Raw genomic sequence first — 72,089 nt, 5'->3', positions numbered from 1 at the left:
TCTCCATATGTGATGAGTTAGAAGGATTACAGGACTGGGTTAGAGGTATGAGGTAGAAACACAAGACAAGGCAGCATACAGATGTAGGATCTTAATTTGAGCCAGTTTGCTGCAACAGGAAATGTGAATTATTATGTGGATTATAATTCATGGACATTTTTATAGGGGTTGATACATTTTTTGTAAGGGAAAAATCAAGTCTGACATTTCAAATTCAAAACTTTCAGAAGACATATTAAACTTCAAATACACTATACGTTGAAATTTCCTGCAACAGGGTGATCAAATTAATATCCCACATCTGTATGACTAAGGCAGTCTAAATGAGAAGCACACATGAATAAAGATACTCCGTATGGCTCTATAAAGTCCTACAGACCATCAGGCCCACAGCCACTGCTCTGGCATTGATCTGTTACCATGGCACTCACACAAAATGAAAAGCCTCAACTATTCAACATTCTGACAACCCATCGACCAATAGCGGAGAGTTTTATTGACGCACTCTGTGGTGTGTTTTATAACTGTGTCCCAATACAGTAACGCCCTCTCTCTCCCTTTTTGTTTCTCACATCTGGTGAATATGTCACAGTTTAAAACAAGGTGCCAAACCTATAACATTTTCTTGACATGCTTGGCAATCATGAGGCTTAGCGCTGTCAATGTATTCATCCACAACCGATACACCATGCCAAGGCGAGAGACAGGCTGTTGGAAGGATTTACGATGCTAGGCCGATGCTGACAAGCTGCAGAGCAGATCCTACTCTCTAGCTGACCCTTTTATGTCCCTGGTGATCAGCTTTGTGCTGTCAGCTGGACCCAGCCAGAGAAAGAGGGAGAGAGGGACTGCAGAGTATCATTGTCAATTCAGATGTAATCAGGAAGAGGCGGGGCTTTGAGTTTAGGGCTCAGTGTTTTTTTTTTTATCACACTCTGTTCTTCAATTCAATCATGCTCCAACAAATGAACACACACACACAGACACTTGCACGCACGCACACACACACACACACACACACATGTAAGCACGCACACACGCACACACACACACATGTAAGCACGCACACACGCACACACACATGTAAGCATGCACACACACAGACACTTGCACGCACGCACACACACACACACACATGTAAGCACGCACACACACACACACACGTAAGCACGCACACACACACATGTAAGCATGTACACACACACACGTAAGCACACACACACACGTAAGCACGCACACACACACACACACACACACACACACACACACACACACACACACACACACACACGTAAGCACGCACACACACACACATGTAAGCACACACGCACGCACACACAGGTAAACAAAGACAAATGAAAGCTTCTTTCATGGAAAGATGTAAAACACGGGACACAGCAGATTTGAAAACAAGACAAGCCCTTGGAAAAAGCAAGAGACTATATTCTAAGACAAAATATCTCCACACAATGCACTTTTTCATGAGGGTCCCTCGTCCTTCTCTGGGTGGTGTTGTTGTGTCAGAGAACACGCAGGCACTAACCTGTAGAGCTTCTGGAACTCTCCATCTCACTCTCAAATATGACACAAAAACAAAGTCAACCAGGTCAATTAGACTACACATACGATAGACTAAAATGGTACCAGATACTTAACACAAAACATGTCTCATAATGACACTGTCTCTCTGTACAAAGTGACATTAGACTGATTTCAGGACTGTTTTTTTTACATTTCTCTCAGTATCCTCTCACATAGTAGTTTCACTGGCCTGGGAAAACACCAAAACGGAGGATGCAGTTGATGATACAGTTGATAAATGCCTGCTTTCTTTGCAGAAATCTCAGGGCTGGAGAGAGCGCTGTTAGATCCAGACTGAGATAGTGTGTTTTTCCTCTGACTCTGCAAGCCTCAGTTAGCAGAAGGGCATGAGACAAATACAGGAGAGATAGATATAAGAGACCAAGTGAGATAGGACAATGACACAGCAGTTTTCAGCAGGGACATTGAGTTCACACCATCATGCTCATCATGCTCATCATGCTCATCATGCTCAGCTGTTGTCTTACGACACACGTATCATTATGTTCACATCACTTTAGGTCATTCATGAGACTTTACCAAACATGGTACCATGACCCATATTACAGGACGTCACCGAGCAGTGTCGTCATTTACAGCAGAGAAACGTCTAGAAGACTGTTCCCTGGCCACAGATTCATCTTCGACTTAGTCCCGGACTAAAAAGCTATTTCAATGGAGATTATCAACTGAGCATGCCTTTTAGTCTGGGATTGGGCTTAATCTGTGTTCCAGAAAGCAGCCCTCAGAGTTACTGCAGGAATAAGGAGTTGACGTTGAAAGAATAATCATAGACCCCTGTAGATAACATACGGTCAGGCATGAGATACAGCCTTCTACATACCGTAGGTGGGACAGGTGTCAGAGAATAATCATAGACTCCTGTAGATAACATACGGTCAGGCATGAGATACAGCCTTCTACATACCGTAGGTGGGACAGGTGTCAGAGAATAATCATAGACCCCTGTAGATAACATACGGTCAGGCATGAGATACAGCCTTCTACATACCGTAGGTGGGACAGGTGTTAGAGAATAATCATAGACTCCTGTAGATAACACACGGTCAGGCATGAGATACAGCCTTCTACATACCGTAGGTGGGACAGGTGTCAGAGAATAATCATAGACTCCTGTAGATAACATACGGTCAGGCATGAGATACAGCCTTCTACATACCGTAGGTGGGACAGGTGTCAGAGAATAATCATAGACCCCTGTAGATAACATACGGTCAGGCATGAGATACAGCCTTCTACATACCGTAGGTGGGACAGGTGTCAGAGAATAATCATAGACCCCTGTAGATAACACACGGTCAGGCATGAGATACAGCCTTCTACATACCGGGTGGGACAGGTGTCAGAGAATAATCATAGACCCCTGTAGATAACACACGGTCAGGCATGAGATACAGCCTTCTACATACCGTAGGTGGGACAGGTGTCAGAGAATAATCATAGACCCCTGTAGATAACATACGGTCAGGCATGAGATACAGCCTTCTACATACCGTAGGTGGGACAGGTGTCAGAGAATAATCATAGACCCCTGTAGATAACACACGGTCAGGCATGAGATACAGCCTTCTACATACCGTAGGTGGGGCAGGAGTCAGAGAATAATCATAGACCCCTGTAGATAACACACGGTCAGGCATGAGATACAGCCTTCTACATACCGTAGGTGGGACAGGTGTCAGAGAATAATCATAGACCCCTGTAGATAACACACGGTCAGGCATGAGATACAGCCTTCTACATACCGTAGGTGGGACAGGTGTTAGAGAATAATCATAGACCCCTGTAGATAACACACGGTCAGGCATGAGATACAGCCTTCTACATACCGTAGGTGGGACAGGTGTCAGAGAATAATCATAGACCCCTGTAGATAACACACGGTCAGGCATGAGATACAGCCTTCTACATACCGTAGGTGGGACAGGTGTCAGAGAATAATCATAGACCCCTGTAGATAACATACGGTCAGGCATGAGATACAGCCTTCTACATACCGTAGGTGGGACAGGTGTCAGAGAATAATCATAGACCCCTGTAGATAACACACGGTCAGGCATGAGATACAGCCTTCTACATACCGTAGGTAGGACAGGTGTCAGAGAATAATCATAGACCCCTGTAGATAACACACGGTCAGGCATGAGATACAGCCTTCTACATACCGTAGGTGGGACAGGTGTCAGAGAATAATCATAGACCCCTGTAGATAACATACGGTCAGGCATGAGATACAGCCTTCTACATACCGTAGGTGGGACAGGTGTCAGAGAATAATCATAGACCCCTGTAGATAACACACGGTCAGGCATGAGATACAGCCTTCTACATACCGAAGGTGGGACAGGTGTCAGAGAATAATCATAGTGGAGAGGGTAGTAAGTTTTAAGTTCCTCGGCATACACATCACAGACAAACTGAATTGGTCCACTCACACAGACAGCATCGTGAAGAAGGCGCAGTAGCGCCTCTTCAACCTCAGGAGGCTGAAGACATTCGGCTTGTCACCAAAATCACTCACAAACTTCTACAGATGCACAATCGAGAGCATCCTGGCGGGCTGTATCACCGCCTGGTACGGCAACTGCTCCGCCCACAACCGTAAGGCTCTCCAGAGGGTAGTGAGGTCTGCACAACACATCACCGGGGGCAAACTACCTGCCCTCCAGCACACCTACACCACCCGATGTTACAGGAAGGCCATAAAGATCATCAAGGACAACACCCACCCGAGCCACTGCCTGTTCACCCCGCTATCATCCAGAAGGCAAGGTCAGTACAGGTGCATCAAAGCTGGGACCGAGAGACTGAAAAACAGCTTCTATCTCAAGGCCATCAGACTGTTAAACAGCAACCACTAACATTGAGTGGCTGCTGCCAACACACTGACTCAACTCCAGCCACTTTAATAATGGGAATTGATGAGAAATGATTTAAAATATATCACTAACCACTTTAAACAATGCTACCTAATATAATGTTTACATACCCTACATTATTCATCTCATATGTATACGTATATACTGTACTCTATATCATCTACTGCATCCTTATGTAATACATGTATCACTAGCCACTTTAACTATGCCACTTTGTTTACATACTCATCTCATATGTATATACTGTACTCAATACCATCTACTGTATCTTGCCTATGCTGCTCTGCACCATCACTCATTCATATATTTATGTACATATTCTTTATCCCCTTACACTGTGTATAAGAAATTAGTTTTGGAATTGTTAGTTAGATAACTTGTTGGTTATTACTGCATTGTCGGAACTAGAAGCACAAGCATTTCGCTACACTCGCATTAACATCTGCTAACCATGTGTATGTGACAAATAAAAATTGATTTGATTTGACTCCTGTAGATAACACACGGTCAGGCATGAGATACAGCCTTCTACATACCTTAGGTGGGACAGGTGTCAGAGAATAATCATAGACCCCTGTAGATAACATACGGTCAGGCATGAGATACAGCCTTCTACATACCGTAGGTGGGACAGGTGTCAGAGAATAATCATAGACCCCTGTAGATAACATACGGTCAGGCATGAGATACAGCCTTCTACATACCGTAGGTGGGACAGGTGTCAGAGAATAATCATAGACCCCTGTAGATAACACACGGTCAGGCATGAGATACAGCCTTCTACATACCGTAGGTGGGACAGGTGTCAGAGAATAATCATAGTGGAGAGGGTAGTAAGTTTTAAGTTCCTCGGCATACACATCACAGACAAACTGAATTGGTCCACTCACACAGACAGCATCGTGAAGAAGGCGCAGCAGCGCCTCTTCAACCTCAGGAGGCTGAAGAAATTCGGCTTGTCACCAAAAGCACTCACAAACCTCTACAGATGCACAATCGAGAGCATCCTGGCGGGCTGTATCACCGCCTGGTACGGCAACTGCTCCGCCCACAACCGTAAGGCTCTCCAGAGGGTAGTGAGGTCTGCACAACGCATCACCGGGGGCAAACTACCTGCCCTCCAGGACACCTACACCACCCGATGTTACAGGAAGGCCATAAAGATCATCAAGGACAACACCCACCCGAGCCACTGCCTGTTCACCCCGCTATCATCCAGAAGGCGAGGTCAGTACAGGTTCATCAAAGCTGGGACCGAGAGACTGAAAAACAGCTTCTATCTCAAGGCCATCAGACTGTTAAACAGCCATCACTAACATTGAGTGGCTGCTGCCAACACACTGACTCAACTCCAGCCACTTTAATAATGTGAATTGATGAGAAATGATGTAAAATATATCACTAGCCACTTTAAACAATGCTACCTAATATAATGTTTACATACCCTACATTATTCATCTCATATGTATACGTATATACTGTACTCTATATCATCTACTGCATCCTTATGTAATACATGTATCACTAGCCACTTTAACTATGCCACTTTGTTTACATACTCATATCATATGTATATACTGTACTCAATACCATCTACTGTATCTTGCCTATGCTGCTCTGCACCATCACTCATTCATATCTTTATGTACATATTCTTTATCCCCTTACACTGTGTATAAGAAATTAGTTTTGGAATTGTTAGTTAGATTACTTGTTGGTTATTACTGCATTGTCAGAACTAGAAGCACAAGCATTTCGCTACACTCGCATTAACATCTGCTAACCATGTGTATGTGACAAATAAAATTTGATTTGATTTGACTCCTGTAGATAACACACGGTCAGGCATGAGATACAGCCTTCTACATACCGTAGGTGGGACAGGTGTCAGAGAATAATCATAGTGGAGAGGGTAGTAAGTTTTTAAGTTCCTCGGCATACACATCACAGACAAACTGAATTGGTCCACTCACACAGACAGCATCGTGAAGAAGGCGCAGCAGCGCCTCTTCAACCTCAGGAGGCTGAAGAAATTCGGCTTGTCACCAAAAGCACTCACAAACTTCTACAGATGCACAATCGAGAGCATCCTGGCGGGCTGTATCACCGCCTGGTACGGCAACTGCTCCGCCCACAACCGTAAGGCTCTCCAGAGGGTAGTGAGGTCTGCACAACGCATCACCGGGGGCAAACTACCTGCCCTCCAGGACACCTACACCACCCGATGTTACAGGAAGGCCATAAAGATCATCAAGGACAACACCCACCCGAGCCACTGCCTGTTCACCCCGCTATCATCCAGAAGGCGAGGTCAGTACAGGTGCATCAAAGCTGGGACCGAGAGACTGAAAAACAGCTTCTATCTCAAGGCCATCAGACTGTTAAACAGCAACCACTAACATTGAGTGGCTGCTGCCAACACACTGACTCAACTCCAGCCACTTTAATAATGGGAATTGATGAGAAATGATGTAAAATATATCACTAGCCACTTTAAACAATGCTACCTAATATAATGTTTACATACCCTACATTATTCATCTCATATGTATACGTATATACTGTACTCTATATCATCTACTGCATCCTTATGTAATACATGTATCACTAGCCACTTTAACTATGCCACTTTGTTTACATACTCATCTCATATGTATATACTGTACTCAATACCATCTACTGTATCTTGCCTATGCTGCTCTGCACCATCACTCATTCATATCTTTATGTACATATTCTTTATCCCCTTACACTGTGTATAAGAAATTAGTTTTGGAATTGTTAGTTAGATTACTTGTTGGTTATTACTGCATTGTCGGAACTAGAAGCACAAGCATTTCACTACACTCGCATTAACATCTGCTAACCATACCATGTGTATGTGACAAATAAAATTTGATGGTATGGTCCTTCACTAGTCTCTCAAAGCACTTCATGACGACGGAAGTGAGTGCTACGGGGCGGTAGTCGTTTAGCTCAGTTACCTTAGCTTTTTTGGGAACAGGAACAATGGTGGGAACAGGAACAATGGTGGGAACAGCATGTGGGAACAGCAGACTGGTATAGGGATTGATTGAATATGCCCGTAAACACACCAGCCAGCTGGTCTGCGCATGCCCTGCGGGCGCGGCTGGGGATGCCGTCTGGGCCTGCAGCCTTGCGAGGGTTAACACGTTTAAATATTTTACTCACCTCGGCTGCAGTGAAGGAGAGACCGCATGTTTCCGTTGCAGGCCGTGTCAGTGGCACTGTGTTGTCCTCAAAGCGGGCAAAGAAGTTATTTAGTCTGCCTGGGAGCAAGACATCCTGGTCCGTGACTGAGCTGGGTTTCTTCTTATAGTCCGTGATTGACTGTAGACCCTGCCACATACCTCTTGTGTCTGAGCTGTTGAATTGAGATTCTACTTTGTCTCTATACTGACGCTTAGCTTGTTTGATAGCCTTACGGAGGGAATAGCTGCACTGTTAGTATTCGGTCATATTACCAGTCACCTTGCCCTGATTAAAAGCAGTGGTTCGCGCTTTCAGTTTCACACGAATGCTGCCATCAATCCACGGTTTCTGGTTAGGGAATGTTTTAATCGTTGCTATGGGAATGACATCTTCAACGCACGTTCTAATGAACTCGCACACCGAATCAGCGTATTCGTCAATGTTGTTGCCTGACGCAATACGAAACATGTCCCAGTCCACGTGATGGAAGCAGTCTTGGAGTGTGGAATCAGCTTGGTCGGACCAGCATTGGACAGACCTCAGCGTGGGAGCTTCTTGTTTCAGTTTCTGTCTGTAGGCAGGGATCAGCAAAATGGAGTCGTGGTCAGCTTTTCCGAAAGGGGGGCGGGGCAGGGCCTTATATGCGTCGCGGAAGTTAGAATAACAGTGATCCAAGGTTTTGCCAGCCCTGGTGGCGCAATCGATATGCTGATACATTTTAGGGAGTCTTGTTTTCAGATTAGCCTTGTTAAAATCTCCAGCTACAATGAATGCAGCCTCAGGATGTATGAATTCCAGTTTGCAAAGAGTCAAATAAAGTTCGTTCAGAGCCATCGATGTGTCTGCTTGGGGGGGAATATATACGGCTGTGATTATAATCGAAGAGAATTCTCTTGGTAGATAATGCGGTCTACATTTGATTGTGAGGAATTCTAAATCAGGTGAACAGAAAGATTTGAGTTCCTGTATGTTTCTGTGATCACACCACGTCTCGTTAGCCATAAGGCATACGCCCCCGCCCCTCTTTTTACCAGAAAGGTGTTTGTTTCTGTCGGCGCGATGCGTGGAGAAACCCGCTGGCTGCACCGCCACCGAGAGCGTCTCTCCAGTGAGCCATGTTTCCGTGAAGCAAAGAACATTACAGTCTCTGATGTCCCTCTGGAATGCTACCCTTGCTCGGATTTCATCAACCTTGTTGTCAAGAGACTGGACATTGGCGAGAAGAATGCTAGGAAGTGGGGCACGATGTGCCCGTCTACGTAGTCTGACCAGAAGACCGCCTCGTTTCCCTCGTTTACGAAGTCGTTTTTTTGGGTCGCCGGCTGGGATCCATTCCGTTGTCCTGGTTGAAAGGCAGAACACAGGATCCGCTTCGCGAAAGTCATATTCTTGGTCATACTGATGGTGAGTTGACGCGGATCTTATATTACGTAGTTCTTCTCGACTGTATATAATGAAACCTAAGATGACCTGGGGTACCAATGTAAGAAATAACACGTAAAAAAAAAAAACTGCATAGTTTCCTAGTTTCCTAGCAACGCGAAGCGAGGCGGCCATCTCTGTCGGCGCTGGACCTCATCCCCATATTGTTATTTTTCTTTCACTTTTGCACTCCAGTATCTCTACTTGCATCATCATCATCTGCACATCTATCACTCCAGTGTTAATGCTCAATTGTAATTATTTCGCCACTATGGCCTATTTATTGCCTTACCTCCCTAATATTACCACATTTGCACACATTGAATATAGTTTTTTTTTTAAATGAAGGGCTTGACATTAATTCATGTTTTCTTTACTTGGTCTGTAACACCATGGGCCAAATAAGTGACTGTAAATTGCATTGTATTGTGTTGTATAATGCAAGAAACCACTTAAAAAATAAAAGTAGCTATTATTACCATACAGAGAATTAGAACTACCCCTCTCTCTATTGGCTTATTTGCATATTCAAGCCTGTCTCCAAATACAACACCGCCCCTTTAATTATGACATTAGCTTTTTACCTGACTGACTTTTTAAAGATATCTTAAAATGTAGCCTACACGTTTGTGACCTATACTTATCTATAACTGAGCAAATAACTTGCAAAGAATATCAACAAATGTGCACACACGCGGCTCTGAGATCTGATCTGAAAATCGCATTCACTCACGGGTGATTGAAAGGCCGCTTGAGGGCTACCAGCACCAATAGAATTATACTTCGTTGCGCTCTGGCTTTGCCTACAACAAAAGTACAGACTAAATCGGGCAAAGTTAGCGTTGTCTGGTTTTGTTGCATTGAAAATGGGCTGATATAATGTTGAATCGATCACAGAAAAAAAACGTTGAGTCTCTATAGTGCGAACTAATGGGTCGAACTCAGTGGAGTTCAATATCTTGCGTCTCTGCGCTGCAGTTCTGGAGGAGGTACGCGGCCGCGCACAGCTTTGAGGGAACATTTAGGGTGAGTTCACACAGCACATACGACACAGCACATCTCAATAGCAATAGGAACGAGAGATGGGTTGTTATATGCCTTTCACACACACTGGTGAACAGATGCTGCTATAGCATCGATATGAATATTTAAAACAGTCACCTCAAATACTCTCTAATAGATCTGTATTGTAGATTATATTACCGAAACCGGCTTGGGGATACTCCTGTTAAAGGGGATGCTCCTGTTAAAGGAATATTCAGAAAGAAAACACTTTACTTGAATTTGTGTAGGCCTCGAAGGTAGGCCTAACTATTTTTCAAACGGTGTGGTAGGCTAATAACTGGAGTTGATTAATACATGATACTACATATTTCAGACATATGCCGCCAACATAAAGCTTCAACTAAAATGCTAGAACATTTCAACGTATAAAAGATGACACTAGATGGGTGGAGTGTTTGTATCCTCCTATCGTTACATTAACCTAGACCTTTCTAACCTTATGATCCGCTCTGCAGCCTCACCTATTTCAATAAATCAAGCAGAAATGTCCTATGTTGCAAAGTGAACACCAATCTGTTGCGAATTCTGGAAACAAGCTAGAAGGCAGTAGGCTATACATATCAGACGCAGTTAATCTTCTAACGTCTCTCTCCCACCCAATATTCTCCCCATCACGTCACCGCTCTGGAAGGCGAACGCACACCGCACACACACTTTATTTCGTTCATTCACTCACCGCGTTTGACAATCGTGCTTCTATGCCACGACGACACATCAACGACGACACTGATATAGGACAGAGAAGTGACTCCGGCTTTTTAAGCGCGAGTCCTCCCGTAGCTACCCGTATCAGATCACATCACTCTCTGGTCTCCTCCTGTGCTGGTACCTAAAGCTAATCTCTCTGCGCCACTGCCTCCCAAGCGCCCAGGACCCAATCAGAGCGCTGGATGCAGGACGCTGTGTGCGCAGAGCTGTTCGGAAGAGACGCAGAGCCAGAGCACCATCATAAATCTGCTATTTTGGTTTTTATAGTGTTATTCAACTGATGTAATGAAACACTGACAATTGATCAACTCTTTTGCATAGAGTAACATTTTGGCATCCATGTAAAAAGGGATTGAAGAAGTGATTTGTGCATCATTTCAACCAGAGCCTCAAGAGTGAACAGATTCCAATCAGACTTTCAGAATCCGGCATAAAAAGCTACAGGACCTTCAACTGTTGCAGTGCCACAGGCGATTGTCTAACTAGACACAGATGACAGTAATGTCCAATAGACCTGCAGCACCTTTTCCCTTGGTGCAATGACAAAGATAATGTCAATTAATAGTTTACCACACAATGTACAATTTCACAAATACTTCAATACATTTGTTAATATCAGTGACACAGGCCCAGTGGTAGAAAACAGCTTTATTTTGTTATTGGTGTTAAGACACCTTGTGCGTTCCACAACGGTAGTGCTTCTAATGCATAGAAAATATACATGACCTACATTATCCACCACTACCAAAAAGTGACTTCTGTTCCCCCATCCTTCAGCCTCACTGGATACCATGGGTAGACAAGAACAGTTTACACATGCAAAGACACAACTGAAATAGCAAACTCATGAAGTTAGGATGAATAGTCACATAAAGGGTCAAGTAAATACAAAGGATCCTATACTGACAATGACTTAGTAAGGCACACATTTTATCACAATACCATCTTTATACCCATAGGGCAGCTTGTTGTACAAAAACTGAACAAGATTGTGCCACGAGAACATTTTGTAGGAACAATACTGAAGTTATTAGTCGCGCTCCAGATCTTTTGTAGAATTTCAGCCAGTAGTTTTTAAAGTAGCGCTCACAGGCCAAAATGGGTCCCTGAAAATTGTGTAATGTCATCCATATGATGTCGTCCTGCAAACATTTTTTCTTCAATTCGTACAATATGATACAAATGTTTAAGTGCTTAAGATCCCAGACTGCGTCTAAGTAGGCTAACAGGTAAAGCCATACAACACCTTTGACATGCGATACACCTGAAAGGTAGGCATCTCCCGTACTTATACACATTCCTCAACAAATTGACCTGTGGTCAAATACACACATATATACACATCTAGATACAAGTGCTGAGAGGGACATTAAATACTGGGTTGTGTCAGTAAGGTTAAACATCTGACCATGATATCCCTCTTCAACCTTATGGTATAGATTACCAACTGAACGACAGAGGACCAATGTGGTTGAGTATGGTGCTTACAACGCAAGGATAGTGGGTTCGATTCCCAGGACCACCTGTATGTAAAATGTTTGCACATATGACTAAGTGGCTTTGGATAGAGATGTCTGCTGAAAGGCATATATTCTATTATTCATGATTGTGGTGCCAACTATCCCGCTCCTATAGTCCACCTCACGGCGTTCCCCTCAGAGCTGGGGGTGAGAGGGCGGAGGGAGGACAGGATGGGTGGGGGGCCCATACTCCCTGTGCTCCAGGAGTGGGGGAGGGTGGGGTGACTGGAGGGAGGGACAGGGGAGGTGAGGGTGGAGAGAGTTCCACGCGGTTCCACACGGTCAGCAATGGAGAAACATGGGGAAGAACGGATAGGGCGCAGGACGGCATCTTGGAGGGAGAGAGAAGAAGATGGTTATAATATAGGACTAAGGCCATTTCTGTATTTAATTCAGATGTGTAAATAACATGAACCAGTGCAAATAGGCTTAAGAATAGATCTGAATTGTGCGCGTGTCTTGGACTGTGTCCTTACCCTCCAGTCCAAAGGGCGGCGCCAGTAAGGTCTTGGCCTGGCTGTTTCCTGCCTGGGCTGCCCTCTGATAGAAACCAACTGCTGTTCTGAAGCACTGGGACACCCCGAACCCACTCTCATAACACTGACCCAGGAACAGCAGGGCATCTCTGTCCTACACAGACAGAGAAACACACATCATCACATCACACTGAACTGAGACCAGGTTATGATTGAGACCGTGGGCTATAATTAGTTGTGTAGTTTAAGTGCAGTGGAAGAAACTCACTCCGCTCTCTGCTGCCATCTTCAGGTAGTGCACTGACTTAAGGCCGTCTCTGACTGGCTCCTGCGAGAACAGAGACCCCAGGTACACTTGAGCCTGAGAGAGAGAGAGAGGAATGGAAGAAAGTTCAAAGAAAAAGACTGTTAGAAAAATACCAATGTTCTTTTTTAGGCAACGTCTCAAACTCACTACACATACAACACACTCCCTCACTCACCTCTCTCAGCCCAGCTGAGGCAGCCTGTTGCAGAAGGCTGATGGCTGTATCCAGGTCCTGTTGTGTGCTCTGCTGCCCTCTGCTGTTCAGGAGGAGTTTGGCACAGCGGTACTGAGCCTGACTGTGACCCCCTGTCGCTGCCTGGCTGTAGAAATCAAGAGCCTGTACAGGGAACATGAAGAGGGGAGTCACAAAACAGGAATTGTGTAATTGATTGTGTGAGTTTCACTGTGTGTGTGTGTGCGCGCGCTTGGATGTGCACGTGACAGTGTGTCCGTGTGAGTTTGACTGCATGTGAGATTGAGTGCGTGTTTCTTACCTTCTCCTTGTCTTTGCATACACCCCTGCCTTTCTCGTAACAGACTCCAGTGTTGAACTGGGCCTTGCTGTAACCCTGTCTTGCAGAGGCCAGGAAACAGGAAAAGGCTGCCTCATAGTCCGCAGTCTGAGCACTCTTCAGACCGATGATGTTGAGGACGACAGGAACACTGGAGTCGGCCACCTGTTGGAGGTTTTGGGTCGCCCCCGCCAGGGCGTCCTGAGGAACACAGAGGGCAAAGGTCAGGGTCAAAGGTCATCAACAGGAGACCGGCAGCTTCACCATCAGAGGAATGAATCAGCCTAAAAACTCACCTGGCCATTCTGCTGCCCAGGCTGTTCCCCGTCTCTGGTTCTGTGGTCGTCTTCAGGCTGGGAGGACTCTGAAAAGGATGACTCCTCTGTAACATGGAAAGATACAAAAATAATCATCCCCTCTGCAGCGGCAGCTATTCATACCGCGCCCACCCTCGCTGGCTTTCTGTCCGACTTTCACCTGCTACCGCAAGAACTGGTCCCGAACCTAACCGCAGTACCGCAATGTTACTTTAGAAGTATGTGATGCAACTCGCTTGCCAGCCGTGGTCCCAGCAATTTCGCTGCCTATAGGCAATATGAAATGCGCAAAAATAACCTAATAGGTTAAATGAGCAGATTCTCGTGTGGCCCATTATTAGGCTATCAGGCAATATGCCAGACGTATTTTGAAGAGAGCAGAGTTGCAGAGACAGCTTTGAGCTATGCGTTATAGCCTACCTTTTAGAGGAGTGGGACGATTTTCAGACAGACAAATATGGGTGATCAAAATGCATTTCTAGGCAATGCAGTAAACTACAGCCTAATCATATTTAAGAAGTTAATTTCCTCTGAAAGATAGCTGCTCTCTACATAGAATATAGCCTACTAGTTTAAGTGAGACCACATGAGCACCTGATCTCAGCTACAGCTAATGAACTTGAAGCAGCCTGAATGATGAGGGGACACTTGAGCTACCTTTTGCATATAAGATATAACCAACCTTTCAGGAGGGGAACGATTTGGAGGCGACGACAAACAGCTAATTAATATTTATTGATAAGGGAAACAGGTGCAACTCTCCCCATGGTATGCACGTGTAGCACATTTTCCGGTTCAACGATGATCACGTCTCGATTGCACCTCCCCTCACGATGGTTGAGCGCCCTCCACAATATTTATTTATTTCCAGACCCTGTCGTGAACTATAGCCTAATCATATTGAAGTTTGTCCTTTGAAAGATGAGCGCCACATGATTCTCTGCCCATATATAGGCAGCCTACTCTGTCATTGACGCCACATACTATAGGCACTCGTGACCTGGCGCGCCCAGCTACTGAACTTGAAGCAGCGAATACTTAGTATGAATAATGTGACACGGGTGCTTGTAATATTATAGGCAGGCTAACACATACAGAGCAAAAACATGACCGTTTCCAAATTATCTGCGGGACTCCAAATATAAATTCATCCCAAAGTTGTCTGTCTGATCGCCCCTGCATGCAGCATGAGAAATGCAGACCGCGCCGCAATGATCTCTGCCGGGACCCACAGGTCCCATGGTCATTCCATGGGAATGCAGCCCTCTACTATGTTGCTTTATCATGTAGTCTGGTAGGCATGGATTTGTGAAAAGCATGATGTAAGATGAGATGAATATTGTTACCCTGACCAAACACTTAACATGTAAAGGTAGAATGTGAGACTGACCCGTTCCAGAGGAGTCATGACTCAGAGTTGCCCTCTTGTGGTCAGAGAGGTGACTGTCAGCAGTCAGATGGTCTTCATAAAACTGGTCAGGGCTGCTGTAGCTGCTCCTGGGACTGCTGTGCTCCTGGCTCTGGGGCTGGCTCGGGACCTGCTGGCCCGGGACCTGCTGGCTCTGTCTCTGGGGCAGACAGTGCACACTCCTCCCTCTGGGCAGCACGTCACGGCGAGATACTGGACAAACACAGTGGGAAGGAGATCAGACTCATTCTGCATTCATGTACTACCAGAAAGCTTTGAAATTGAGCAGAGAAATGAGCTTCAGAGTTCCCTCGTCTGAATGTCACGGCTCAATATCCTTTACAGGATGAATTGCTTGGGATTATATTGTGTGTGGCGGGACTCACGTCGCTCCAGTAGGACGCGGTAGCCACACTTCTGCAGGGTTCCCTGGATGGCCAGGCATCCTGTGTTGGGGTTCTGGTTGGGGTCACTCCCAGAGAACTGAGAGTGGATCCTCCTACAGATCTGCATCAACAGCACCGCAGCTGCCCCCTTAACAGAGAGATCACAGGTCATTGTTTTTCCCCCTAGTGTGCCATGTGCTTTATATTTGCATCTTAATGCATGAAAAGTAGCCAATACCCAGCCAACTGCATCCAAGGCAGTGTAGCGGGGGAGCCCAGCGTAGCAGAACTGAGAGGTCCTCTTCCTCCTCTTGTCTCCATCGTCCCCTTTCTGAGAGCTAAGAGAGAAACAATGTGATATGAATAAGTTGTATATAAACTTGATTGATTTGACTTATTAGGATCCCCATTAGCGACAGCTTGTCATACCGGGGTCGGACAAAACGGAAAAAAATACATTACAGACAAGACTTCACAATTGACATACATTTTAAAACATGAATATGTAGTGTGTGTGTGCGCATCTATTAGTTACATGTCAGATTCCTCATCCCCTAGTTACTCTGCTGTATTAAACCATCACGGAAGGCGCCTCAATTAAGGGTGGTAATCTCCGTTTCCCCTACAGCACACCAGGAAGTAGAATCAGATTTTAAAACACACAAAAAAAAAAACACCTTATGGAACAGCAGGGACTGTGAAGTAACACAAATATATGTACAGACACGTGCATACACACACATGATAACATACACACACATGATAACATACACACACGTACACATGGATTTGGTGTTGTAGATATGTGGTAGTGGAGTAGGGGCCTGAGGGCACTCAGTGTGTTGTGAAATCGGTTATGAATGTATTGTAATGTTTTAAATTGTATAACTGCCTTAATTTGGCTGGACCCCAGGAAGAGTAGCTGCTGATTTGGCAGGAACTAATGGGGATCCATAATAAATACAAATCTATGCACAGTGGAAACAGGCCAGGGCCACAGGATGATACAACCAGCTGCAAGGCTGGCAGAGGGCCGCAGAGCGCGTCACAGGAGGGGGGACACTATGGAGGTGTGAAGGGAAGGAGATTATTATTTTTTTCCCACCTTTATTTAACCAGGTAGGCCAGTTGAGAACAAGTTCTCATTTACAACTGCGACCTCGCCAAGATAAAGCAAAGCAGTGCGACAAACAACAGAGTTTCACATGGGATAAACAAACGTACAGTCAATAACACAACAGAAAAATCTATACACAGTTTGTGCAAATGTAGTAACTTTCGGGAGGCAATAAATAGGCCATAGTGGCGAAATAATTACAATTTAGCATTAACACTGGAGTGATAGATGTGCAAGTAGAGATACTGGGGTGCAAAAGAGCATAAAAATAACAATATGGGGAACAGGTAGTTGGGTGGGCTATTTACAGATGGGCTGTGTACGGGTGCAGTGATTGGTAAGATGCTCTGATAGCTGATGCTTAAAGTTAGTGACAAAACAGATGGCACTGTGATAGCCTCCAACACTCTACTCAGCAAATTAAACGTAGTCTGTCTTGTAAATGACATCACTGAAGTCAAGGATCAGCAGGATAGTCAGTTTTACAAGGGTATGTTTAGCAGCATAAGTGAAGAAGGCTTTGATGCGAAACCGGAAGCCGATTCTAGACTTAATTTTGGATTGGAGAATTAATGTGAGTCTGGAAGGAGAGTTTACAGTCTAACCAGACACCTAGGTATTTGTAGCTGTCCACATATTCTAAGTCAGAAATGTCCAGAATAGTAGTCGGGTGGGTGGGTGTGGGCAGCGATCGGTTGAAGAGCGTACATTTAGTTTTACTAGCATTTAAGAGCAGTTGGAATCCACGGAATGTGTGTTGTATGGCACTGAAGCTCATATGGAGGTTTGTTAACACAGTGTCCAAAGGGCCAGAAGTATACAGAATGGTGTCGTCTGCGTAGAGGTGGATCACCAGCAAGAGCGACATGATTGATATATACAAAGAAAAGAGTCGGCCCGAGAATTGAACCCTGTGGCACCCCCATAGAGACTGCCAGAGGTCCGGACAACAGGCCCTCCGATTTGACACGCCAAACTATCTGAGAAGTAATTGGTGAACCAGGCGAGTCAGTCATTTGAGAAACCAAGGCTGTTGTGTCTGCCGATAAGAATGCGTTGATTGACAGAGTCGAAAGCCTTGACCAGGTCAATGAAGATGGCAGAACAGTAGTCTTTTATCGATGGCAGTTATGATAGTGTTTAGGACCTTGAGCGTGGCTGAGGTGCATCCATGACCAGCTCGGAAACCAGATTGCATAGCGGAGAAGATACGGTGGGATTCGATGTTTGTTAACTTGGCTTTCGAAGACTTTAGAAAGAAAGGGCAGGATAAATATAGGTCTGTAACACTTTGGGTCTAGAGTGTCTCACCCTTTGAAGAGGGGTGGATCTCAGACGATACGAAAGAGGTTGAACAGGCTAGTAATAGGAGTTGCAACAATTGCGGCAGATCATTTCAGAAAGAAGGTCCAGATTGTCTAGCCCAGCTGATTTGTAGAGGTCCATATTTTGCATGTCTTTCAGAACATCAGCTATCTGGATTTGGGTGAAGGATAAGCAAGGGGGCTTGGGCAAGTTGCTGAGGAGGGTGCAGAGCTGTTTGCTGGGGTAGGGGGTAGCCAGGTGGAAAGCATAGCCAGCCGTAGAAAATTGCTTCTTGAAATTCTCGATTATCGTAGATTTATCGGTGGTGACAGTGTTTCCGAACCTCAGTGCAGTGGACAGCTGGGAGGAGGTGCTCTTATTCTCTATGGACTTTACAGTGTCCCAAAACTTTTAGGAATTTGTGCTACAGGATGAAAATTTGTGTTTGAAAAAGCTAGCCTTTTAGTTTTCCTAACTGACTGTGTATATTGGTTCCTAACTTCCCTGAAAAGTTGCTTATCGTGGGGGCTATTCGATGCTAATGCAGTACGCCACAGGATGTTTTTGTGCTGGTCAAGGGCAGTCAAGTCTGGAGTGAACCAAGGGCTTTATCTGTTCTTAGTGTTCTTCTTGATTGGGGCACGCTTATTTATGATGGTGAGGAAAGCACTTTTAAAGAATAACCAGGCATCGGGAGGGGGTCAATATCCTTCCAGGATACCCAGGCCAGGTCGATTAGAAAGGCCTGCACGCCTGAAGTGTTTTAGGGAGCGCTTGACAGTGATGAGTGCCGGTCGTTTGACCGCGGACCCATTACGGACACAGGCAATGATCGCTGAGATCCTGGTTGAAGACAACAGAGGTGTATTTAGAGGGCAGGTTGGTCAGGATGATATCTATGAGGGTGCCCGTGTTTACGGATTTAGGGTTGTACCTGGTAGGTTCCTTGATCATTTATGTGAGATTGGGGGCATATAGTGGCATCTAGTTTAGATTGTAGGATGGCCGGGGTGTTAAGCATATCCCAGTTTAGGTCACCTAACAGTACAAACTCTGAAGATAGAAGGGGGGCAATCAATTCACATATGGGTCCAGGGCACAGCTGGAGGCTGAAGGGGGTCTATAACAAGCGGCAACAGTGAGAGACTTATTTCTGGAAAGGTGGCTTTTTAAAAGTAGAAGCTCGAACTGTTTGGGCGCAGACCTGGATAGCATGACATAACTCTGCAGACTAACTCCGCCCCCTTTCACAGTTCAATCTTGGTGGAAAATGTTGTAGCTGGGGATGGAAATTTCAGGATTTTTGGTGGCCTTCCTAAGCCAGGATTCAGACACGGCTAGGACATCAGTGTTGGTGGAGTGTGCTAAAGCATGGAATAAAACAAAATTTAGGGAGGAGGCTTCTGACGGTTACAGAAGTCAACAAATGCTAGCGCCTGGGGAATAGGTGTGGTACTGGGGTCTACAGGGCCTGGGTTAACCTCTACATCACCAGAGGAAGAGTAGGATAAGGGTACGGCTAAAGGCTATAAGAACTGGTTGTCTAGTGCGTTGGGAACAGAGAATAAAAGGAGTCAATTTCTGGCCGTGGTAGAATAGATTCAGGGCATAATGTACAGATAAGGGTATGGTAGGATGTGAGTACAGTGGAGGTAAACCTAGGCATTGAGTGACGATGAGAGAGGATCTATCTCTGGAGGCACCAGTTAAGCCAGGTGAGGTCTCCGCATGTGTGGGACAAAATAGCTATCTAAGGCAAGGTGATCGGGACTGAGGGCTCTACAGTGAAGTAAAACCATAAGAACTAGCCGAGACAGCAGTAGACAAGGCATATTGACAGAGAGGAATAAAGCAGTCACAGGTGTTGATCGGGAGAGCTAAGACAACAATGGGTAAATGGCGATGAATGGGCAGAGCAGGTCAGTTAGGTACAAACAGGACCTGAGGTCAAGGCTGGGGCCGACAGATAAAAAAAAAATGAGGTACCGTGTTATTGAAACAGTCCAGGGGGCATCAGCTGTGTAGCCGAGTGATCATAGGGTCCAATGAGCAATAGGTGAGTCAGGGAGCCATTTGGTACTCACTACTACGCTAGGCAAGTGGGAGACACGGCGTTCAGAAAGCTAGTGGGATGGGGCTAGCAGATGGTTCTTTGGCAACATCGTAACGGAATAGCCTGTTGAGAACACATCGGGCGATTACGTCGGCAGACCAGTCATGATGGATCGGCGGGGCTCCGTGTCGACAATAAAGGGTCCAGGCCAATTGGCAAAAGAGGTAATGTAGCCTTAGAATTAGCTGGTATATGGGCCTAGCTCGAGGCTAGCTCATAGCTAACTGGTGCCTGCTTCGGGACAGAGGCGTTAGCTAAACTGAGCCACTCATTTGCAACTAGCTAGCTGCGATGATCTGGTGTAATGATCCAGGGTGGCAGGAATCCGGTGATGTGGTAGAGAGAAGCAGTCAGATATGCTCTGGGTTGATATCGCTCTGTGCAAACTGGCTAGTATTGTCCGAGCTAAGGCTGGCTGGTGTCCGAGCTAAATGTGAAGACCGCTAGCAGTGGCTAACAAAGACTAGTAGTTAGCTATCTCCTGATGGAGGTTCTAGTTATAAGGAATACAAAAAATGAATGAAGGGATGAGGTACCTGCTGTTGGGAGAGTGACAGCCGGTGGAGAGCAGGGTGGAGGTGTTGATGACCTCATCTTCCACGTGGTGATTCGGAGACAGGCGCAGGGGGGCTGTGCCATGGCACCGGCTCAAAACTGGTGGCAGAGGGGTAAGAGATGGGTTTGTGATTGTGTATAGAAGAAGTTGACTTCATTCAGCAAAGCAGCCAGGTATAGCCTGGAAGATACTGGGCAATTCCACAGTGACAGAATATTGCTGAGACTCAGATTTTTCACTTTAAAATGTCAAACAAAAACCAATGATTGCAAAGTTAAAACAACCGATAACTCGTAACAAGGACTATGTTTAACAAAATTTCCACTGAAAATTGTACTAAAACACATTTACTTGAAGACTGCAGATGCAAAAGTTTTGCAATCACTGGTTTTTGTTTGGCATACATTTCAAAGTGAACAATCTGAGTCTCAGTGTGAACAGTCTCAGCATCATTCTGTTACCATGCAATTCCCCAATTGCTAATACTGTCTACATTTCTGCACGTTACAAACACAGAGAACAAGCATTGTCCTTTATATGTGATATGCATTATAATAAAAGGAGCTCGAAGTACTTGTTTAGTTTGTGCAAATCAGGTATTTCTCGTCATAATGCTGTTCAAATAAACCACAGTAACATAAGGAGGTGTCACCAAACAGGTTATAGCAGTGGGTAGCTAGTTAGCCAATGTTTTTTTTTAGCTAGTCAATGTTATGCAGACACCTCGAATTGTCTGAAAACAAAACAGACTTGATCACAGTTGACAGGGTGGAGGCTGTGGCTAATCAAAACACCCATAAAAACAAACTATAGCTATGTGGAACAGAAACTAGTGTGGCCTAGTTAAGGCATAAACTGTGAATGACCTGCCCCCGTTGTAAAACACTCTAGAACATGAGAGAACTTGCTGTCAATCCCGTCAATGATTCTAGCTGGTGGGCATAATAGTAGTCTTGACAAAATAAAATATTAACGAGCTGGACAGTTGCAAATCTAACACATTATTATGACACTTTTATAGACCCATTTAGCAAGCTTCGACGTGAGTGCATAAACAAGGTTAGCTAGCTAATGTTAGTACTGAACAGAACATTGTCAATTATATTTCGCTCACCTCTTCCAACAAACCCTTGTACTCTCCACATGTTTCGTTGTCCTGAAGCTAATTTCAAGATTAATATTTCTACATATTTGTCCTAAATTTGTGTATTTAAAAATTCACTGCGGGAGTATTCTCGCCCCATAAGCACAGGACGAGTATAGTAGCAGTCTCGATACAAAAATAAAGCATGGAACAGTCACGAGTTATTTTGGAAGAAGGCAAGCCCCGGCAAGGAACGTCACCAGGAAATACCACAACGTGACGTGTTGCGGGAAGGTAGACTTTTGAACGTGTGTATATCCACCAGTCCTTGTGAAATGTGATATTGTACCCCCTAGCCCAAATGTCAGTTGTATATTCTTTATATATAACCGTGTTCCCCATGTACTTTTTGTATTGATTTGATGTTAATAAAACATAAATACATCAAAAAGTGTTGGGGGAAGGTCCTTTGCGGCTTCACATTGCCGTCGACCGAGTTCTTCTTCGATAAGGTTTAACCGCGGTTGGTATCCAATTTTTTTTTTTTGCATTACTGCCACCTACTAGACTGGAGTATAACTCCCTTTGCATAAAAATACAACATAATAATACCCTACCATCTTAACACTACACCCCCATAACAAAAATAACACCATACTCCACTATTTAAATCGGTTTAGTCCTACTTCAGGCCAGCAGCCTGAAAGGATGTGACACCACCACTTATCACACCCTCTAACTCTTCTGACGTCAGGTCTCGCACACCCAAATACCTCTCTGCAGCTGCCACCACAACCTCAATTTATGACGACTTACGTTCCATCCCTGCAGTACAGTCGAAAAGCCAATGCTATGAATGATAAAAATCAAATCTTACTGAAACATACAATTCCTGTAAAAAAGTTTGGACACACCTACTTATTCAAAGGTTTTTTAGTATTTTCTACATTGTAGAATAATAGAGAAGACATTACAACTATGAAATAACACATTAAATCATGTAGTAATCAAAAAGTGTTAAACAAATATATAATCAATTTATTTTATTTTTGAGATTCTTTGAAGTAGCCACCCTTTCCCTTGATGACAGCTTTGCACACTTGACATTCTCTCAACCAGATTCATGAGGTAGTCACCTGTAATGCATTTCAATTAACAGGTGTGCCTTGTTAAAAGTTAATTGGTGGAATTTCTTATCCTTCTTAATGCATTTGAGCCAATCAGTTGTGTTGTGACAAGGTAGGGGTGGTATACAGAAGACAGCCCTATTTGGTAAAAGACCATGTTCATATTATGGCAAGAATAGTATAAATAAGCAAGAGAAACGACAGTCCATCATTACTTTAAGACATGAAGGTCAGTCAATGCAGAACATTTCAAGAACTTTGAACGTTTCTTCGAGTGCAGTCGCAAAAACCATCAAGCTCTATGATGAAACTGGCTCTCACGAGAATCGTCACAGGAAAGGAAGACCCAGAGTTACCTCTGCTGCAGACGATAAGTTCATTAGAGTTACCAGCCTCAGAAATTGCAGCCCAAATAAATGCTTCACAGAGTTCAAATAACAGACACATCTCAACATCTACTGTACAGTGGAGACTGCTTGAATCAGGCCTTCGTAGTTGAATTGCTGCAAAGAAACCACTACTAAAGGACACCAATAAGAAGAAGAGACCAAGAAACACGAGAAATGGACATTAGACCAGTGGAAATCTGTCCTTTGGTCTGATGTGTCCAAATTTATTTTTGGTTCCAACCGCCGTGTCTTTGTGAGACGCAGAGTAGGTGAACGGATGATCTCCGCATGTGTGGTTTCCACAGTGAAGAATGGAGGATGAGGTATGATGGTGTGTGGGTGCTTTGTTGTTGACACTGTCTTTGATTTATTTTGAATTCAAGGCACAATTAACCAGCATGGCTGCCACAGTATTCTACAGTGATGTGCCATCCCATCTTGTTTGCGCTTAGTGGGACTATCATTTTGTTTTCAACAGGACAATGACCCAACACACATCCAGGCAGTGTAAGGGCTATTTGACCAAGAAGGAGATTGATGGAGTGCTGCATCAGATGACCTGGCCTCCACAATCACCCGACCTCAACCCAATTGAGATGATTTGGGATGAGTTTAGACCGTAGAGTGAAGGAAAAGCAGCCAACAAGTGCTCAGCATATGTGGGAACTCTTTGAAGACTGTTAGAAAAGCATTCCAGGTGAAGCTGGTTGAGAGAATGCTAAGAGTGTGCAAATGTTGGCTACTTTGGAGAATCTAAAATATATTTTGATTTGTTTAACACTTTTGGTTTCTACTTCATTCCATATGTGTTATTTCATAGTTTGTCTTCACTATTATTCTACAATGTAGACAATTGTAGAAATAAGGAAAAACCCTTGAATGAGTGTGTGTCTGGTACTGTATATTGTTGTTGGTTTATCCCTCTGTACTGGTACAGATCTACTACTCACACCACTCCTCTCGGGATCTCTCCCCTTTGACACATCTTCCTCTACTTTCTTCACTGCCTCAGCATATGACAACTTCTACACTACTCTAACCCTGAAAACCTCAACCTGCTTCTCACACTGGACATGTCTGATCCCCAGCCCCATGGGCCCCACTACAATTACAGTTTATATATATATATATTTTTAACAATCGCTAGGACCCATTTCTCAATAATTAGGTCACTTTTCAAAACTCTTCACACAGTTCTCCTAACTAACTTTCAGCATGGCACAGCAGTTCATTTCACGTTCAAAATGCCCTAAAACTACCAAAACACACCATTCATGTCTCAAATCAACCCGTTCTTCCATAACACTAGCAAAGGTTGTCACCCAACAAGCACACGTTGTCACTCATAAAACAATGACCTAAACAACACTAACAGGTAGCATTACACAATGTTTTTCTTTACAAAACAAGAATGACACCTCTCTACTGTTTAGAATTCACTGCAGTATATGTTACAGGAATGTATCAGACATGATGCAATATGCTTCAATATGTTTTATGTCATTGAGTGATTCCAAAATACAATAATATGTATATACACCATCTACAGATACAGTAGCAATACTAGTCAACCCTGTCTTATGCATTTGGCCACAGGTTCTCATCCACGTCACATCTTATGTCATCTTGGGCAATACACCTAGGAAAGAATCTTCTGCAGATATGTCCAGGCATCCAGCATTCATTACGTCCAGGAGGGACCTTTGATCATGTGGATGGTGGTCATAAACCTTCCACCTCCATGAGGAAAATAATTCCTCTATGGTGTTGAGGAATGGAGAGTCAGGTGGGAGGAGAAGTGACACCATCCTGGGATGGGCTGCAACCACTCTGTGACTGCACGGGAGTGGTGAAATGCCACATTGTCCCATACAACTACAAACGTTGGCTGATTCTGCAACCCCGTCCTCACCTGGCACAACCGTTTCATAGAGTTCACCCAGGAATGAAATGAGACGCTCGGTGTTGCACGGCCCAATTAGCGGTTTGTATAACAGCAATGATGAATATGTGTGGTATTTGCCTGGCTTCAATCTCCACAACTCTCTAAAATAAATCCACAAGGCAACATAAAAGTTAGGCTATTATGGTGGTTTACATTATACCTAAAACATGCCATGGTGTGCCTCTGCCCTGTTTGGTTATGTTCATAACCAGTTCTGTATTTTATAGTCATCTTACCTGGACTTAATGGTTTCTGAGTTGCTTGACTTGTTCAGAGTCCCTCTCAAAGGGGACAGTGTACAACTGCTTCATCCTGACTTGATGTTGTTTCAGGACTCTAGAAATATTTGTTATGCTTACATTGTCTGCCAACACTGTCCTGAATCTCTGTGAGGTTTATGCCATTGTTTCTGAAGACCATATCAACGATTGCCGTTTCCTGCACAGCAGTGAAAATCCTACCTCTCCCACCTGTGGAAGGTAACCGTTGGGTCCTAAGCAGAAATACAAAAATAATTACACACAAGTGGGTTTGGAGGCTTTGCTCAATTTACTTCTGTAATGTGTAGTTCAGTCAGATGCCCTTGCAGAATGCACATCTTACCTGTTGTTTTGCCAGAAATGTCTCAGAATAGATGCCACTGTTGAGCGTTGCAGATTTGGCTGCACTCTCAGACCAGCCTCTCTCATTGATAGACCATGATTTATTACATGATCAATTATAGTGGCCCTAATCTCATCTGAAGACTAGAGCTCTTGATCCTCCTCTCAGTTTTCTCCCACCACGCATACGTACTCCTCTCCCTCTCCCAACCCCTCTTCTTCCTCTGTCAGTCACTTCTCTATCTCTGTCTGGGTCCATGTTTACATTACAGTACAGCATTATTCCTAAGATGTCCCCTTTTGAATAGATGGTAATGTAATTGAAAGACTAACACCTGTGTAGGTGTTCAGCTACAACGGGAATCAGCTGTGGTTGGTCTAATTGTTTTGATAGTATTTCATTTTCTAGATTTCCATACGGTATTACTGTAGAAATGTAGCAAATTTTTGTCTTATTCAATTTTGTGTTATTTTAGGTTTTGAACTTACTTTTAACAGTTTTGAAAAGAGTATGTAAACGTGCAAATTGGCCTGTAGGTACATAGAGTTTTGGTGGTGGTTGTGTCTGAGTGAGAAAATTAAAAGATGTAGTCATTGAATGCATTTTGTTCCAAAGCAATGAACAATGATCCCTAGGTTAGCTCACATAGACTGCTGTTATGCTCACTGTGTGAAGAGTTTTGAAAAAGTGACCTAAGTATTGAGAAATGGGTCCTACCGATTGTTAAAAAAAACTGTAACATATACCACTACTTTCCCCAATGCTACACATTACTTTGTCTCATGCTCTTCCACACACTTCTCACACCTAGGAACCTCCCTCCTACACACTGCTGCCACATGTCCATAAGCTTGACACCTGTAGCAACGTATTGTATTCGGCACAAAAGTTTGTACATGACAACTTATATATCGTAACATCAAGACTCAACATCAACATTCAAAAGAACAGACAACGAGTCTTCTGTTTCACCACTCATGTTACCCTGTCTGAATGGCACCAAACGATCACAAACACTAGGAATCTTCCCCTTCAGTTGGTCAGCTTTCACATTTACCTTTACCCCAGTAATCACTCATTTCAATGGTGACCTTTTCTTGAGAGCAAAACAGTTCACATCTCATGTCCTTATTTGTTTATTGCAAAGCGCCTGCTCCCTCTGACCAGCAGAAACTCAAACAATTATCTCAGGACCCTTTCTGGTTACCCTCGCAGATTCCACAGAACCCAACTCTGTTTTCACATAGCCTGAAACCACAAATGAATCAGCCAAAAGGCAAGGGTCCACTTTCTCCAAACACTTAACTCCTACTGTCACAGTCTCATCTTTATTTACATTTACATTTAAGTCATTTAGCAGACGCTCTTATCCAGAGCGACTTACTTTATCCTGACCCTCGGTGCAAACCTCGGGCTCCAAGAACTTCACCGCACCGACCACCTCTGATACTTCGACCTCATTCACTTCCATTTCTCCTCCTGTCTTCGACTCACTCTGCTTACATTTTCTACCATTCTTCTTTAACAAACCATCTCCCTTTTTTCTGCCAGTTTTAACCGACTCAAGCTCACCCTCTTCCTCCCTCTCTCCTAGACCTCCTTTGCCTCTCTTTTTCCCTCCAGTCCTCCTCCGGTTTCAAAGTATACGTCTCCTTATGATGGTGCTGACAGATATGGTGGCAGCAGGTAGCCTAGTGGTTAGAGTGTTGGGCCAGTAACCAAAAGGTTGCTAGATCAAATCCCCAAGCTCTTCTTCCCTTGAACAAGGCAGTTAACCCACTGTTACTAGGCTGTCATTGTAAATAAGGATTGGTTCTTAAACTGACATGCCTGGTTAAACTTAAAATATGGCAGCTCTGCTTCTACCTCCAAAGCAACTTTCTAATATTTTGTTTTTTTGTGTGTTATTTCTTACATTATTAGCCCAGAATATTTTTTGTGTCATTACATACAGCCAGAAATAACTTTTGGATATCAGAGCAGTGGTAACTCACCAGCATTACAACCAAGAATATGACTTTCCCAAATTGGATCCTTTGTTCGTACCCCCAGGGCATTTGAACTTATTCCAGAGACTGCTCTAAAACACCGCCGGCAGAGAAGAGGTATTTGGAGTGGACTTATAGTCCGACTCAGGAGCCGTGCACACCATCCACCACTTCTGAGTATATTACTCGCTAATATTCAGTCTCTGGATAATAAATTAGACGAGCTCAGGGTGAGGATCTCCTTCTAGAGAGACATCATGGATTGTAACATACTCTGTTTCACAGAAACACTCTTGCGATATACTGTCCCCGTCCATACAGCCAGCTGGGTTCTCAGTACATTGCGCAGACAGGAATAAAGAACTCTCCGGGAAGATGAAAGGCTGGGGTGGATGTTTCATGATTAACTACTCATGGTGTGATTGTGATAACATACATAAATTCAAGTCCTTTTGTTCACCCGACCTAGAATACCCTACAATCAAATGCCTACCATATTACCTCCCATGAGAATTATCTTCCGTTATAGTCACAGCTGTGTACATTCCCCTTCAAGCCGATTCCACAATGGCCCACAAAGAACTACACTGGACTTTATGCAAACTGGTATCCATATATCCTGAGGCCGATTTTATTGTAGCTGGGGATTTTAACCAAGCAAATTTTAGAAATGGCCGACGTGAGTAAGACATTTAAGTGTGTTAACCCTCACAAGGCTGCCTCAGAGCATGCACAAACCAGACATATTCAATCAAATCAAATCAAATTGTATTTGTCACACACATGGTTAGCAGATGTTAACGCGAGTGTAGCGAAATGCTTGTGCTTCTAGTTCTGACAATAATAACAGTAATAACCAACGAGTAATCTCACCTAACAGTTTCACAACAACTACATTATACACACAAGTGTAAAGGGATGAAGAATATGTACATAAAGATATATGAATGAGTGATGGTACAGAATAGCATAGGCAAGATGCAGTAGATGGTATAAAGTACAGTATATACATATGAGATGAGTATTGTAGAGTATGTAAACATATAAAAGTGGCATTGTTTAAAGTGGCTAGTGATACATGTATTACATAAAGATGGCAAGATGCAGTAGATGGTATAGTGGCTAGTATAGAGGCTAGTGATACATTTTTACATCAAATTTTCCATTATTAAAGTGGCTGGAGTTGAGTCAGTGTGTTGGCAGCAGCCACTCAATGTTAGTGATGGCTGTTTAACAGTCTGATGGCCTTGAGATAAAAGCTGTTTTTCAGTCTCTCGGTCCCTGCTTTGATGCACCTGTACTGACCTCGCCTTCTGGATGATAGCGGGGTGAACAGGCAGTGGCTCAGGTGGTTGTTGTCCTTGATGATCTTTATGGCCTTCCTGTGACATCGGGTGGTGTAGGTGTCCTGGAGGGCAGGTAGTTTGCCCCCGGTGATGCGTTGTGCAGATCTCATACCCTCTGGAGAGCCTTACGGTTGTGGGTGGAGCAGTTTCCGTACCAGGTGGTGATACAGCCCAACAGGATGCTCTCGATTGTGCATCTGTAAAAGTTTGTGAGTGCTTTTGGTGACAAGCCAAATTTCTTCAGCCTCCTGGGATTGAAGAGGCGCTGCTGCGCCTTCTTCACCACACTCTCTTTGTGGGTGAACCAATTGAGGTTGTCTGTGATGTGTACGCCGAGGAACTTAAAATTACCCTCTCCACTACTGTCCCGTCGATGTGGATAGGGAGTGCTTTCTCTGCTGTTTCCTGAAGTCCGCGATCATCTCCTTTGTTTTGAAGAGGTTGAGTGTGAGGTTATTTTCCTGACACCACACTCCGAGGGCCCTCACCTCCTCCCTGTAGGCCGTCTCGTCATTGTTGGTAATCAAGCCTACCACTGTAGTGTCGTCTGCAAACTTGATGATTGAGTTGGAGGTGTGCATGGCCATGCAGTCGTAGGTGAACAGGGAGTAGAGGAGAGGGCCCAGAATGCACCCTTGTTGGGCCCCAGTGTAGAGGATCAGCGGGGTGGAGATGTTGTTACCTACCCTCACCACCTGGGGGCGGCCCGTCAGGAAGTCCAGTACCCAGTTGCGCAGGGCGGGGTCAAGACCCAGGGTCTCGAGCTTGATGACGAGTTTAGAGGGTACTATGGTGTTAATGCTGAGCTGTAGTCGATGAGCAGCATTCTTACATAGGTATTCCTCTTGTCCAGATGGGTTAGGGCAGTGTGTAGTGTGATTGCGATTGCGTCATCTGTGGACCTGTTGAGGCGGTAAGCAAATTGGAGTGGGTCTAGGGTGTCAGGTAGGGTGGAGGTGATATGGTCCTTGACTAGTCTCTCAAAGCACTTCATGATGACGGAAGTGAGTGCTACGGGGCGGTAGTTGTTTAGCTCAGTTACCTTAGCTTTCTTGAGAACAGGAACAATGGTGGCCCTCTTGAAGCATGTGGGAACAGCAGACTGGCTCGGGTCTGGGGTAAGGATTGATTCAATATGTCCGAAACACACCAGCCAGCTGGTTTGCGCATTCTCTGAGGACACGGCTGGGGATGCCGTCTGGGCCTGCAGTCTTGCGAACACGTTTAAATGTTTTACTCACATCGGCTGCAGTGAAGGAGAGTCCGCAGGTTTTGGTAGCGGGCCGTATAAGTGGCACTGTATTGTCCTCAAAGCGAGCAAAGAGGTTGTTTAGTCCGTCTGGTAAGCAAGACATCCTGGACCGCGACGGGGCTGGTTTTCTTTTTGTAATCAGTGATTGACTGTAGACCCTGCCACATACCTCTTGTGTCTGAGCCGTTGAATTGCGACTCTACTTTGTCTCTATACTGACGCTTAGCTTGTTTGATTGCCCTGCGGAGGGAATAGCTACACAGTTTGTATTCGGTCATGTTTCTGGTCACCTTGCCCTGATTAAAAGCAGTGGTTCGCGCTTTCAGTTTTGGGGGAATGCTGCCATGTATCCACGGTTTCCGGTTTAGGAAGGTTTTAATAGTTACTATGGGTACGACATCATCGATGCACTTGCTAATAAACTCGCTCACAGAATCAGTGTATTCGTCGATGTTGTTGTTTGACGCAATGCGGAACATATCCCAGTCCACGTGATCGAAGCAATCTTGAAGCGTGGAATTAGATTGGTCGGACAGGCGTTGAACAGACCTGAGCGCGGAAGCTTCCTTTTTCAGTCTCTGTCTATAGGCTGGAAGCAACAGAATGGATTCGTGGTCAGCTTTTCCGAAAGGAGGACGGGGGAGGGCCTTACATGCGTCGCGGGAGTTAGAATAACAATGATCCAGGGTTTTACCAGCCCTGGTTGCACAATCGATATGCTAATAGAATTTAGGGAGTCTTGTTTTCAGATTAGCCTTGTTAAAATCCCCAGCTACAATGAATGCAGCCTCAGGATATGTGCTTTCCAGTTTACATAGAGTCAAATAAAGTTAGTTCAGGGCCATTGACGTGTCTGCTTGGGGGGAATATATGCGGCTGTGATTATAATCGAAGAGAATTCTCTTGGTAGATAATGCGGTCGACATTTGATTTTGAGGAATTGTAAGTCAGGTCAAGAAAAGGATTTGAGTTCCTGTATGTTGTTATGATCACACCACGTCTCGTTAATCACAAGGCATACACCCCCACCCCTCTTCTTACCAGAAAGATGCTTGTTTCTGTTGGTGCAATGCGTGAAGAAACCAGGTGGCTGTACCGACTCCGATTGCATGTCTCGAGTGAGCCATGTTTCCGTGAAGCAAAGAACGTTACAGTCTCTTATGTCTCTCTGGAATGCTACCCTTGCTCGGATTTCATCAACCTTGTTGTCAAGAGACTGGACATTGGCGAGTAGTATGCTCAGGAGCGGTGCACAATGTGCCCGTCTACGGAGCCTGACCAGAAGACTGCTTCGTCTGCCCCTTTTACAGGGCGTCGTTGTTTGGGTTCGCCAGGCTGGGATCCGATCCATTGTCCCGGGTGGTGGGAAAAATACAGGATCCGCTTCGGGAATGTCGTATTCCTGGTTGTAATGATTGTGAGTTGACGTTGCTCTTACATCCAGTAGTTTCTCCCGACTGTATGTAATAACACCTAAGATTACCTGGGGTACCAATGTAAGAAATAACACATAAAAAACTAAATACTGCATAGTTTCCTAGGAACGCGAAGCGAGGTGGCCATCTCTGTCGGCGCCAGAAGTTAATCTCTCCCTATCCCATTCTGCTGTCCCCACTTGCTTGAAGATGTCCGCCATTGTTCCTGTACCCAAGAAAGCAAAAGTAACTGAACTAAATGACTAGTAGCACTCACTTCTGTCATCCTGAAGTGCTTTAAGAGGCTAGTTAAGGATCATATCACCTGTACCTTATCTGACACCCTAGACACACTTCAACTTGAGTACCACAACCAAGAGATCCACAGACGATGCAATCGCCTTCGCACTGCACACTGCCCTATCCCATCTGGACAGGACGAATACCTGTGTAAGATTGCTGTTCATTGACTATAGCTCAGCATTCAACACCATAGTAGCTTCAAGTTCCTTGATGTCCACATCACCAATAAACTAACATGGTCCAAGCACACCAAGACAATTGTGAATTGAGCACAACAAAACCTATACCACCTCAGGAGACTGAGAAGATTTGTCATGGGTCCTCAGATCCTCAAAATGCACCATCGAGAGCATCCTGACTGGTTGCATCACTGCCTGATATGGAAACTGCTCAGCATCCGACCGTAAGGCACTACAGAGGGTAGTGCGTACGGCCCAGTACATCACTGGGGCCAAGCTTCCTGCCATCCAGGACCTCTATACCCAGCAGTGTCAGAGGAAGGCCCTAACAATTGTCAAAGACTCCAGCCACCGTAGTCCTAGACTGTTAGCTACTGCACGGCAAGCGGTACCGGAGCGCCAAGTCTAGGTCCTAGAGGGTTCTAAACAGCTCCTACACCCAAGCCATAAGACTCCTGAACATCTATTCACATGTCTACCCAGACTAGTTGTATTGCCCCCCCCCCCCCAATTTACACCGCTGCTACTCTCTGTTGTTATCATCTAAGCATAGTCACTTTAATAACTCTACCTACATGTGCATATTTCCTCAATTACCTCAACTAACCGGTACCCCCTGTATATAGCCTCGCTATTGTTATTTTACTGCTGTTCTTTAATTATTTGTTACTTTTGTTTCTTTTGTTTCTTTTCTTAAACAGCATTGTTGGTTAGGGATTGTAAGGGCTTGCCACCTCACGCTTGCCTTCCATCTTTGAGAACATGTATTTCCATTGTTAGAGCAGTCACTCGAATATCTTGTCAATATAATAGAGAATCTTTGTTCCTAGCCAGTGAAACTAGCATTCCAGTCACCATTGACACATCTTCTATTGAGTCTGTGTTAATTGTAAATATCCTGAATATAATTTACCCGTTTTATATGGATCCTCGTTGAATATTACACAAATGCTTGTAAACATTGAGTTGCTGTAATAGCCCTTGGTGTTGCAGGCCCTTGTTGAAACTGTAGTTCTACCTTTTGTGGCAGTCTAAGCCTGGTAGCCTGCAGCCTTGTTGTATTTATATTTGACTTGTGATTCATTGTTAATAAATGAAATTGTGATTTTTCATACTGTTTTTGTTTTTTATAGAATTATATTCTCTAGAGTCTGACTCTGAGTGAGAGAGTGGCTCTTTCTGTACAGTTTAATGAGGAACTAGCTGTGCTTTTCTTTTATTGGCTTAATGGGTTGCCCCCTTAGACAGCTTGGAGCACATCCTGGAAACACACACACACACACACACACACACACACACACACACACACACACACACACACACACACACACACACACACACACACACACACACACACACACACACACACACACACACACACACACACACACACACACACACACACACACACACACACACACACACACACACACACACACACACAAAACATATACATGTACATGATGCATGCATGGTGTTTTGCAGGTGTATATGTGTGTGTCACATTTCAAAGGGTCCATTACTGAACACTGGGTTTCCTGGCAGTGACTAGGTCCCTTTGGAAACAGCAGGCCCCTTGGCCCTATGTTACTGGTGTTGTGGATGGAACAATTCTCTGTGCCGCTGTCTCGGGTTAACACTGGGGGGATTCTATTATGCTGAGCAGCGGGGCACGGGGCATTGACCCATCACGTCCTCAGGCAAAAGCGGGGAGGGAGGAGCTTCCTTCTACCATCGAACAGTAATCTGTGCCTCTCTGCCATTTTTGTCAACAAGGCAGCATGGTGGATTGTACAGAAACATGCAAAATCTCTTTTCCATAAAATAAATGATTTAATTTTCTAACTAGGTTTCATTGGGAAGGCAGATAAAGCATTTTTATCCAAAGCAATCCCTTTTGCATGGGAAAAACAGAATCCTAGTAATTAATACATGTGCTTAATTACATCACTTTTGTTTTGAGCTGACTTCAGGCCAAAGATGATGGATTTACTGACAAGATGCATGTCTCTCCGCCCAACAATTGGTGTTTTTGGATTGTTGGATACATCTCATTATTGTAATCCTGTTTTGAATGTTCGATGAGGATTGTTGACATCAACCGCCTGTATTTAATGGAGAGAGATGCTAAGCCTCATGTCATGAAAATTCATAGCCACAGTGCTGTATTGGTGGGTATACCCAGGTCAGTGGGAATTGCGTATACTCACTTCTTAAAGGCGCTGAATGGTCAATCCAACGTCTGCATGGCCGTACAACATTTACGGTAATACGGCCTCTGCAGAGGTCCGGACATTCATATTGTTGCGCTTCGTAGAACAGTGCAGAACAGTGCAGAACAGTGCAGAGCAGTGCAGAACAGTGCAGAACAGTGCATAGCAGTGCAGAACATTGCAGAACAGTGCAGAACAGTGCAGAGCAGTGCAGAACAGTGCAGAACAGTGCAGAGCAGTGCAGAGCAGTCCAGAACAGTGCAGAACAGTGCAGAGCAGTGCAGAACACTGCAGAACAGTGCAGAGCAGTGCAGAACTGTTGTGAAGGAAGTTGTCAAGGAAGTGAGTTTGTGTTGATATAGGACCTTCCGCCCTCACCTACCATCAACCAATCATCTCAATGCTGAGCTCTTTGGAGCCATCCGCCTTGTTACACAATTTGAGAGGTGCACAGCAATGCGGTATAGAGCACCTTTCCCACCCATCCACCTTCCTGCACCCATCCCTCCCCTATACAGCCATCCCTGCCACCCCTACCTTCCCACCTCTCCACTTTCCCCAACCCGTCCCTTCCCTATACACCCGTCCCTTCTACCCCTCCACCTTCCCCACCCCTCCACCTTCCCCCAACCCATCCCTCCCTTATACACCAATCCCTCCCACTCCTCTACCTTCCACAACTCTCCCACCCCTCCACCTTACCCATCCCTTGTGGGAGGAGAACACTCGGACCCAGAGTGGGTTGAGGAAAGGTTCCGTATTGATAGGGAAAAACAGAAGACCATGCTGAATTTTGAGTGTGCTGAGGTGAACAGGTGTGGTGTGGTGAACAGGTGTGATGTGGTGACCAGGTGTGGTGTGGTGAACAGGTGTGGTGTGGTGAACAGGTGTGATGTGGTGACCAGGTGTGGTGTGGTGAACAGGTGTGGTGTGCTGAAGAGGTGTGGTGTGCTGGACAGGTGTGGTGTGGTGAACAGGTGTGGTGTGCTGAACAGGTGTGGTGTGGTGAACAGGTGTGGTGAACAGGTGTGATGTGGTGAACAGGTGTGGTGTGCTGAACAGGTGTGGTGTGGTGAACAGGTGTGGTGTGGTGAACAGGTGTGGTGTGGTGATCAGGTGTGGTGTGGTGAACAGGTGTGGTGTGGTGAACAGGTGTGGTGTGGTGAACAGGCTGCAAAAATCAGAAACTTTCTGTCCAAAAACTTATGCAGAAAAATTAATCCATGCTTTTGTTACTTCTAGGTTAGACTACTGCAATGCTCTACTTTCCGGCTACCCGGATAAAGCACTAAATAAACTTCAGTTAGTGCTAAATACGGCTGCTAGAATCCTGACTAGAGCCCCCAAAATGTATCACATTACTCCAGTGCTAGCCTCCCTACACTGGCTGCCTGTTAAGGCAGGGCTGATTTCAAGGTGTTACTGCTAACCTACAAAGCATTACATGGGCTTGCTCCTACCTATCTTTCCGATTTGGTCCTGCCGTACATACCTACACGTACGCTACGTCACAAGACGCAGGCCTCCTAATTGTCCCTAGAATTTCTAAGCAAACAGCTGGAGGCAGGGCTTTCTCCTATAGAGCTCATTTTTATGGAATGGTCTGCCTACCCATGTGAGACGCACACCCGGTCTCAACCTTTAAGGCTTTACTGAAGAATCATCTCTTCAGTAGGTCATATGATTGAGTGTAGTCCGGCCCAGGAGTGTGAAGGTGAACGGAAAGGCTCTGGAGCAACGAACCGCCCTTGCTGTCTCTGCCTGGCCGGTTCCCCTCTCTCCACTGGGATTCTCTGCCTCTAACCCTATTACAGGGGCTGAGTCACTGGCTTACTGGTGCTCTTCCATGCCGTCCCTAGGAGGGTTGTGTCACTTGAGTGGGTTGAGTCATTGACGTGATCTTCCAGTCTGGGTTGGCACCCCCCCCCCCCTTGGGTTGTGCCATGGCGAAGATCTTTGTGGGCTACACTCGGCCTTGTCTCAGGATGGTAAGTTGGTGGTTGAAGATATCCCTCTAGAGGTGTGGGGGCTGTGCTTTGGCTAAGTGGGTGGGTTTATATCAGGCCTGTTTGGCCCTGTCCGGGGGTATCATCGGATTGGGCCACAGTGTCTCCTGACCCCTCCTGTCTCAGCCTCCAGTATTTATGCTGCAGTAGTTTGTGTCGGGGGGCTAGGGTCAGTCTGTTATATCTGGAGTACTTCTCCTGTCTTATCCGGTGTCCTGTGTGAATTTAAGTATGCTTTCTCTAATTCTCTCTTTCTCTCTTTCTTTCTCTCTCTTGGAGGACTTGAGCCCTAGGACCATGCCTCAGGACTACCTGGCATGATGACTCCTTGCTGTCCCAAGTCCACCTGGCCATGCTGCTGCTCCTGTTTCAACTGTTCTGCCTGCTATGAAACCCTGACATGTTCACTGTAAGCGCTACCTGTCCTAGACCTGCTGTTTTCAACTCTCTAGAGACAGGAGGAGCGGTAGAGATACTCTGAATGATCGGCTATGAAAAGCCAACTGACATTTACTCCTGAGGTGCTGACTTGTTGCACCCTCAACAACTACTGTGATCATTATTATTTGACCCCGCTGGTCATTTATGAACATTTTAACATCTTGGCCATGTTCTGTTATAATCTCCACCCGGCACAGCCAGAAGAGGACTGGCAACCCCTCATAGCCTGGTTCCTCTCTAGGTTTCTTCCTAGGTTTTGGCCTTTCTAGGGAGTTTTTCCTAGCCACCGTGCTTCTCCACCTGCATTCCTTGCTGTTTGGGGTTTTAGGCTGGGTTTCTGTACAGCACTTTGAGATATCAGCTGATGTAAGAAGGGCTATATAAATACATTTTATTTGATTTTGATTTGATGATTTATGAGATAAGCTTGCTTGGTAGTATCATTATTCCCGTCCTTTCAGTCTGTGTTGTTTATCAGTGCAGAGCAGGTCTGTGATAAACTGCCTCCACTGTGTTGTTTATCAGTGCAGAGCAGGTCTGTGATAAACTGTCTCCACTGTGTTGTTTATCAGTGCAGAGCAGGTCTGTGATGAACTACCTCCACTGTGTTGTTTATCAGTGCAGAGCAGGTCTGTGATGAACTACCTCCACTGTGTTGTTTATCAGTGCAGAGCAGGTCTGTGATAAACTACCTCCACTGTGTTGTTTATCAGTGCAGAGCAGGTCTGTGATGAACTACCTCCACTGTGTTGTTTATCAGTGCAGAGCAGGTCTGTGATAAACTGCCTCCACTGTGTTGTTTGTCAGTGCAGAGCAGGTCTGTGATAAACTGTCTCCACTGTGTTGCTTATCAGTGCAGAGCATGTCTGTGATAAACTACCTCCACTGTGTTGTTTATCAGTGCACAGCAGGTCTGTGATGAACTACCTCCACTGTGTTGTTTATCAGTGCAGAGCAGGTCTGTGATAAACTACCTCCACTGTGTTGTTTGTCAGTGCAGAGCAGGTCTGTGATAAACTGTCTCCACTGTGTTGCTTGTCAGTGCAGAGCAGGTCTGTGATAAACTGTCTCCACTGTGTTGCTTATCAGTGCAGAGCAGGTCTGTGATAAACTGCCTCCACTGTGTTGTTTATCAGTGCAGAGCAGGTCTGTGATAAACTGCCTCCACTGTGTTGTTTATCAGTGCAGAGCAGGTCTGTGATAAACTGCCTCCACTGTGTTGTTTATCAGTGCAGAGCAGGTCTGTGATAAACTGTCTCCACTGTGTTGCTTATCAGTGCAGAGCAGGTCTGTGATAAACTACCTCCACTGTGTTGTTTATCAGTGCAGAGCAGGTCTGTGATGAACTACCTCCACTGTGTTGTTTATCAGTGCAGAGCAGGTCTGTGATAAACTGCCTCCACTGTGTTGTTTGTCAGTGCAGAGCAGGTCTGTGATAAACTACCTCCACTGTGTTGTTTATCAGTGCAGAGCAGGTCTGTGATGAACTACCTCCACTGTGTTGTTTATCAGTGCAGAGCAGGTCTGTGATAAACTACCTCCACTGTGTTGCTTATCAGTGCAGAGCAGGTCTGTGATAACTACCTCCACTGTGTTGTTTATCAGTGCAGAGCAGGTCTGTGATAAACTACCTCCACTGTGTTGTTTATCAGTGCAGAGCAGGTCTGTGATAAACTACCTCCACTGTGTTGTTTATCAGTGCAGAGCAGGTCTGTGATGAACTACCTCCACTGTGTTGTTTATCAGTGCAGAGCAGGTCTGTGATAAACTACCTCCACTGTGCCTCAATGTGGAGTATCTGTTTATAGTGTGTATGGTTTGTTTTATTGTATGTGTGTGTGTGTGTGTGTGTGTGTGTGTGTGTGTGTGTGTGTGTGTGTGTGTGTGTGTGGGGGTGTGTGCATGTGTGTGAGGGAGAGAGAGGGACTGAGAGAGCGTGTGTTTGCATAGTGTTGTGAATAAGCCTCACAACTCACACAGTTCTTGATAAACAGTCGCACTAATAGCATTTAAATCGTTGTCGATGTGTGCAGAGGGTCCCTGGTTCGAGCCCAGGTAGGGGAGAGGAGAGGGACGGAAGCTATACTGTTACATAAGCATGCTAGCGAGCAGTGTATTCTCTTTCCCCATGAGTGTTAGCATGCTAACGAGCAGGATTTTCTCTTTCCCCCTGAGCGTTAGCAAGCTAAGCGTCAGTATAGAGACAAAGTAGAGTCTCAATTCAACGGCTCAGACACAAGAGGTATGTGGCAGGGTCTACAGTCAATCACGGACTATAAGAATAAATCCAGCTCAGTCACGGACCAGGATGTCTTGCTCCCAGGCAGACTAAATAACTTTTTTTGCCCGCTTTGAGGACAATACAGTGCCACTGACACGGCCTGCAACGGAAACATGCGGTCTCTCCTTCACTGCAGCCGAGGTGAGTAAAACATTTAAACGTGTTAACCCCCGCAAGGCTGCAGGCCCAGACGGCATCCCCAGCCGCGCACTCAGAGCATGCGCAGACCAGCTGGCTGGTGTGTTTACGGACATATTCAATCAATCCCTATACCAGTCTGCTGTTCCCACATGCTTCAAAAGGGCCACCATTGTTCCTGTTCCCAAGAAAGCTAAGGTAACTGAGCTAAACGACTACCGCCCCGTAGCACTCACTTCCGTCATCATGAAGTGCTTTCAGAGACTAGTCAAGGACCATATCACCTCCACCCTACCTGACACCCTAGACCCACTCCAATTTGCTTACCGCCCAAATAGGTCCACAGATGACGCAATCTCAACCACACTGCATACTGCCCTAACCCATCTGGACAAGAGGAATACCTATGTGAGAATGCTGTTCATCGACTACAGCTCGGCATTTAACACCATAGTACCCTCCAAGCTCGTCATCAAGCTCGAGACCCTGGGTCTCGACCCCGCCCTGTGCAACTGGGTACTGGACTTCCTGACGGGCCGCCCCCAGGTGGTGAGGGTAGGCAACAACATCTCCACCCCGCTGATCCTCAACACTGGGGCCCCACAAGGGTGCGTTCTGAGCCCTCTCCTGTACTCCCTGTTCACCCACGACTGCGCGGCAACGCACGCCTCCAACTCAATCATCAAGTTTGCGGACGACACAACAGTGGTAGGCTTGATTACCAACAACGACGAGACGGCCTACAGGGAGGAGGTGAGGGCCCTCGGAGTGTGGTGTCAGGACAATAACCTCACACTCAACGTCAACAAAACTAAGGAGATGATTGTGGACTTCAGGAAACAGCAGAGGGAACACCACCCCCCTATCCACATCAATGGAACAGTAGTGGAGAGGGTAGTAAGTTTTAAGTTCCTCGGCATACACATCACAGACAAACTGAATTGGTCCACTCACACAGACAGCATCGTGAAGAAGGCGCAGCAGCGCCTCTTCAACCTCAGGAGGCTGAAAAAAGCACTCACAAACTTCTACAGATGCACAATCGAGAGCATCCTGGCGGGCTGTATCCCCGCTTTGTACGGCAACTGCTCCGCCTACAACCGTAAGGCTCTCCAGAGGGTAGTGAGGTCTGCACAACGTATCACCGGGGGCAAACTACCTGCCCTCCAGGACACCTACACCACCCGATGTTACAGGAAGGCCACAAAGATCATCAAGGACAACACCCACCCGAGCCACTGCCTGTTCACCCCGCTATCATCCAGAAGGCGAGGTCAGTACAGGTGCATCAAAGCAGGGACCGAGAGACTGAAAAACAGCTTCTATCTCAAGGCCATCAGACTGTTAAACAGCCACCACTAACATTGAGTTGCTGCTGCCAACATACTGACTCAACTCCAGCCACTTTAATGATGGAAAAATGGACGTAAAAAATGTATCACTAGCCACTTTAAACAATGCCACTTAATATAATGTTTACATACCCTACATTACTCATCTCATATGTATATACTGTACTCTATACCATCTACTGCACCTTGCCATCTTTATGTAATACATGTATCACTAGCCACTTTAAACCCTACATTATTCATCTCATATGTATACGTATATACTGTACTCTATCATCTACTCCATCCTTATGTAATACATGTATCACTAGCCTCTTTAACTATGCCACTTTGTTTACATACTCATCTCATATGTATATACTGTACTCGATACCATCTACTGTATCTTGCCTATGCTGCTCTGCACCATCACTCATTCATATCTGATGTACATATTCTTTATCCCCTTACACTGTGTATAAGAAATTAGTTTTGGAATTGTTAGTTAGATTACTTGTTGGTTATTACTGCATTGTCGGAACTGGAAGCACAAGCATTTCTCTACACTCGCATTAACATCTGCTAACCATGTGTATGTGACAAATAAAATTTGATTTGATTTGATTTGTATTCTCTTTTCCCCTGAGTGTTAGCATGCTAACTAGCAGTGTATTCTCTTTCCCCCTGAGTGTTAGCATGCTAACGAGCAGTGTATTCTCTTTCCCCCTGAGTATTAGCATGCTAGCGAGCAATGTATTGTTGCTAACATCTGGGATGTTGTGGTTTGAATAATCGCTATAAAGGGATGGGCATCCTAGTTATTTTTACATCAGGTTTTAAAGCGTGTCAGTGGTTGTTATTTCATTTCTGGTGGGGTGGGGGGTTTGAGTCCCCTTGATGTAAATGTCATTGTGGAGGGATGCCCTTTTAAAATGTTTATGTTCTACCCCTCATCCCCCCCTTCTCTGCAATTTTCCTCTTTCCCTGTTAAATGTTGACCCTTCACAGAACTCTCATACAGTACTTCTCTCCTTTTAGGAAAGTGTTTCATATACACAAACAAAGCATTAACCAGTAACCCTGAACCCTGTGTCTGGATTATTTGTTGTTGTTTGGATATTTATATGTTTGTATTTATTTAGGCCGCAGTTTTCTCTCAATAAGTGTCTCTCTCTTTCCTCTCTTTTCAATATTTGTCAGCTCCCAAACATGGAGAAGAACTTACCGGTGAAGAGTTCTTTGAGAGAGTAAGTATACGGAGAGAGAAGATCACAATGACACTGAGACAGATATAATGGACGGTTGAAATCAAAATATAAAGGCTGATATTCATACAATGCAGAAATAATGAACATCCATCTCATCTTCGCATTCAAATATGACTCACTGACGTGAAAATATCTGCATTTAAAAGTCTACATATTTCCCAGAAGACCTCTGTATAGAGAACATGAAAGGTCACAGGCTGATTGTTGACATTGCTACTCAGAGATTTGTTGTTGCTATGGTTGTGAGGGTGAATGGTCTTTGAGATGGAAATTAAGTATTGTCTTCTCTGAATAGGACAATGTGTTTTGGTGTGTGTTGTGTCGGTGTGTCTGGGATGTATAAACTGGTGTTATTCTCGTGGTAAAAGACGTGTCGTTCACACTCCATTAGTTTCTCTGTCACACACACACACATCGACAGGTGTTCCTCTCATGTTTTGTCTCGCAGGTGATGAGGGAAACTAACAGACAAGTGAAATGACCATCCAAGCTGAAAATAGCCCCCAAGTCAAAGAACGGTGATTTCAGACCAACTGACACCTCCATACTCAGACACCCTGTCTCAGACTGTCTCAACCTGTCTCAGTCTGTCTCAACCTGTCTCAGTCTGTCTCAGTCTGTCTCAACCTGTCTCAGTCTGTCTCAACCTGTCTCAGTCTGTCTCAGTCTGTCTCAACCTGTCTCAGTCTGTCTCAGTCTGTCTCAACCTGTCTCAACCTGTCTCAGTCTGTCTCAGTCTGTCTCAGTCTGTCTCAAACTGTCTCAAACTGTCTCAGCCTGTCTCAGTCTGTCTCACCTGTCTGTCAACCTGTCTCAACCTGTCTCAGTCTGTCTCAAACTGTCTCAACCTGTCTCAGTCTGTCTCAGTCTGTCTCAACCTGTCTCAGTCTGTCTCAACCTGTCTCAGTCTGTCTCAGTCTGTCTCAGTCTGTCTCAAACTGTCTCAACCTGTCTCAGTCTGTCTCAACCTGTCTCAACCTGTCTCAACCTGTCTCAGTCTGTCTCAAACTGTCTCAACCTGTCTCAGTCTGTCTCAACCTGTCTCAGTCTGTCTCAGTCTGTCTCAACCTGTCTCAGTCTGTCTCAACCTGTCTCAGTCTGTCTCAAACTGTCTCAACCTGTCTCAGTCAGTCTCAACCTGTCTCAGTCTGTCTCAGTCTGTCTCAACCTGTCTCAACCTGTCTCAGTCTGTCTCAGTCTGTCTCAAACTGTCTCAGTCTGTCTCAATCTCCTGTACAACTTGATATTTTATACAACACTAAAGATTTACCAGAGTCTGCCAGCTGCTACATATATTTTAGATTAATTTCTGCCTTGTACTGTATACAAAAGATCCCCATGAGAAAGTGGAAGGCAAGCGTGGCAATGTTCTAGTGGCCAAACATAAGATTCTAGAACTTCTGGAGACAAAGTAAATGTCCTAAACTGAGATATAATCCTATATACCTAACATGTAATGTAGCCAAATAAACCAACTATATACGGTTAGTAAAACCCACATCTTTTCCTGAGTCAGGTCAACAAGGTGACCCTGAAAATGGATGTGGCTCACACAGAGAACTCCCATGTGATCAGGAAAGGGTGCGGGAACATCAAGAAGGTGATGGAGATGACATCATGCCACATCCACTTCCCTGACTCCAACAGACACAATGCTACCGGAGAGAAGAACAACCTGCAACTGTTCCTTAGCAACTCTCTCTCAGCAACTAGGTACAGCCTGTTAGTAGCTGTGTATTGTCCCTTAGCACCAGAGGGTGATACTACAAAGCAGGATCAATGAGTTAACCAGCTAATTTGCGTAAATATTCTGAAATAGCTTTTAATTTTTTTGAAAGATAACCTTGAACTAATTGTCTCAATAACCAAAAGCACATATCTAAATTTAGCTTTCATAATAAACCAGAAAATCAATAGTTATTCATGGTTGTTTATCAAAGTTAGCTGGCTGACTCTGATCCTGCTTTGTAGAACACCCTTCAGGTAGACTCCGTTAGTTGTTGTCCTTCAGCAACTTTATTTTGTTTCTCCCTCATCTCTCTCTACCTCCCCTGTCCAGGTGTCCATCATTGTGCCTGTCCAAGGGATGGAGGCAACCAGGAAGAGGATATGAGTGAGAGTTTCTAATGTAACATCTTAATGCATGGATGGCCTTTATTTCACATTATGTATGTGATCTATACATCATCATGACCTCTCACCCCTCTCTCCTCTCTACCCCTCAGGGTCTCCGGCCTCTGGTGTTAACCTTTGACCTCCTGGTGACATTGGTACCCCAGGCACTGCTGAATGCAGTGTTGCCGGTCATCCAGCAGGTGGAACAGGTTCTGGGGATCAGCGTGAGCTTCAGGGCTCAGCCCAGACAGCAGCTGTGGTCAGAGGACTGCAGGGCAGCACTGCCGCCATCAAGGTCAGAGTCTCACAGATACATTGCATTCGGTAAGTATACAGACCCCTTGACTTTTTCCACATTTTGTTACGTTACAGCCTCATAGTAAAATGTTTAAAATAATATTTATCCCTCATCAATCTACACACAATATCCCATAATGACAAAGCGAAAATAGTTATTTTTTATTTTGCAAATGAAATAAAGAAAACCGAAATACCTTATTTTCATAAGTATTCAGACCCTTTGCTATGAGACTCGAAATTGAGCTAAGGTGCATCCCGTTTCCATTGATCATCCTTGAGATGTTTCTTCGACTTTATTGGAGTCCACCTGTGGTAAATTAAATTGTTTGGACATGATTTAGAAAAGCACACACATGTCTATATAAGGTCCCACAGTTGACAGTGCATGTCAGAGTAAAAACCAAGCCATGTGTCACGAATCTCGCCGAGGATGGTGCCTCTTCCTGTTCGGGCGGGGCTCGGCGGTCGTCGTCTCCGGCCTATTAGCTGCCATCGATTCCCTTTCCGTTTGTTTTTGGTTATTGGTTAATTGGGTACACCTGTTTTGTATTAGGGTTTGTTTGTAGGGTATTTAAGGGCACTAGGCCCGCTGGGTATTTGTGCCGGCTTGTTTTTTGTTACTCTGTGTTGGATGGTGTTATTTTGTTCATATCCTTATTCGCCGGACTATTTCTGTCCTATTGTTTGGACTGGCAACTTATATACGCACTGTGTGTTGGCGTAACCGTTTTTGTTGCGCTGGGGAATAAATTTGACAAAACGACTGAACCCTGCTCTCTGCGCCTGATTCCACCCACCACTCCTAGTTGTCGTAACAGAAGCCCGCACCACTGAAAATGGAGTCAGCAGGAGCAGCGACCACCCCTCTCCCCACTATGGAGGAGCGCGTCCATCACCACACAGCTGTCCTCCATCGGATCGGTACAGCGATGGACCAGATGATGGAGAGGATGGAGCAATGGGAGATGAGTGGTCAACCGACATCTACCACAGCCTCCCCACTGCCGACACCACCTACTCTACCTACGTCGTCCTCTATGTCCAGCGCACTGCGTCTCTCCCCCCCAGGGAGTACGATGGAGCGGCGGCTGGGTGCCAGGGATTTTTGCTCCAGCTAGAGCTCTACCTGGCTACCGTGCGTCCGGCTCCCTCGGGTGAGGAGAGTGTGAGCCTCCTCGTCTCCTGTCTAACGGGCAGGGCCCTGGACTGGGCTAACTCGGTCTGGAACAGTCCGGACTCGGCTCGGGACAATTACCTGGAGTTCACCCGTCGTTTCCGAGCTGTGTTCGACCACCAACCAGAGGGTAAAGCGGCGGGTGAGCAACTGTTCCACCTCAGACAGGAGACGAGGAGTTGGAGTTCAGGACCCTAGCTGCTGGTGCTGGGTGGAATGACAGGGCCCTGATGGACCATTACCGGTCTAGTCTCCGGGAGGACGTCCGCCGGGAGCTAGCTTGCAGGGACACAACTCTCTCCCTGGATGAACTAATAGACATGTCTAGACACACTTCGGACCGGTGCTGGAGGAGTTCCTCTGGGAGTCGAGATGGTCGGCGGAACACTCCTCGGCCACCCCAGGTGAGTAAGCACCAAACTCACCCAGAGCTCCCTGTTGGTCACATATTTTTGTTAATTTTTTCCCCTGCGTTTTCCCCTCTCTTCAGCATAAGGCGCTAGTCGATTCAGGCGCAGCTGGGAGTTTTATGGATCGCGGACTCGCCCGTAAATTGGGTAGACCCACCTGTCCCCGTGCACTCCTTAGATAGCCGACCATTAGGGTCAGGGCTGGTCAGGGAGGCCACGATTCTGCTGGACATGGTAACGCAGGGGAATCATAGGGAGAGGATCAGTTTCTACCTTATTGATTCACCTGGGTTTCCAGTGGTGTTGGGGGTTCCCTGGCTGGCTATTCACAATCCCCTTATTTCCTGGAAACAGGGGGCTCTTAAGGGGTGGTCAGACGAGTGTTCAGATAGGTGTATAGGAGTTTCCATCGGTGCCACGACGGTGGAGAGTCCAGACCAGGTTTCCACCGTGCGCATTCCCCCAGAATATGCCGATTTGGCTATCACTTTTAGTAAGAAGAGAGCGACCAAATTACCACCCCATCGACGGTGGGATTGCGTGATAAACCTCCTGGAGAACGCTGCACTTCCCCAGAGTCACGTGTACCCACTGTCACAGGAGGAGACGCTGGCTATGGAGACATATGTCACGGAAGCTCTGAGACAGGGGTACATTTGGCCCTCCATGTCACCCGTCTCCTCGAGTTTCTTTTTTGTGAGGAAAAAGGAGTGAGGTCTGCGTCCGTGCATTGATTATTGAGGTCTCAATTTGATCACAGTGGGTTTTAGTTATCCGCTACCTCTCATCGCTACGGCGGTGGAATCATTCTACGGAGCGCGTTTCTTCAGAAAACTGGACCTCAGGAGCGCGTATAATCTGATGCGTATTTGGGGAGGAGATGAGTGGAAAACAGCGTTTAGTACCACATCAGGCCACTATGAGTACCTCGTCATGCCGTATGGGTTGAGGAATGCTCCAGCCATCTTCCAATCCTTTGTAGATGAGATTCTCAAGGACTTGCACGGGCAGGGTGTGGTAGTCTATATTGATGACATCTTGATTTATTCTACCACATGTTTCCCTGGTGCGCAAGGTTCTTGGGCGACTGCTGGAGCATGACCTATACGTCAAGGCTGAGAAATCTGTGTTCTCCAAACCAACCGTTTTCTTCCTGGGTTATCACATTTCCAGTTCGGGGATGATGATGGAGTGTGACCGCGTTAACGCCGTGCGTAATTGGCCGACTCCGACCACGGTAAAGGAGGTGCAGCGGTTTTTAGGGTTTGCCAATTACTACCGGAGGTTTATCCGGGGTTTTGGCCAAGTAGCGGCGCCCATTACCTCACTGCTGAAGGGGGGGCCGGTGCGTCTGCGGTGGTCAGCAGAGGCTGATGGAGCTTTCAACAGGTTGAAGGCACAGTTCACTGGGGCTCCCGTGTTGGCGCATCCGGACCCTTCGTTAGCATTCATAGTGGAGGTGGATGCGTCCGAGGCTGGGGTTGGAGCCGTGCTGTCTCAGTGCTCGGGCACGCCACCGAAGCTCCGTCCCTGCACTTTCTTTTCTAAGAAGCTGGGTCCGGCAGAGAGGAACTATGATGTGGGGGACCGGTAGTTACTAGCTATGGTAAAGGCCCTGAAGGTGTGGAGACACTGGCTAGAGGGGGCTAAATACCCTTTCCTCATCTGGACTGACCACAGTAATCTGGAGTATATTCGAGCAGTGAGGAGACTGAATCCGCGTCAGGCTAGGTGGGCCATGTTCTTTACCCGCTTTAGATTTACGATCTCTTACAGACCAGGTTCCCTCAACACTAAGGCTGACGCGCTGTCCCGTCTCTATGACACCGAGGACCGGTCCATTGAACCCACTCCCATCCTTCCAGCCTCTCGGCTGGTGGCCCCAGTGGTATGGGAGGTGGACGCGGACATCGAGCGGGCGTTGAGGGTTGAACCTGCGCCTACACAGTGTCCGACTGGTCGAAGTTACGTACCGCTTGGTGTCCGTGATAAATTGATTCGGTGGGCTCACACACTACCGTCTGCGGGTCATCCAGGGATTGATAGGACAGTGCGGGGTCTTAGGGGGAAATACTGGTGGCCCACCTTAGCTAAGGATGTGAGGCTCTATGTCTCTTCCTGTTCGGTATGCGCCCAGAGTAAGGCTTCTAGGCACCTTCCTAGAGGGAAGTTACAGCCCCTCCCGGTTCCACAACGGCCATGGTCCCATCTCTCGGTAGAACATCTTACTGATGTTCCCCCATCCCAGGGGAACACTACCGATCTGGTCGTTGTGGATTGGTTCTCTAAGTCCTGCCGTCTCCTCCCATTGCCTGGTCTCCCTACGGCCCTACAGACTGCAGAGGCTCTATTTACCCACGTCTTCCGGCACTATAGGGTTCCAGAGGATATCGTCTCCGATCGGGGTCCCCAGTTCACGTCCCGGGTTTGGAGGGCGTTTATGGAGCATCTGGGGATCTCGGTCAGCCTTACCTCTGGTTATCACCCCGAAAGTAATGGGCAGGTGGAGAGAGTAAACCAGGAAGTGGGTAGGTTTCTGAGGTTGTATTGCCAGGACCGGCCAAGAAAATGGGCGAGGTACGTCCCGTGGGCAGAGTTGGCCCAGAACTCTCTTCGGCATTCGTCCACGAACATGTCACCATTCGAATGCGTACTGGGCTACCAGCCAGTCCTGTCTCCGTGGCATCAGAGTCAGACCGAGGCGCCTGCGGTGGAGGAGTGGATACAGCGCTCTAGAGAGACCTGGCGGGCAGTCCAGAATTCTCTCAGACAGGCCAGTGAACGGCAGAAGAGAGACGCTGACCGCCACCGCAGTGAGGCCCCGGTGTTCGCACCGGGGGACAGGGTCTGGCTCTCGACCCGAAACCTGTTCCTCCGCCTGCCCTGCCGGAAGCTGGGGCCGCAGTGTATAGGGCCATTTAAAGTCCTGAGGAGGATAAACAAGGTGTGTTATAGATTGCAACTTCCCTCTTATTATCGCATTAACCCCTCGTTTCATGTGTCTCTCATCAGGCCGGTGGTAGCTGGTCCCCTACAAGGCAGTGAGGTACTGGAGGTCCCTCCACCCCATCTGGACATCGAGGGGTCCCCGGCATACACAGTACGAGCTATTCTGGACTCGAGACGCCGGGTGAGGGGCCTGCAGTACCTCGTGGACTGGGAGGGGTACGGTCCGGAGGAGAGGTGCTGGGTACCGGGGAGGGACATTTTAGATCCTTCCCTCTTGAGGGATTTCCACCGCCTCCACCCGGATCGCCCCGTGCCTCGTCCTCTGGGTTGTCCTCGAGGCCGGGGTCGGCGCGCTGCGGGAGCCGCGCGTCAGGAGGGGGGTACTGTCACGAATCTCGCCGAGGATGGTGCCTCTTCCTGTTCAGGCGGGGCTCGGCGGTCGTCGTCTCCGGCCTATTAGCTGCCATCGATTCCCTTTCCATTTGTTTTTGGTTATTGGTTAATTGGGTACACCTGTTTTGTATTAGTGTTTTTTTGTAGGGTATTTAAGGGCACTAGGCCCGCTGGGTATTTGTGCAGGCTTGTTTTTTGTTACTCTGTGTTGGATGGTGTTATTTTGTTCATATCCTTATTCGCCGGACTATTTCTGTCCTATTGTTTGGACTGGCAACTTATATACACCCTGTGTGTTGGCGTAACCGTTTTTGTTGCGCTGGGGAATAAATTTGACAAAACGACTGAACCCTGCTCTCTGCGCCTGATTCCACCCACCACTCCTAGTTGTCGTGACACTATGAGGTCAAAGGAAATGTCTGTAGAGCTCCGAGACAGGATTGTGTCGAGGCACAGCTCTGGGGAAGGATACCAAAAAATGTCTGCAACATTGAAGGTCCCCAAGAACACAGGTGCTTCCATCTTTCTTAAATGGAAGAAGTTTGGAACCACCAAGAGTCTTCCTAGAGCAGGCCGCAATCGGGGGAGAAGGTCCCTTGGTCAAGGAAATGACTGAGTACCCGATGGTCACTCTGACAGAGCTCCAGTCCAGAGTACCTCTGTGGAGATGGGAGAAACTTCCATAAGGACAACCATCTCTGCAGCACTCCACCAATAACGCCTTTATGGTAGAGTGGCCAGACGGAAGCCACTCCTCAGTAAAAGGCACATGACAGCTCGCTTGGAGTTTTCCAAAAGACACCTAAAGGACTCTCAGACCATGAGAAACAAGATTCTTTGGTCTGATGAAACCAAGATTGAACTCTTTGGCCTGAATGCCAACCATCACGTCTGGAGGAAACCTGGCACCGGTCGCTCATCACCTGGCCAATACCATCCCTACGGTGAAGCATGGTGGTGGCAGCATCATGCTGTGGGGATGTTTTTCAGCAGCAGGGGCTGGGAGACTAGTCAGGATCGAATGAAAGATGAATGGAGCAAAGTACAGCGAGATCATTGATGAAAACCTGTTCCAGAGCACTCAGGACAGACTGGGGTGAAGGTTCACCTTCCAACAGGACAACTGTCTGAGTCCGTACAGCCATTTGGGTTCTTAGTTCATCGCTCGGGAATAAAAATCTCCTGGAAGAAGCCGGAGTGTATGTTTCATGATTAACTGCTCATGGTGTGATTGGAACTCAAGTCCTTTTGTTCACCCGAACTAGAATACCTCACAATCAAATGCGGACTGTATTATCTCCTAAATAATTATCTTTAAAAAAATATTTATGGAAGCATTTCGCTGCACCCGCAATAACATGTTCTCAACAGGTGTATAGGATGAATAAAATGTCATTTGATTTTAATCACACAGCCAAGACAATGCAGGATTGGCTTCGGGACAAGTCTCTGAATTTCCTTGCATGGCCCAGCCAGAACTTGGACTTGAACCCGATCGAACATCTCTGGAGAGACCTGAAAATACTGTGCAGCATCGCTCCCCCACCCAACCTGACAGAGGTTGAGAGGATCTGCAGAGAATAATGTGAGAAACTCCCCAAATACAGGGGTGCCAAGCTTGTAGCTTCGTACCGAAAAGACTTGAGGCTGTAATCTCTGCCAAAGGTGCTTCAACAAAGTACTGAGTAAAGGGTCTGAATACTTACGTAAATGTGATATTTCAATTTCTCAAAACCTGTTTTTGCTTTGTCATTGTGGGGCAAAAAAAACAATGTATTTCATTTTAGAATAAGGCTGTAATGTTAAAAAAAATTGAAAAAGTGAAGTGGTCTGAACACTTTCCAAAGGCACTACAGAGAGCCACACACACACACACACACACACACACACACACACACACACACACACACACACACACACACACACACACACACACACACACACACACACACACACACACACACACACACACACACACACACACACACACACACACACACACACACACACACACACACACACACCACTTTCCCCTTTCTCTGTCTCACTGTTTTCTCTGTGACTTTTGATGCACTTCCTTACCTTAATAAAGAGAAACCTTGACTAAAAAAGGGAATAATGATTTAATATTATTAATTATTAACTCCGCACACATCTACTTCTAACTCTGCCCTTTCTCTCCCTGACAGAAGGCGGTGTGTGTCCTGATGGAGCTAATTCTAGGGTCAGAGATCGGGGCTGGGGTCATGGCGGAGTCTTGAGGGGGGTCACCACCCAGCAGGACGTGACCTCCCTTCATCATCTCTTTCTGCTGGGACATAACGGAGACAACTTCCTGGGGGTAATTTATTTATTTAATTTTATTTCAACTTTATTTAACTAGGGAAGTCAGTTAAGAACAAATTATTTATAATGACAGCCTACTAAAAGGCAAAAGGCCTCCTGCAGGGACGGGGGCTGGGATTAAAAAATAATTACAAAATATAGGACAAAACACACAGCACGACAAGAGAGACAACACAACACTACATAAAGAGAGACCTAAGGCAACAACATAGCATGGCAGCAACACATTGCAGCACAGCATGGTAGCAACACAACATGACAACAACATGGTTGCAACACAACATGGCAGCAGCACAACATGGTAGCAGAACAAAACATACATACAAACATTATTGGGCACAGACAACAGCACAAAGGGCAAGAAGGTAGAGACAATAATACATTACGTGAAGCAGTCACAACTGTCAGTAAGAGTGTCCATGATTGAGTCTTTGAATGAACCTCGTTCCAGTCGCTAGCCGCAGCGAACTGAAAAGACGAGTGACCCAGGGATGTGTGTGCTCTGGGGAACTTTAACAGATTGTGACTGGCAGAATGGGTGTTGTATGTGCAGGATGAGGGCCGCAGTAGATATCTCAGATGGAGAGGGGTGAGGCCTAAGAGAGTTTTATAAATAAGCATCAACCAGTAGGTCTTGCGGCGGGTATACAGAGATGACCAGTTTACAGAGGAGTATAGAGTGCAGAGAGAGGAGTATAGAGTGCACACAGATGAGTATAGAGTGCAGACAGATGAGTATAGAGTGCAGACAGAGGAGTATAGAGTGCAGGCAGAGGAGTATAGAGTGCAGACAGATGAGTATAGAGTGCAGACAGAGGAGTATAGAGTGCAGACAGATGAGTATAGAGTGCAGACAGATGAGTATAGAGTGCAGACAGATGAGTATAGAGTGCAGGCAGATGAGTATAGAGTGCAGACAGATGAATATAGAGTGCAGACAGATGAGTATAGAGTGCAGACAGATGAGCATAGAGTGCAGACAGAGGAGTATAGAGTGCAGACAGAGGAGTATAGAGTGCAGACAGAGGAGTATATAATGCAGACAGAGGGGTATATAGTGCAGACAGAGGAGTATAGCGTGCAGACAGAGGAGTATAGCGTGCAGACAGAGGAGTATAGAGTGCAGACAGAAGAGTATAGAGTGCAGGCAGAGGAGTATAGTGTTCAGACAGAGGAGTATATAGTGCAGACAGAGGAGTATATAGTGCAGACAGATGAGTATAGAGTGCAGACAGAGGAGTATAGAGTGCAGACAGAGGAGTATAGAGTGCAGACAGAGGAGTATAGAGTGCAGACAGAAGAGTATAGAGTTCAGACAGAGGAGTATATAGTGCAGACAGAGGAGTATATAGTGCAGACAGATGAGTATAGAGTGCAGACAGAGGAGTATAGAGTGCAGACAGAGGAGTATAGAGTGCAGACAGAGGAGTATAGAGTGCAGACAGAGGAGTATAGAGTGCAGACAGAAGAGTATAGAGTTCAGACAGAGGAGTATATAGTGCAGACAGAGGAGTATATAGTGCAGACAGATGAGTATAGAGTGCAGACAGAGGAGTATAGAGTGCAGACAGAGAGGTATAGAGTGCAGACAGAGGAGTATAGAGTGCAGACATGCATCCGAACCCAGACACAGTTAGTACTGCCAGAAGTCAGCGCCCCTCAGAACCACCCCCCCCCCCCCCCCCCACTGCTCATCCAGGGCATCCCAGAGAGAGTATGTCTGTCCAGGCAGCAACACAGGGTGAGGAGGGTCACAGTTCACTTTGCTCTTTGTAATGATTCATTGATAGATTAGATTAATTGGAAGAATCTTTGATTGATTCAGATAAATTGGTTGATTCTTTGATTTATTCAGATGAATTGGATGATTCTTTGATTGATTCAGATGAATTGGTTGATTCTTTGATTGATTCAGATTTGAGGTTAAAAGGCAAGCCTGTTTATTGTGGAGAGCTTGCTAAGAAAGGAGTAAGAGTGACCTGTTTTGTTTTGTCATTACACAGTACTGTCTGCCTGTGTGTCTGATGTTTGACATGCATGAGGACGGGGAGGCGTACCCACGTAAACTGGCTCAGACAATACAGAGTCTGGGGGTCTTTGTCAGCGTCAAACTCAAAGTCAAACAGTCAGCCAAGGTACAATAGAACTATAGCAAGTCTTATAGTTATGTTATTGCTAAAGTTGCAGTACTGTAGTGTCTGATAAAGTACTGTGTTGGACTACATTTCCTGGTTTGTATGACATGGTGTTGTGCGCTAGAATACATTTCCCAGTCAGTGGTGGTGAAGGGTCTGGAGAGGAACATCTTCAAACTGTACAGGGCGTACGTCCACTTTCCTCTGTCTTCTTTCCTCCGCCTTCTCTCCTCCATCCTCTCTCCTCTGTCCTCTCTCCACCGTCCTCTCTCCTCCATCCTCTCTCCTCTGTCCTCTCTCCACCATCTTCTCTCCTCCATCCTCTCTCCTCTGTCCTCTCTCCTCTGTCCTTTCTCCACCGTCCTCTCTCCTCCAGCCTCTCTCCTCCATCCTCTCTCCTCTGTCCTCTCTCCACCGTCCTCTCTCCTCCATCCTCTCTCCTCCGCCCTCGCTCAACCGTCCTCTCTCTTCCAGCCTCTCTCCTCCAGCCTTTCTCCTCTGTCCTCTCTCCTCTGTCCTCTCTCCTCCATCCTCTCTCCTCCATCCTCTCTCCACCATCCTCTCTCCTCCATCCTCTCTCCTCTGTCCTCTCTCCACCGTCCTCTCTCCTCCAGCCTCTCTCCTCTGTCCTTTCTCCACCGTCCTCTCTCCTCCAGCCTCTCTCCTCCATCCTCTCTCCTCTGTCCTCTCTCCACCGTCCTCTCTCCTCCATCCTCTCTCCTCCGCCCTCGCTCAACCGTCCTCTCTCTTCCAGCCTCTCTCCTCCAGCCTTTCTCCTCTGTCCTCTCTCCTCTGTCCTCTCTCCTCCATCTTCTCTCCTCCATCCTCTCTCCACCATCCTCTCTCCTCCATCCTCTCTCCTCTGTCCTCTCTCCACCGTCCTCTCTCCTCCAGCCTCTCTCCTCTGTCCTCTCTCCACCGTCCTCTCTCCTCCAGCCTCTCTCCTCCAGCCTCTCTCCTCCATCCTCTCTCCTCTGTCCTCTCTCCACCGTCTTCTCTCCTCCATCCTCTCTCCTCTGTCCTCTCTCCTCTGTCCTTTCTCCACCGTCCTCTCTCCTCCAGCCTCTGTCCTCCATCCTCTCTCCTCTCTCCTCTCTCCTCTGTCCTCTCTCCTCTGTCCTCTCTCCACCGTCCTCTCTCCTCCATCCTCTCTCCTCCGCCCTCGCTCCACCGTCCTCTCTCCTCCAGCCTCTCTCCTCCAGCCTCTCTCCTCTGTCCTCTCTCCTCCATCCTCTCTCCTCTGTCCTCTCTCCTCCATCCTCTCTCCTCTGTTCTCTCTCCACCGTCCTCTCTCCTCCATCCTCTCTCCTCTGTCCTCTCTCCACCGTCTTCTCTCCTCCATCCTCTCTCCTCTGTCCTTTCTCCTCTGTCCTTTCTCCACCGTCCTCTCTCCTCCAGCCTCTCTCCTCCATCCTCTCTCCTCTGTCCTCTCTCCTCCATCCTCTCTCCTCTGTCCTCTCTCCACCGTCCTCTCTCCTCCCTCCTCTCTCCTCCGCCCTCGCTCCACCGTCCTCTCTCCTCCTCCAGCCTCTCTCCTCTGTCCTCTCTCCTCCGTCCTCTCTCCTCTGTCCTCTCTCCTCCAACCTCTCTCCTCTGTCCTCTCTCCACTGTCCTCTCTCCTCTCTCTGTCCTCTCTCCTCCATCCTCTCTCCTCTGTCCTCTCTCCACCGTCTTCTCTCCTCCATCCTCTCTCCTCTGTCCTTTCTCCTCTGTCCTTTCTCCACCGTCCTCTCTCCTCCAGCCTCTCTCCTCCATCCTCTCTCCTCTGTCCTCTCTCCTCCATCCTCTCTCCTCTGTCCTCTCTCCACCGTCCTCTCTCCTCCCTCCTCTCTCCTCCGCCCTCGCTCCACCGTCCTCTCTCCTCCTCCAGCCTCTCTCCTCTGTCCTCTCTCCTCCGTCCTCTCTCCTCTGTCCTCTCTCCTCCAACCTCTCTCCTCTGTCCTCTCTCCACTGTCCTCTCTCCTCTCTCTGTCCTCTCTCCATCCTCTCTCCTCTGGCCTCTCTCCACCTCTCTCCTCCGCCCTCGCTCCACCGTCCTCTCTCCTCCAGCCTCTCTCCTCTGTCCTCTCTCCACCGTCCTCTCTCCTCCATCCTCTCTCCTCCGCCCTCGCTCCACCGTCCTCTCTCCTCCAGCCTCTCCCCTCCAGCCTCTCTCCTCTGTCCTCTCTCCTCTGTCCTCTCTCCTCCATCCTCTCTCCTCTGTCCTCTCTCCACCGTCCTATCTCCTCCAGCCTGTCTCCTCCATCCTCTCTCCACCGTCCTCTCTCCTCCATCCTCTCTCCTCTGTCCTCTCTCCACCGTCCTCTCTCCTCCATCCTCTCTCCTCTGTCCTCTCTCCTCCATCCTCTCTCCTCCGTCCTCTCTCCACCGTCCACTCTCCTCCATCCTCTCTCCTCTGTCCTCTCTCCTCCGTTCTCTCTCCTCTGGCTTTGAAAAACGATATGCTACTTGTCCTGGCACAATTAACTACATTTGTTTTTATCCCTTTACACATTTATTTTGGGATCCACTCCTGTAAACGCAATTTGCCTGACGACAGACGAGTGGAGAAGGAGCTTCTTATTTCATACAAGCACATTTTTGTCCACGTTCACTCACGTCGCCACCTCTCCTTGATTACTTTTGGCCTTTTTCAAAAGGAGGCGAGAGAGGATGGAGGAGAAAGGACAGAGTTGAGCAAATCTGATTGAGAAAAGGCCACTGTCCTATCCTGTCCTATCCTAATCTGGTCTTCCTTTCCTCAGGCTCAGTGCCCGCCCTTGAGTCTTTCCCAAAATAAGCCCCGCCCGTCGCCCCCACCAGGCCTGTCTCTGCCCTCTGAGGGAATGAGGATGGGACTGAAGGGGACAGAGAGCAGGCAGCTGGAGAAGGTGTGGAGAGATCACCATCAGATAACAGAATCAATATCTGTAGGTCTCTTGACTACCAAGATAAGTGCGGTACTGTGAGAGTTTGACAGTGGGAGATATGATGGATTGCACAGGAGGTTGGTGGCACCTTAATTGGGGAGGATGGGTTTGTGGTGATGGCTGGAGCGGAATAGGGGGAATGGTATCAAATAAATCAAACATGTTTTCCATGTGTTTGATGCCATTCCATTCGCTCTGTTCCATCCATTATTATGAGCCATCCTCCCCTCAGCAGCTTCCATTGATGGATTGATACAGCTGTAAGGTGTTTCATTGCAGGGGATTTGATTCTGCAGTTGTCCTGATGGTGGTGCTATTGGATCAGTACAGTATCAAGATTGATCAATGAGATCACCTCAGTTTACCCAGATCCTAGAGAACGAGGATCTGTCCGGCCTGTCAGACGAGAGCCCTGGTCCGATGACAGAGCTGAGTGATGTCACTGAGCCAGGTCAGGATGATGATTCAGAGGAGCAGTCTCCAGGGTCCTGAAGGGGAGACGCCACGCAACAGGCCAGGTCATGAGGTAATCACATTCACACTAGGGAGGGTAAGAGGAAGTTGACCTTAGGCACACTGGTTGAGGTTGGGATTTTGGTTGGATAGCCCCAAAGATTCTATATGGATTTTTATTTTTTGTAATTTTGAACTTTTATTTGACGAGGCAAGTCAGTTAGGAACAAATTATTGTTTACAATGAATGCCTACACCAGCCAAACCTGAACCTGTGCGCATCGCCCAATGGGACTCCCAATCATGGCCAGTTCTGATACAGTCTGGATTTGATCTTAGATAAGGGGAAACCAATCAACCCTTGAGCAAAGTTAGCCCCTGCTCTTTCAGAGGGGGAAACATTTTAAAATAAATGTGTATCTTCATTGAATGTGCTTTTAGCCTTTTGTCCTACCTTGTACCTTCTATTGCCTCTGGAAAACAACAGGAGCATTTGGAGATGCAGTGTTGTTTGCTGCTGTTTAATACTCTCATGATAAATAGTAATGTCAGAAAGGGATAGCATTTATTAATTCACTCCAGTATCAGGTCTCAACAGCCCTTGGATTATTTGGGTGAGCTACTTAGCTAAGTGAGTCCTACAAACAACCTTCACGCTATGTGGCTCAGACCCGACCTTAGTTTCACTTCTGCTGTACTGTTGCAGACTGCTGGATGGAAAGATGGAGGGAGGAAGGAGTGAGAAACGGAACAGCCTGAGAGAGATGGAGGGAGGGAAGAGTGATACTAGATGGAACAGCCTGAGAATGATGGAAGGAGGGAGGAGTGAAAGACAGAAGAGCCTGAGACAGATGGAGGGAGGATGATGTGAGAGATGTAACAGCTTGAGAGCGATGGAGGGAGGAGTGATACTAGACAGAATAGCCTGAGAGAGATGGAAGGAGGGAGGCATGAGAGATGGAACAGCCTGAGGAGGGACATGACTCAGACTCAGGATACTCTCTTTGATGCATCAAGCAATGAGGTGAGATTCTGATTTAGAATTATTCATATTCATTAACAGGTTTTGTTGGCACTTTGGTCATGGTTGAGGTGAGTTCCAACCCCCCCCCCCCCCCAGCCAGAAATGAAACAACCCCAGAGCAATATAGAGGAACATGTTATATGTGACTCTGTAGACTGTGTCACCAATTAATTTGACCCCTTTGCTTTCTTTGAGCCTCACGCAATCAAATTTGAAGAATTTGAGTTGTGTGTGTTTGCACTACAGTAGATGTTGATTTTGCCATTATTTGTCCACTTGGTGCCCCAAAGGTTACCATGGGGATAACATTTATATCCACGGAAAAAACAGGAAGTACCAGGTTGAGTCATCTTCTGTTCTCTCAGTAAATCAGGTTCCCTTCCAGAACACATCAGTCACATAACAACCTAACTGCATTTCCTCCCTTATTTACCAGCTTCACCCCCTTTGCCTTTTATCGCAGGATTACAACTATGAGATGAAGAAACTGCTGGCAACCAAAGGTGAGACCTTTTCAATGTTTGATGCTTCTGCCTTGTTGTGTGAACAGTAGCCCAGCAGGTCTCATGAACAACATCCCCTTGGTTTATCCAGGGTTCTGTCACACACAAAAGTCCTATTTTCAGACTTGTAGAAGAGTCCCACTAAAAGGGACCCATTTTTAGTGCTGCGCCAGTACACCATTGCAAATCAGAGGACCCATATAGCAGCTGCACCTGGTCAAATTAGTGGCATGTCATTGGGATATGTCACTTGCCACTGTCTGCTATTGAGAGACAAGGCAGCTCTGGTTTGTTATTCAAATTATTGATGGAGGGAACCCATTTATGTGGGACTATGAACCAGAGCGTTGAAAGAGGAGACCCATTTATGTTCTGCACATTGCCAGAGAGGTGATGGAGGGAACACACTTATGGGTTGCACTGTGCCAAAGTTATAATTAAGGAGCATTACTACTCCCACTGATTTTACACACTGGCGCCAGACACACACACACACACACACACACACACACACACACACACACACACACACACACACACACACACACACACACACACACACACACACACACACACACACACACACACACAAAGATTCTTTCTCAGTTATATATTTAGTTACAGTTTTTTTTTACCCATCAGACACTCATATACAGTATGATTCTTCGCAAAGCATTCTGTATCAAACACTGTTCTCTATCCATCTAACTGCATTGTTCACCTGACAACAACATCCCACCAATTGAACCACTGCCTGTCTGTTTGTGATTTATAGTAACTTTGTCTGCGTGTTTTTGGGGAGAATGTGTGTGTTTGTTTTTGTATGGATAGCTGATATATCTATGTGTGCGTTTACACATGTAATCTAATTCTGATCTTTTCACAATTATTTGTCTCGTGACCAGTCAGATCAGAATTTCCCCTATTGGGCTGTGTAAACACAGCAAAAGATCGGAATTGTGTTGCCAATGTAAAAGCAGCCTGTGTGTGTGTGTGTGTTTGTGTGATATATCTGTACTCTCTCAGCCATGCAGAAGAAGTCGGTGGTCAGCTAAGTCCATTCCTGCTGAGGCCGTCAAGGAGCTACACAACATCAGCCGACACAGCTACTAACCCTACCTGGCAAACACTGGACAACTACAACAGGTTCTACAACAGGCTGGACCTGTCCTCTCAGTCTCTCCCAGACAGATTTTATTACCAGCCATTGAGCAGCTGCCCTCTCTGAATGCTCTGTCGCCAGTCAGTGAACACCATGCTCATTTGGGTTAATAGATACAGTCTGATAATTTCTGGGTTGTTTTGCGTGAGGGAATTTAGGAGTCAGTGTGAGCGTTTCGCCTAAGCGCCTGATTGTTTGTAGCGTGCTAGGAGAGGCATTGAGCTGGGTGAGAGCTTGTTTATTAATATGATTATTCTCAGTGCTGCTTGGCTCGGTTGGTATTCCTGCCCTGAGAAAAACAGAGTGGAGGAGAGAAACTGTGAGCACCAATTACCACCCTGTCTCATCCACTCATCCTCATGGAAGGAGACAAGGAAGGAGACAGGGAAGGAGAGAGGGAAGGAGAGAGTGAGAGAGAAAGGGGAGTGGACGAAAAGTGAAACAAAACGAGGGAAGTATGGGCTCAAATGAAAAACATTGAGAAGATAAATATATGCAAACCCCATCCCTCTTCCTCTCTCTCCTCGCTCCTCTCTCTCTCCTCTCTCTGCTCACTCCTCTCTCTCTCCTCTCTCTCCTCGCTCCTCTCTCTCGCCTCTCTCCTCTCTCCTCTCTCTCCTCGCTCCTCTCTCTCCTTGCTCCTCTCTCTCTCTCTCCTCTCTCTCCTCGCTCCTCTCTCTCCTCGCTCCTCTCTCCTCCTCTCTCCTCTCTCCTCTCTCCTCTCTCTCCTCAGTGCTCTCTCTCCTCTCTCTCCTTGCTCCTCTCTCTCTCCTCTCTCTCCTCGCTCCTCTCTCTCCTCTCTCTCCTCTCTCCCTCGCTCCTCTCTCGCTCCTCTCCTCTCTCCTCTCTCTCCTCGCTCCTCTCTCCTCGCTCCTCTCTCTTGCCTCTCTCCTCTCTCTCCTCGCTCCTCTCTCCTCGCTCCTCTCTCCTCGCTCCTCTCTCTCCTTGCTCCTCTCTCTCCTCGCTCCTCTCTCTCTCCTCGCTCCTCTCTCTCCTCTCTCGCCTCTCTCCTCTCTCTCCTCGCTCCTCTCTCCTCGCTCCTCTCTCTCCTTGCTCCTCTCTCTCCTCGCTCCTCTCTCTCCTCTCTCGCCTCTCTCCTCTCTCTCCTCGCTCCTCTCTCTCCTCTCTCCTCGCTCCTCTCTCCTCGCTCCTCTCTCTCCTCGCTCCTCTCTCTCTCCTCGCTCCGCTGTCTCTTTCTCTCTCTGCAGACCAGGAGCTATCAGAATGGAAGGAAAAAGTGTGGAACGGCGTGACAGACAAGGATCCTTGTCTTCATCCTCCCCAATTTCCCCCTCTCCGTATCCTCATACTCTCCCTCCCCCTCTAACTTCTCTTCTTCCTTCTCCACCTCCTCCTTCCCGGTGTTTGCGTCTTCAACAAACAGACCCCAAACTTTTGTGTGTGTGTCTCTAAGAGAGTGTGTCGACAAAGAGAAAATGTAATGAAATGCAATTCCTGTGTCTGGCTTATCTTCAATGAAGTCAGTATCAAAGCTGTGCTTTGAATGTCTTCTATCTGAGAGATGTGAGAACACTTTGTTATGCTTTCCGTCAACACAGTTCCTTCTGGTGATCTTTTACTTCCCCATCTCCCCCTGATCTTTCCACCTTTGATTTCTGACCTCTGACCCCTAACGGAGAGATTTCTGACCTGCAGTAACTACTTTGAAGGCATGTCCACGGTGATGGCGTTGACCGCTAGCCAGCGGAGCCCCTCCACCCCAGCCTACAGATGTCCTCCCGGAGCTCCTGAGCCAGCTGGGTCTGGGGAAGTACATTGACGTGTTCCAACAGCAAGAGGTACAGACAGACAAGCAGCTAGTGCCCCCCTGGGGTAAAGGAGTAACTGTCTATACACAGAGGGCTATTTGTTGAAGTAGCCTCCATAAACAGGGTTGTCTGAGTTGTTTCCTGTGGCACAGAGGCTGACTAAAAGGACATTCTGAGCATGTCTTGTATAAGGGAAGTGTGGTGGATGTGTAAGCAACAGGCCTGTCATGACCCTTTTTCTGCAGATTGACTTGCAGACCTTCTTGACTCTGACGAGGATCTGAAAAGAGGTGGGAGTGTCCATGTTTGGAGCGAGCAGGACGATGCTTTTGACCACCTCAGGTGAAAGATCAGAAAAAACACCATATACATCTAACCCACTTTTCCCTGATGCTTAAATGTGATGTATAGAACATTGCTCTCTCTCTCCATCCATCCAGACCTGAACAAAAGCAAGAGGAAACTGTCAGGCGCGTCCGCTGTGAAGCTGGGCTACCTGGAAGGCGGGCTAGTGGCCAGCTCACACGAATCATGGATGAGGACACAGCTGCTCAGAGAAATGGTGAATCCCACACAACATTACCCAACCTGGGTAGAACAGCCAGGAAGAACATCTCTTTGATCAGACTGCCTTTTACATATCCTAACCTTGGTGGCAAACCCAACATTGACCTTAGATCAGAGTCTACTCTATGTGTGTTGTACATAAACATGTACATAAACATACAAGGGTAAATGAGAATGTATAATGATATTAGAGATGATTATTAAACTTTTCCAATCAATTGCCACTTTTTTAAACCCACAACCCTGACACTGGAAGCGCCGTGGTCTGCCAAGTGAGCTACACAGGACTTCAAACCAACTGACCTGAATAAAAACCTTCCTTGAAATGACCTGTAGAGTAACAAAGGTGTTTGGATGTCTATGACAGTACGTTCAGTAACTCAACGAGGTGCAAACAAGAGAATGATCCATCGCTAGAGAGCACTGACATTACAGACTGTAGACTTTTTTTGTAGATTCAAGTCACATTCCCCACTCCTCATTATTGCATCAATAATTAATTATAAGTCCATTTCAGAAAGAAATCAGCGACATTAAGTAGAGCTTGATGGACAGCCAGGAGGTGGGTTAACGCTATATGAACACTCAGATAAATGAATGGATTAAAAAAATGAATAGCCCAACGGATTTATTCTCGTGGTGGTAGGCCTAATGTGAAACGCCTTTCAATATTGTTTGGCCTCACCTGAGTGCACACCTTAAAAGTTCTAATCCCATGTATAAGCCATTAGCAGGCGAGAAGCCATTGCCTCTGTATATGAGTCGTTTCCTGTTGAATTTCTTTAGAATACTCCTAATGACCAGATATAAACAATATCGCTAGGCTAGATTAACATGTTTTATCCTAGCAAAATGAAATGATCTGGTTGTCATTTTGAAGTGAGAACTATCTTCTCATTGTTTCAATAAAGCTATGTGCACAAGGCTTTGATAAACACTTAATATACATTATGGATATCCTACAAGCAGGGCCATAGGAGCGATTCTGACATTGTGGGGGGGGGGGGGATACATTTTGCTACAGGGGTCCGGACAGATGATTTTTTCTTAAAACAGGTTTTAAATGCTCATTTCTAGTGACTTTTGAGAAAAGGATACAGACAAATATTAATTTACAAGGGCAAATTAACAAGGCAAAGGGGGGCAGAGGAGCACGTACTCTTGTACAGTCCAATCAGTCTTAGGGCCAATGGCCATTTATACTGTACGGAATACCAGTGTGACTGTAATGTGGATCTATTCAATTAAACAACAATGTGGTACTCTCTGTTACTGTATGATTCATTTCCGAGTATTTGTCTCACTTCCACTATGTCAGGTTGTTACTACTGCTACTCTACTTACTGTATGGGTTGAGACTTAACGCCATATATCCTACTTATAATGCAGTTATTATACTGTATTATAAACTGGGAGGTTCAAGCCCTGAATGCTGATTGGCTGATAGCCGTGGTATACCACGACCACGGGTATGACAAGACAGTTATTTTGACTGCTCTAATTACGTTGGTAACCAGATTATAATAGCTATAAGGCACCTCTGTAGCAGCTTAAAAGTCCTAGAGGGTTTATTGCATAGTGTTATCTTCATGTATATGTTTTTATAATTTTGTATAGTTGAGGATTATTAATTTCAGTTAGACGTTTCTTGCCTACTTCAAAATAATCTAAAACAGTTTTTAACTGTGTATGTTGTTATTTCAGGAATAAGGGACGAGGGGGTGTGGTATATGGCCAATATACCACGGCTAATGGCTGTGTCCAGGCACTCTGCGATGCGTCGTCCTTAAGAACAGCCCTTACCTGGAAGGTTGCAAGTTCAAACCCCCGAGCTGACAAGGTACAAATCTGTTGTTCTGCCCCTTAACAGGCAGTTAACCCACTGTTCCTAGGCCATCATTGTAAATAAGAATTTGTTCTTAACTGACTTGCCTATTAAAATAAAGGTATAAAATTGAGTCACACTATGACAGATCATCTGTGAACTATGAGCTTGGAAAGGCACTTCTTACTATCTTACCTGTTTGCTTGTGGCCTCTTTCTCTCTCCCTATCTGCCTGTCTGCCTGTGGTCTCTTTCTCTCTTTCTCTCTCCCTATCTGCCTGTCTGTCTGTGGTCTCTTTCTCTCTCCCTATCTGCCTGTCTGTCTGTGGTCTCTTTCTATCTGCCTGTCTGTCTGTGGTCTCTTTCTCTCTCCCTATCTGCCTGTCTGTCTGTGGTCTCTTTCTCTCTCCCTATCTGCCTGTCTGTCTGTGGTCTCTTTCTCTCTCCCTATCTGCCTGTCTGTGGTCTCTTTCTCTCTCCCTATCTGCCTGTCTGTCTGTGGTCTCTTTCTCTCTCCCTATCTGCCTGTCTGTCTGTGGGTATCGTCATGGCTGGCTCTCTCCTACATGAAGTTAACACATGCAACGCACCCTCTAGACCAGAGTCTGAAGTCATCATTTAATATATATTTAACTAGGCAAGTCATTTAAGAATAAATACTTATTTACAATGACATTCTAGGAACAGTGGGTTAACTGCCTCGTTCAGGGGTAGAACAACACATTTAAAAAAAATAATCTTGTCAGCTCAGGGATTTTATCTAGCAACCTTTCAGCTACTGGCACAACACTCTAACTATTTGGCTACCTGACACCCAATCATGAGGGGCCTCAGTGGCTCTGAGGTCTGCGTACCAACATCCATACCCACACATGCAGTCAGAGCCAGCCCTGGCCTATTTGGGGCCCTATAGGCATGTTTCTATAGAGGATTTGTTTACATCTACGCAGGCATCTATGCGGGCTGGCACCTGTGTCCCCTGGGCCATGGCTCCGGCAGACCTGCACTCACTTAGGGCCAAAGCCAGGCCACTGGTACTTCTCAGCTGGCATTCAGATAACAATTACTAACTGTGAGCTTTAACACCTCACAAAGCAACTATTTTGATTATGCAGAGCAGAATCAACAGCCTCTGCCTAATCAATGTCATCACTGTGGGCACACAGTGTGTTGTGAAATCTGTGATTGTATTGTAATGGTAATTTTTTTAATAAACTGCCTTAATTCTGCTGGACCCCAGGAAGAGTTCATGGGGATCCATAATAAATACAAATACAAACACGGTCAGCCCGAGCTATCTGAAAACAATGTCCCTAGTATAACACAAGGGTGCATACCAGGGGTTCCCAAACGTTTTTGGCCCGCGACCCATTTTGATATAAAATAAAATGTGAGACCCCACCATCTAAACGAAGTAATGTAATCAAGGGCCAATTTTTACTTTTCTTTTACAGACTATTACAAATCAGTCTGACAGTACTTTTGACAGTAGTTTAATTTATTTAACCTTAATTTAATCTGAAGGAAGTCCGGTTTGAAGTGACTGAAATACATCAGAAAGGTCTTGGGATGTTCAGAAGATCATCAGACAATCATTTTGTTTGATCTTGATGTTCTTTTCCCCCCAGTCTGATTTAGTGCCTGGTCTTGTCCACTCTGTTCTAATGAGGCTTATTGGGTTTTGTAAAGAGAAACAGAAGACACATACGTGTTCCTGAGAGTCTAACCTTTCAGTGATGGGGTCATAATATGTAGTTTAAACCAATCAAAAGATGGTGTGACAGTCAAAAAGTAAAATTTTGTTTCATAGTTTTTTCTTTGTAGCAATTTGACAATGAAGGCCTGATTCAAGCAGTCTCCTCTGAACAGTTGATGGTGAGATATGCCTGTTGGCTGGTAACTCTAATGAACTTATCCTCTGCAGCAGAGGTAAATCTGGGTCTTCCTTTTGTGTGGCGGTCCTCATGAGAGCCAGTTACAACATAACGCTTGTTTTTACGACTGCACACATTTTCCGGAATGACTGACCTTCATGTCTTAAATGAAAGTAATGATGGACAGTTGTTTCTCTTTGCTTATTTGAGCTGTTCTTGCCATAATATGGACTTGGTCTTTTTCCAAATAGGGCTATCTTCTGTATACCACCCCTACCTTGTCACAACACAACTGACTGGCTCAAACGCATTAAGAAGAAAATAAATTACACAAATTAACTTTTAACAAGGCACACCTGTTAATTGAAATGCATTCCAGGTGACTACCTCATGAAGCTGGTTGAGAGAATGTCAAGAGAGTGCAGAGCTCTCATCAAGGCTACTGTGAAAGAATCTCAAATCTCAAATATATTTGGATTTGTTTAACTCATTTTTGTTTACTATATGATTCAATATTTGTTATTTCATAGTTTTGATGTCTTCACTATTTTTATACAAGAATGAAAAAACCCTGAATGAGTAGGTGTGTCCAAACTTTTGACTGGTATTGTATTTACTCTGATTTTTTAGGGGGTGCTGCAGCATCCTGGGCAGCCCTTTTCCCACGTCTATGTGCCTGCCTACAGTCGTGGCCAAATGTTTTGAGAATGACGCAAATATTAATTTTCACAAAGTCTGCTGCCTCAGTTTGTATGATGGCAATTTGCATATACTCCTGAATGTTATGAAGAGTGATCAGATGAATTGCAATTCATTGCAAAGTCCCTCTTTGCCATGCAAATGAACTGAATCCCCCCCAAAACATGTCCACTGCATATCAGCCCTGCCACAAAATGACTAGCTGACTTCATGTCAGTGATTCTCTCGTTAACACAGGTGTGAGTGTTGACGAGGACAAGGCTGGAGATCACTCTGTCATGCTGATTGAGTTTGAATAACAAACTGGAAGCTTCAAAGGGAGGGTGGTGCTTGGAATCATTGTTCTTCCTCTGTCAACCATGGTTGCCTGCAAGGAAACACGTGCCGTCATCATTGCTTTGCACAAAAAGGGCTTCACATATTGCTGCCAGTAAGATTGCACCTATATCAACCATTTATCGCATCATCAAGAACTTCAAGGAGAGACGTTCAATTGTTATGAAGAAGGCTTCAGGGCTCCCAAGAAAGTCCAGCAAGCGCCAGGACCGTCTCCTAAAGTTGATTCAGCTGCGGGTACAGAGCTTGCTCAAGAATGGCAGCAGGCAGGTGTGAGTGCATCTGCACGCACAGTGAGGCGAAGACTTTTGGAGGATGGCCTGGTGTCAAGAAGGGCAGCAAAGAAGCCACTTTTCTCCAGGAAAAACATCAGGGACAGACTAATATTCTGCAACAGGTACAGGGATAGGACTGCTGAGGATTGGGGTAAAGTCATTTTCTCTGATGAATCCCCTTTCCGATTGTTTGGGGCATCCGGAAAAAGATTGTCCGGAATTATCAGTCCTGTGTCATGTATTCCATAGTAACATCTGACCAAAAACAGCCATAATTTAAAGACACTGAAGCAGCAAAACTTTGATTATGCAAGAATGGGCTGCCATCAGTCAGGATGTGGCCCATTAATTGTCAGCATGCATTGCAGACGTCTTGAAAACAACACTGCAAATATTGACTCTTTGCATCAACTTCATGTACTGTCAATAAAATTCCATAGCCTTTGACAGTTATGAAAAAACAAGCTTGTAATTATACCTAAACAAAGCAAAGTAAGCTAACCAATTGATAGGCTATCCACCCACCCTCAGGACTGGACCCTTCAGTGTATCAGTTTGACGTTTTTTTCAGACTTCCATATCGGGATCCATAGTTTATAGGTTAGCGCCTGTTCCACACGAAACCCTTCTCCTTCCGCCTCGTTTCCCCTCATTGCACAGGTGGCGCTGCCATTGCATGTCTGCAGTCACACCGTGCACCGGATAGGCTATATATAGCCTCCGGAGCGACAGCCACTCAGAGGGAGGGCATGTCGGCCTGCCTCAGCCCGGAGAGATGAGAGAATATGTGGAGGGAGTCTGTTGGGAGAGATTATCCCTGCATATTATAATATAATGACCATGTCCGCATGCCATAGGCGTGAGACACAGTGTTCTGACCCGTTTTCCTTTGGCTGCTATTCTATGTTATAGGCCTGTGCTATATTGGACTAGGCTTTACAGGTTTGTTGTTCCCCAGTTTAGTTCCTTAGTGCTTCCTCCATGACATCGTGCGCTGCGCGTGGTGCTGAAGGGACAGCGATGCTGAAAGTAAAGCGCTCGCGAGTCTGCAGTGGGTCAGAAAGCTCCTCGCGCAGGCCATATCTTGAAATCGGTGTTACATAAACTCGAGGTTACATGAAATAGACCAATAGCAGATAATACAGATTATTGTAAAGTGTCAGATGTATTCAGAGTGCTTAATTCTACAAAAGTCTTCACGTTTCAAGTAATGGAATCTTGTAGTAACAATAGGTGGCAGGTAGCCTAGTGTTTAGAGCGTTGGGCCAGCTGATAAGGTACAAATCAGTCGTTCTGCCCCTGAACAAGGTAGTGAACCCACTGTTCCTCTGGTCATTGTAAATAAAAATGTGTTCTTAACTAGGACTTCTCTAAAGAAACTGCCTACTCCGCTCACATTTTGATGACCAGAAGAGAGTTATCTGGGGATAACAACTACACAAGGTGTGTAGGACTTTATCAATCATAAAAGTACAAAATAATCCATCACCAAAAACATATCCTTCTTATTGGTAGTTTTATCCCTTGGAAATCTCGCCTTGAAACAACAAACATTCGCTTATTCCATTGTGAATGCACCATTCCCTCCGTTGTAAATCATTGACACACCGACACTGCACTGCAAAGAGAAAGTGAGAGGAAAGAGGGGGGATAGGGAACAGGGAGGGAGAAAGGGAGGAATAGAGGAGGGTGAAAGAGTGAGTGAGGAAGCGATTGGGTGGGAGGGGGGAGAGAGAGACTGTTATCAGAGAGGCGGAGTCTGGGCGGAAAGGTTACGGAGGGGGAGGAGAGAGACAAGTTCTGAGGCTCGTTCCTGCTGCTCACGGTCGCCGTCAGTATTACTGCTGAGTTCGGAGCTACCGGAGGTCCCGTGGATACTCAGTCTACTCTACCGGACCGTTAAACCGTCTAACTGACACCCGCAGAAACTTCACAACTGAGCCCCTGTTTCCCCCGGAAGCTGGACAAGCTATCCGAGGTAGGTGGACGGGAGAAGTGGGTCTGAGTTAGGACCCGTGGCGACATTTTTGTACGTAGAGATGAGAGGCAGAGGAAGATAGGATACGTAGTCTATGTATTTCTGGTTCACTCCTATTTTGGTAAGAGGAGATGTGAGAGGTGCGCGCTCCATGGAGAGAGTAAATGTGTTGAAGGCTGTTAATTGCCTGTTTATCTTCCAGAGAGCATTTAGAGCTAATCGTTTCCCGTGCTCCATCTGCCACAGTGTGAAAATGCGATATGTTTTCAAATATTTATAATCAGTTTAAGATGAGGAGCAGCAATTGCATAAGAGGCACTCAGTCAATGTAATTGATGCAATCTAATAGGTTGAATAACATCCTGTCCTCCTCCATTGTTGATGCAGATATTTACATCATTAAATTAATATTTCCTGATAGTAAGTGCATGTGAATTAACTTCTAGGTGCGTAGGTTGCGTTGGAAATTATGCCTAGTCCACTATCTGTGCATTAGGGCAGCAAGCTCCTCTCCATCCCTCGTTGTCCATCCCTTGTGCTCAATGTCACTTTTTCTCTCATTTTCTCTTTCCCTTTCTTTCTTTTTTCAGACTATGCTTTTCTGTCTGCTGCCTCTCGCGGCTCTCTTGCTGCGCGCTGAGGGCAGGCGCGGGGAAACAGTGGTCCGTAACAACAACAATGGCCACGCGCTGGACAACGACAAATGGCTGAGCACGGTGTCTCAATACGACAAGGACAGATATTGGAACAAATTCAGAGATGTGAGTTTAGAATTACCGTGTTTTTCGCAACTTTGCTCTCAAATGGTATTTTTTTGGCAACTGTTTTATCTGGCCACGAGGCCTGCTGCCATTGCAGTATCTAGTAATGGTTGGGTGATTTGACTGACGCAGGTGTGTGTGTAGGCAGCCCCTTCCTTGCCACACCCTTACTTTAAGTACTTATCGGCTTAATCAAGTGTGTGGCCTGCTCACCCTCAACACACACCACTGACCCACTGATGTTCCCTATTCAGTCACAGGCCACTGGGACCATATCTATCCTGGGGGTTCTGTAATCAATGGAACACAGTGGTTTAGGTTCAGTCTCAAATGGCACCACCCTATTCCCTATATAGTGCACTACATTTGACCAGAGCCCATAAGGTGTTCTCGATGGTTGGGACACAGACATAGCCTCCTGTGTGTTTCCTCTAATGCATTAGGGATTTAGAAATGGGTAACGGCAACCATTAGCAGTCTCATCTAGCCCTGCCATGTTGGTTACTTAAGCAATAAGGCCCAATTTGGTGTGGTATATTTAAGCAATAAGACCCAAGAGGGTGTGCTATATTTAAGCAATAAGACCCAAGAGGATGTGCTGTATTTAAGCAATAAGGCCCAAGGGGATGTGCTATATTCAAGCAATAAGACCCAAGAGGGTGTGCTATATTTAAACAATAAGGCCCAAGGGGATGTGCTATATTTAAGCAATAAGACCCAAGGGGGAATAAGACCCAGGGGGGTGGTATATTTAAGCAATAAGACCCAAGGGGGTGTGCTATATTTAAGCAATAAGACCCAAGGGGGTGTGCTATATTTAAGCAATAAGACCCAAGGGGATGTGCTATATTTAAGCAATAAGGCCCAATGGGCGTGGTATATTTAAGCAATAAGGCCCAATGGGCGTGGTATATTTAAGCAATAAGGCCCAATGGGCGTGGTATATTTAAGCAGTAAGGCCCAATGGGCGTGGTATATTTAAGCAATAAGGCCCAATGGGCGTGGTATATTTAAGCAATAAGGCCCAATGGGCGTGGTATATTTAAGCAATAAGGCCCCAGGGGTGTGCTATATTTAAGCAATAAGGCCCAATGGGCGTGGTATATTTAAGCAATAAGGCCCAATGGGCGTGGTATATTTAAGCAATAAGGCCCAATGGGCGTGGTATATTTAAGCAATAAGGCCCAATGGGCGTGGTATATTTAAGCAATAAGGCCCAATGGGCGTGGTATATTTAAGCAATAAGGCCCAATGGGCGTGGTATATTTAAGCAATAAGGCCCAATGGGCGTGGTATATTTAAGCAATAAGGCCCCAGGGGTGTGCTATATTTAAGCAATAAGGCCCAATGGGCGTGGTATATTTAAGCAATAAGGCCCCAGGGGTGTGCTATATTTAAGCAATAAGGCCCGATGGGCGTGGTATATTTAAGCAATAAGGCCCAATGGGCGTGGTATATTTAAGCAATAAGGCCCCAGGGGTGTGCTATATTTAAGCAATAAGGCCCAATGGGCGTGGTATATTTAAGCAATAAGGCCCAATGGGCGTGGTATATTTAAGCAATAATGCCCAATGGGCGTGGTATATTTAAGCAATACGGCTCGAAGAGGGTGTGCTGTATGGCTAAGGGCAGTTCTTTGGCAAGATGCCACACGGAGTGCCTGGATACAGCCCTTAGCCGTGGTATATTGGCCATATACCATAAACCCAGAGGTGGCTTATTGTTATTATAAACTGGTTACCAACATAAATAGAACAGTAAACAAGTACTTTTGTGTCATACCTGTGGTAGATTGTCTGATATACACTCAGACCCAAACTATAATGTGTAACAGAGCATGCTGCAGTGAGAGTGGTTATTGACATAAGCAAACATTTTCTTGACTGGAGTGATGTGGGAGCTAGCGTTGACCCTGGCG

The 72,089-nt window shown here is 46.1% G+C and overlaps 2 protein-coding genes and 2 pseudogenes across 3 annotated transcripts in view; 2 read left to right on the top strand and 2 right to left on the bottom strand.

The window, feature by feature from the left end:
* LOC135545788 (amyloid beta precursor protein binding family B member 2-like) overlaps positions 1 to 10,997 on the bottom strand; it is a 72,225-nt pseudogene extending 61,228 nt beyond the window's left edge.
* Positions 10,998 to 11,518: 521 nt separating this feature from the next.
* LOC135545787 (DAP3-binding cell death enhancer 1-like) lies at positions 11,519 to 22,238 on the bottom strand. Of its 2 annotated transcripts, none has more exons than XM_064973672.1 (11): positions 22,021 to 22,238; positions 20,887 to 21,004; positions 16,054 to 16,153; positions 15,816 to 15,963; positions 15,412 to 15,642; positions 14,001 to 14,068; positions 13,687 to 13,905; positions 13,368 to 13,529; positions 13,154 to 13,246; positions 12,886 to 13,039; positions 11,519 to 12,740 (listed from the first exon to the last, which is right to left on the bottom strand). In XM_064973672.1, exons 1-11 carry the CDS (start codon positions 22,049 to 22,051, stop codon positions 12,508 to 12,510), a joined length of 1,557 nt encoding a protein of 518 aa, XP_064829744.1. In that variant the 5' UTR covers positions 22,052 to 22,238; the 3' UTR covers positions 11,519 to 12,507. The 2 variants fall into 2 exon arrangements, with proteins under 2 accessions (XP_064829744.1, XP_064829743.1); XM_064973671.1 differs by having other exon boundaries at positions 14,001 to 14,086; positions 22,021 to 22,237.
* Positions 22,239 to 28,712: 6,474 nt separating this feature from the next.
* LOC135544981 (protein bicaudal C homolog 1-B-like) lies at positions 28,713 to 63,390 on the top strand (annotated as a pseudogene).
* Positions 63,391 to 69,232: 5,842 nt separating this feature from the next.
* LOC135545785 (testican-1-like) overlaps positions 69,233 to 72,089 on the top strand; it is a 397,903-nt gene continuing 395,046 nt past the window's right edge. The window contains exons 1-2 of the mRNA XM_064973666.1: positions 69,233 to 69,410; positions 70,001 to 70,171. Of these exons, the coding sequence (XP_064829738.1) occupies positions 70,004 to 70,171 (168 nt within the window). The 5' untranslated portion in view covers positions 69,233 to 69,410; positions 70,001 to 70,003. The remainder of the gene's footprint in view (positions 69,411 to 70,000; positions 70,172 to 72,089) is intronic.

This window comes from Oncorhynchus masou, chromosome 9, assembly GCF_036934945.1.
Source record: "Oncorhynchus masou masou isolate Uvic2021 chromosome 9, UVic_Omas_1.1, whole genome shotgun sequence".
Taxonomy (NCBI): domain Eukaryota; kingdom Metazoa; phylum Chordata; class Actinopteri; order Salmoniformes; family Salmonidae; genus Oncorhynchus; species Oncorhynchus masou.
Note: the sequence above shows the minus strand (reverse complement) of the source record. Positions and strands in the feature narration are given on the sequence as shown.

What these genes read in the sequence shown, in the direction of transcription:
- LOC135545787 (XM_064973671.1), bottom strand. Translation starts at nt 22,051, where the DNA reads ATGTGGAGAGTACAAGGGTTTGTTGGAAGAG. An exon ending in CCTTGGATGCAGTTGGCTGG is followed by an intron (nt 15,964 to 16,053) that starts GTATTGGCTACT and finishes CTCTCTGTTAAG; the next exon opens with GGGGCAGCTGCGGTGCTGTT. An exon ending in CCTCAGCTGGGCTGAGAGAG is followed by an intron (nt 13,247 to 13,367) that starts GTGAGTGAGGGA and finishes TCTCTCTCTCAG; the next exon opens with GCTCAAGTGTACCTGGGGTC.